Source organism: Onychostruthus taczanowskii, unplaced genomic scaffold (assembly GCF_017590055.1).
Source record: "Onychostruthus taczanowskii isolate IOZ18803 unplaced genomic scaffold, ASM1759005v1 scaffold47, whole genome shotgun sequence".
In the NCBI taxonomy this organism is placed as follows: Eukaryota; Metazoa; Chordata; class Aves; order Passeriformes; family Passeridae; genus Onychostruthus; species Onychostruthus taczanowskii.
In genome coordinates this window covers 4,006,030-4,078,118 of record NW_024502236.1, presented here as the reverse complement: position 1 = coordinate 4,078,118, position 72,089 = coordinate 4,006,030, and the positions used below count along the sequence as shown (strand labels likewise).

The 72,089-nt window shown below is 40.1% G+C and overlaps 1 long non-coding RNA gene across 1 annotated transcript; it reads left to right on the top strand.

Annotated features, from left to right (window-relative positions):
* Window positions 1-58,526: 58,526 nt before the first annotated feature.
* LOC121341346 lies at window positions 58,527-67,710 on the top strand. Its single transcript, XR_005953415.1, has 3 exons — window positions 58,527-58,725; window positions 62,638-62,769; window positions 66,978-67,710. It is a non-coding gene; the product is annotated as an uncharacterized LOC121341346 (long non-coding RNA).
* The last annotated feature ends 4,379 nt before the right edge of the window (window positions 67,711-72,089 follow it).

Below are 72,089 nucleotides of genomic sequence, written 5' to 3'. Positions count from 1 at the left end.
CATTTATATGATTGGGTCATAAGCAATCTGACATCTGATCTGAGCTTGTGTCACATGTAAAAGCGTGTCCATTCCTCAGCTGAAGCCTTTAAAAGCATTCCATGTGCAAGTTGTATGAAAATTACTGTCAGCCAAAGGGGAACAGCAGGATTCATGTAATGGCTGTGCTTGGGGACAGGGTTTGGAGTACTGTCAGGTCAGTGACAGAAGGACTGCCTGGCACCACTTCTGTACTCTTGTTTTTCCTTCATTTAATCCACCAGTACTGGCCCTCAGAAATATAATACCAGGGGCATTTGTGAAATGGCTGAGAGAAGAGATGTGATGATGTACCACAGATGCCATCTCTTTCTGCCATTCTTGAGTTCAGGGCTCCTGCCCAGACCTGCTGCTGGGACTCATGCAGCACAACTCAGTCCAAGCAGGACAAAGATGGTAATGGCAAACAAAGGGCACTACTTTCAAAACTTTTCAGCTTTTTTCCCTTCAGATGAAGACATACCTATTACTGGTAAGTCACATCCATGGTTAGGTCACTTATGTAGCCTTTTATACCAAGACAGATAAAATACTTGTTTTCACCAGATTTTACTAATGCCTCTAGTCAAGACAGATAAAATACTTTTCTTCATCAGGTTTTACTAATACTTCTAGTTCAACCCTAAGCCAGACTATCTCCAATCTGGAGTCCCCTTTCCACTGCACTGCAGTCCTCCAAGTGTCAGCCTGAACTCTCAGTCTTTAGCTGGATTATAATGCAGGGTGAATGTCTGGCCCAGACACCCAGGTAGAACCTCAAAGCTTGTAATCTGACATCTGGGCATCAGTTATTAGTACCTTTTATACCTTTAGTGAACGTGTTCCAACTTGAAGCTCTTTACAGCCTCCAGGTGGTGGGGAATGCTCTTGCTTTACCAATAAAGGACCTTTCCCCTGGTTTCTGTGTTAGTTTGCACAGAGTGCTGAGACAAGGTCAAAATTTGGATCCTGATTTTCATTTCCTGGTCTGCATACCAAATACATAAACCTTTTCCAGAGAGCTGTTGATAATATTCGGTCTTAACCTACAGACCCAGTGCAGCTTCCCACCTTTCAGTGGGAAAGGCCTGATATCTCTTTCCCAGTAAGTGAGAAACACTGACATATATGTTAACATTTTTCTGCTGCTGCTCTGCTCCTGTGCAACAGGAAGCAGAGCTTATTCCTAGAATAATTGATTATTTCTATATTCTTAATAGGGACTATTTATAGTCTGAAATTGTCTTTAGCAGTTCCTCATGCTGTTCCATGCATGCCCTCATTCTGGACCTGAAGTAACCATCCTTTCTTCAAGCAAAGGAGGTTTAAATATTCATGCTGGCTAGGTCTTGAAGAAACTCTTAATCGGTATCACAATCTCCCACGCAGAAGTGGTTTATTCCTCCTTTAGACTCTCAGCATTTGAAATATTTACTGTAGTCAATGAGGACACGTCTTACCTCACAGGAGATAAAATCTACTTCTTGAAAAAAAATTCATGAGTTCAGGCTTGCAATTCTGAAGAGCACTGAAACTTCCACCACTTGAAATGCAAAATGAGACATACCTAAGACAACATGTTAGGCCAATTTTGTATTTTTTGTAACTGTGACCATGTTGCTGCTGGGGTCACAGCAGGGAAGGTGTAGAAACCCTGGTGATGGGAAAGCTACATTCACTCCTGTTTTGAACTCCTGAGGTTTCTCAGTCATCCATTCTTTCTGGCGACTGAGAACTGAGGATTTGAACCAGCACCTCGTGCACTGGCATCCTGTACTATCTGAGATGCCCTAAGGCCCAGCCTGGGATTCAAGTGCCACTCCATAAGACCCCCAGTCCTCAGCCAGATCTGCCAGCTTTGCAGGATGCTGCCAACAACCCACTCTGAACTGAACTGTGAACCCTGAACCCTCTTCCCCCAGCTGCACCACTTCATCTCCTGCTCTTCAAATGGAACAACAGACACAAAGAGCTAAAATGTTGGTGCAATTCATGAGCTTCCTCCTTCAAAAGAAATTGTACACCCCACCACCTAGTCATAGCAATCTGCTGAACAAGCACCTAGTGTAGACCAATAAACGAAAGGAAACTCAAGGGTCAGTACAGGTCATTATTTTCACATACCTTTGAATAATGAGGGCATCACATGTCAGCCAGAGGAGAACAAAATGTCACATTCTCTAGCTAAAGGTCATCATCGGTCATAGGTCATGGAAGGGAGGCCAGGAAATAACCTATGAGGTTAGGATGAGTGCACAAAGAAAGGGCAACAAATGTCAATGAAAGCATGCAGCTGTTGTGAGATGAAACAACTGAGGCACCCTTTTGTGCTGACACAGGCTTAAAAAATGTCTTTGCTGACATTTTTTTTTTTAGCTGGCACTTTTATAGGACATTGACATTAATGTACCCAGCCCTGAATTAGCCTTTTCTGAAAGCAACAGTTTGGAAGTTAAGTGCAGCATTTTCCAAAGAATCATAAGCATGACATTTTTATTTCATGTGATTGATGTTACAGTGGACTTCTAGCATCAAATTCTAGTTTGATTCTCAATCATTGCATCTGAGCAGTGTGATAGCAATCAGAAAGAAATGGAGGTGGCAGTCTGCATTGCAGAAAGGTCTTCTGGAAATTCTTTCTGCTTTTACCAACAGTCAGATGTGTCATTTCATGTTTAATACATTACATTGCATTTATCTGATTGTTTTAATTCACAGATTTCAAAAAGGTTGATCTCAGGTTTGCCCCTGCAGGGGTGACAAGCACTTTCAGGGTAATCATACGGGAAAATAATAATGAACAGTTCAGGAATGTGTGGAAATACGTCCAAACTGAGAGACAATTTCTGATGAGTGAACTGCACACCTGACTCATCTGTCTTTTGCTTTCTCCTTTGCTGAACAGCAGCACAATACCATTTTCTCTTGTCGTTGTGGGTATAAACCTGACAGTCTTCATGAAATAACATGATGATGCCAGGAATGCATGTCAGTTGAAGGATTTCTGCATCTCCCCTGCCTATCCTTCCTGGACAACACATGCAAAGAGACTGTCAAAAAAACCCTACCAAATCAGGAACAATTTGCATTGATATTTTCAGTGTGGCTGAGCAACTTTGCAGGAGGAAAGCCTTCAAAGATGGCTTAACTCATGATGAGATACCCATTGTAAAATACTGTTTATTTACATTAAATTACAAAAAAGTAAGAGAGTGTGATCCAGACAAAGGAGAATGGTAAACTGGAATGTACAATTGTTACCTTTTATTTTAAATTCTTCTAGTTGGTTATTTTATGACATAAGACTGAGATAAAGACCCTCTCTGTGCTTCAGTCCTGCTTCCTGATCAAAGAACACTGACATCTGTTTGGAAATTCTCCGGTGATACCAACTTTCAAATTATTCCTGTTGCTGACTTGGCAGTCAAGTTTTGCTTCAGAGGTTCAATAGTTGAGGTGAATAGTTGGTTTCTCTGTTCACTTTATGTTTAAGAAATTGTTTAAAAATAAAACAAGAAAGCATCCCAGCTCTAGGGTTCCAGTTTTGTGCTTTACAGTCATCATTGGCTGCAGTTTCTGATCTGAATCACACCAGTCACACCCCCTTTTTTTGATAAATTTCCAGAATCTGTTTTGTTTATTTCTTTGTTTGTAGGTTTGTTGGGTTTTTTAATGATCTCAGACTTAGTTTTGCAAAGATGCAAACACCTGCTCAGATTTGCGCACCACTAATAGTCCTAGGGAAGCCACAAATATAACTCAGTGCAAGCCCTGCAAAATCTGGATGTCAATGCTTTGGTCTCTGTCTGTAACAGGAAATTTAAGGGATTTTTCCCTGTAAATTTGAGCAGGAGTGCATAAGAATGAGGCATCTATGCAAATTCTAACAGACTGAATAATCATTTCATCAGACTATATTCTGATTGGGCTTATTTACTAGTTGCATTTATTTTAATTATGTTTTGTATCTATTCACTCTTCATTATTTTGGGTGTGTAATTTGCCACCTAAGAAACATGCCATTCTTTCAGGTTGACTATTAGAGAAAACACTTCTCAAGCAGGTTTAACTGAAATGTGTTTGCAAGAGTATTTGAGTTTAGAATACACTTTCTCCAACATTCCTGTAAACAAAAGCCACTCTGATTAATGTTAACTGAGAAGAGGCTGTAACATATTCAAATGTGGCTGAATTGGAGTTTCAGAGTTTACAAACACTCCCACAAAACATTTACCCATTACTCCTTACATCTATGTATAATTCACTCTCAGTATGCTCAAAGTTTCTATGGCTTTTTTATTATAAGTATGTGCAAAGCAGTATCCAAGAAATCTCCTTTCCTATCACAGTTCTGTGCTTTTCCTGCTCTGTTTAAAGTGATCAGTTAAATTACAAGCAAAATGAACTGGCTTTATGGTGTATGAAGTGAATAGTCCATGCATCAGAGATTTACTTTTGTTTTTATTACTTAAGACCAAAATAAGTTAATTTTGGTTAGAAATATTTTAGAAAAATACTGTCCAAAGCTCAAAGCGGTTTTTGTTTTGTTTTGTTTTGTTTTGTTTTGTTGGGGGTTTTTTTGGGTTTTTTTTTTTTTTGGTTTTTTGAGAATGGGCTTTGCCAAGCCTGAATTCTGATTCAGCAGAATCAATAAATAAATAAGATTGTCTTTATGTTGCAGAAAACTGCAATTAGTGTGCTGCCATGACCCATCAAACAAGCAAAGGGCACTGGCCAATGCAGTCCATTTCATTGTCATTACTGGTATTATGGTGACTCTGGGCAACACTCAAGGAAGGTGAATCAGAACTCTACAATAAATATTGTGGATCGAATGCTGAAGAGGCTTTGCCCTTACAAGTACATTATATAATACTAAATATATATATGCTAGTGCTGAGTTAAAAAAGAAGTCAGTGACTTTAGCATGCCATATCTATATGGAGGTCATTGAACTTTGTTTGAAAAGTAATTTTTTTTCTAATGTCATCTGCTTTTCTCATGATTTTTGCCTCCCTCAACCCATATAAAATGGATGTGTATTCAATCTTGAACTAAGCATGCTTGCAATGATTGAGATATGTCTAAGGTCAGAGCTTACAAAAAATTCATAAGGGAAGCAGCAGGCAAAAAAGAGATGGTTTTTTTAAAGAGAGTTCAGGAGCCTCTGTATGAGTTGGGCATGATATATTCATGTTACTGACTTCATTTATTTAACGTGGCTCCAAATAATTGATACCAGTACAGTGATAAAAGTACAGAGACTTCACTGCCAGAATTGTGATAATGAAGAGCCTCCCTGCTGATTTCATTCATGGAGCTGTTAGTCTGCTGGGAAGGACCTCTGATGAAAACTGGGCTGCAGCAAATGCCCTAAAATAATCAAAGGCATGGAGCCCTTTACCTGAGGGGAGCTCAGTCTGGGAGTGATTCAGGACAGCAGAGGGAAAAGAAGGAAAATTGCATTAGCAAACAAACCAGGCACAGCTTTTTAAAAAATCTGATCCAAATTGTGAGGACGGTGTTATGTGCAGAAATCTTCCTCATCTTTGGAACAGGTCAAATTACATGGCTCCAGCAAGTAGTTAACTGGTATACCAACAGTTCTTCTTACCTCACTGAATGCAGTCTAAACTTCTTTATCCTCATCCACCAGCCATTTGTTCTCTCTGCCTCAGACCGTGAGCTCTCAGAAGCAGTGGCTGTCTTTTTGTTATATGCTTAGCACAATGGGCTCCCTGTTTGGGCTATAGAAAACAATCCTGTAGGCTCAAGACAGCCATGCAGTGCTGAAACACAGTTAATGTCAAGAATCCTAGAAAGGAACTGAATATTAATATGAATCTAAAATCCTTTCTAAGCAAGAACCTCATTTGTCAACTCTGCTCATTTGTTTCACTTCATGTAAGTGTGTCAATGGTTGATTAAAATTCATAAATGTGCAGCAGAGTCACTGGATAAATGTTGAGTTATTGTCTGCATATCAGAGTGCAGTGAAGGCAGGAGCCTGGATGTGGAAAACTGTGTCAAGAGGAAAAGACCATGATATGAGTCACTGCCAGGACAGACTCACCAAACAATCCACAATGTCCCTGTGCAAACTCTACTAGAGATTAATTATCTGCTAAAATAAAAAAAAAAATTAAAAATTAATAATGATAAAAAAGCAGCAGCCTTTTACTTACAGCCCATGTTTACTGAGCTTCAGCTTTCAGTGACTGCATGTCTTGGCGATTTTCTTTCCTACTAGATAAAAGCTTCTGCCATCAGAAATGTCCTGCTTGTGTGGGTGATTGAGAATTATCACGTTGCCCAAATTCCCCTTGCTGTGCTTTCTCTTTATTATATCTACGTTACCCAGCTGTCTTATATCTTCAGATGAAAAATCTGGGTCACAGCACTCTGTGTTTTCCAGTCTTGAAGTTACTATGCAGTGCTTTAGGATACCTCCATCCTGTGTCTTCAGCTACTCTTTCAAAACTGCTACTTCAGCAGATCTAGTAAAGATTTGTCACAAATAACCCCTTGCTAATCCTAAAACAAAAGGCATTTCAGGTCTGTTCATAGGCACCTAGAAGTCCTTCAGGAAATGGGTTGTTGGGATATGCCCACAGAAGCCAAAGTCACAGTTGTGGAGTGCAGTTATGGGTCACACATACTGAAGTGGATGCAGAATTAGAAAAGGCTTTTGCTTCTGGAGTTTAACTTGATTTTTTAATCATGTACCTTGCTGTGCAGCATTCTTTTGATTGGACAGATGGACAATTTCAGAATAGTGCTGTATCTATGCTTGCAACAGAGTCTGAAAATGGTGTGAACAGAAGTAGCCTCTGGGATGACAAAGATGGAGATATTGCAAATGTGACTCAGAAATGACATTTGCAACTGTTCTTTGGGAAAAGGATTCAGAGAGAGGTGATTACAGCTGAATCTCAGTATGGGACAGAACTGCAGCAAACATCGAGACACCTTCCCATGGCTGAGTGAGAACAAAAACATTCACACAAATAGGCAACAGTGAACATTGTGTGCTATCCAAATATTGCCACTAACACTGTGCTGGCTGCACTTCTGTTGACAGAGCTTTCTAATACAGGAGAGAGAAAATTTGGGCAAGAAAGGCACAGTGTGATATGCATGTAATGATACCACTGCTCTCATCTCTGTTCTTTAAAAGGAAGAAATTTAGACACTTTTTCCCATTAGTTAAACAGTTGTACTTCTAAGACCTGGGCCTTGCCCAGAGTGCAAGATTTATATTGCTGAGTAAAAGAGGACCAGGGAGCAGCTAAGCACAGGCTCCACACTGGGGGCACTGCTGAACTGATCGTTCACATCTGTCTCTGTCTGGCACCTCTCCCATGAGCTCTGCCCAGGGACAGTTCGGATTCTCTTTGGGAGGTTGTTCACCCCATGATATTGGCTAACAATGACCTCACTGCACTGAGTCTGACTTCCTCCAGCCCACAGAGTCCTCTGCTGCACCTTTGCACTCTCCAGTACGACAACCCTGCGGCAAAGAGCAAAAGCAGCCCTTGGGCAGTCTGTGGCACTGCTGCACATGCTTTGAACCAGTGTCCCTGTCCCAAACAGCATGAGACACTCAACAGGGCTGGGGACAGAGGACCAAGCACCGTGTAGTGATGGAATAGCCAGTCTGCTGTGGTGGGCCAACAGCCCTAATGAGTTTAGCAGCGAGCCAGTCAGTGCCACTCCGCCTTTGTGTATTGTCCCCTGGCTCTCCTTTGCTTGGTTGTGCAGTATCATCCAAACTGTCCAAAGGCCAAGCTCAAAAGTCCATAGCTATCCAGCAAGAAGGTCTGTGTTAAATGAGTACAACTGGGGTGAGGCATTCATCTGATAGCAAGAACATTCTCAAAGAGAACTTAATCGTTATGTTGTGATAGCTATGCCTATTTCTCATCCAGCCAGGAGAACTGTAATGGTTAATTTACAGTCATGTAGGCTGAAAGTTTTCATTAAAGACATTTCTCCCTGGCAAGTCTAATTATGACAAATTATTTGAATAGATAATGAGAAATAAATTATGTTATTTGAATAGATAACAATAATATAATGGTAACAATTGCAATTGAAAAGCAAAAGGACACCACAGCAAAACAATATCTTGCTTTTGAAATATTATGCACAAAACATTTTGCTTTATTTAAAAAAAAAAAAAAACAGCCAGTATTAGAAATAGAAAATAAAAGGATGCAAGGAAGGACCAAATGCCAACATATTCGGATTCAAAAATTTTGGGCGATTATTTTCAGTACTTAATTTTTCCCAATGTTTGGATTATATTTTGGGTTTGTCCCCAATTAATTTAATGTGGATACTTAATATGATCCTTTATATGTCAGAATTTTTCAATCCTGACATTTTTAATGGAACAGAAAATCCATTTGACAATCGACTTTAATTTGTATGCTTTTGAATTGTTGTATCAGCTTTTGGCTTCTCGCTCATAATGTCACTTAGCTGTGGCACTCTTCATTCTTGAAAGAACAACTATTGCAAATACACAATACTTTTAAAGCAGCAAAGGGTAGGTGAGCACTGTCTGTGTTCCCTTGCATAAGCCACCTGCAGAAGCAGGGCACAGGGTAAAACAAAAACACCAGCTAGAAGGCTTCTCCAGGGCGAGCTCCTGTCCATTTGCACTCACTGTTCTCTCTCCTTGAGCAGCAGCAGTCGACACAAGTCAGCTCCAAGGAAATCACTGCCTCTATCAGGCTGGCTAACATCAAACTGGATCCTACAGATTAAGAGCCTGATGCAATTTCATCTTGAAAATTACTAAGTCAGGACTTGGAGTGATTGCTCTGGAAAGCAGAGGTTCAGCTAAAACTAGCTCCAGTTGCCAGTAATGTATTGATTTAGTATGCCAGCTATAGCATTGATTATCTTCTGCCTGATTCAGCCCTCGGATTTCTATCTACTGGAAGAGCAGAAAACCCTCTCTCTTGAAAATTATTTCTCCATCCTCCCACCAAATAAGCCCCCTCCAAATATAAAGAACGCTTTGCTATAGTCAGAGTCACTTCAATGTCCAGAGCTTCATGTTTCTCAAGTAAGGTTTCCAGCAAGGGTTGCACATACTGGTAGGGTCAATTGAGGGCACACCTGCAAATGCAAGGGTATTGACTACAGGCAAGTTAACCTCTCTGGGCATGATCTAACCCATCTAATTCACTGCCTTTTCCCCCTTAGTAATAAGGCAGCTAGACTCCTTAAGGAATGAATATGTTTTAATTTCTTTTACATTATGGACATTTCCTCCTGATGTTACTATGTTAGATTTGCTAAACATGAGTATAGTAGTTAGACAATTTTTAAAAGCTAATTGTATTTCTTGTTCTAATGAATTATTCATATATAATCATATAAATCCACTCTCCACATTGATGTTTTATTTTGCATACTAATCTGAACATTTTGCATTTTCCAGGTTTGATCTACAGATGGTCTTTGATATTGACCTATTCACAAATATAGGGGTTTAGTTGCCCTCAGTGTTCTGGGTTTTTTTAATACAGCCAAATAGTGAATAACCAAACAGTGAATTTAATTAATATATCAGATAGGCTTTGTCTCAGGGCATCTTGTCCAACAAACCCTGTGGTTGTTACTTACCAAAGGCCTCCAAAAGATTTGCTAAGGACTGGTGTAGATATCTCTGCAGGTGATACACAATACCTGTGTACCAGATTTCACACCCTAACTTTTACTCTTCAGTTTTTTCTACTAATTTAATGCATTCAGCAGCCCCAGGAAAGTAATAGAAAGAGAAGGATGTTACCTTGATCTAGAGAACAAAGCACTGGCAGTTGTATAATGCTAGGGGCAGACTGAACATCATCATACAATTGAGGCAATGCATGTAGTCATTATGTCCAATATCTGGTCCCTCTTGTGCTAGAAATAGTTTATGTTTTCAAGTTTATCAACAGCTGCAATCAATACAATGGCTTAAAATTCAAATAGTGAACAATCTGTGTTGTTTAATTACAATTTTTTAGGATTCGGTATTGGATGAGAGTGAGTTAAAGTTGTGTCAAGGGAAGCAACTCTGTGAAAATTTGACTAGTAAGCCTGCTTTTGCAGCAGTTTTGTTATTTGCAAACCTCAGTCACAGCAAGCTTTGCCCATGAGGATTCCGACTGGAAATACATAATATTATCAAGCTCGCGGTTAAAAGGTATGCTGAAAATTACACCACAGTTTATACATTTGCGTCATGATTTTATACGGTGTTGAAAGCAAAATATTTTTCACTAATACAGGGATCAGGGTTTTTTTAATAAGAATAATTAATCTTGAAGAATAGTGAAACAAGGCCTTACTGAAGCAAGGAGATTTCCTAAAAGAAATTGGCTGTCAGCCTGAGGAGCTGCGGTGTATGTAGTTCATGAGGTGGAGAAATGGAAAGTGAGCTTTCCCTGAAGCAAGCTGTGAAATCCTGACCTGGTGTTGTTGATAGGAGGCTGTTCCTGGCTTCTGGAAATGCAAACCTGACTCTGTATAGAACAATAGCTTTGCCTGTTATGAAAGCATAATTAGCCCAGAGAGACAATTTTTTAAGGGAATTTAAAGATTGGACAGTCTTTCTGACTGGTCACTTGAAATTTGACCATTTTCATTTTCAGCATTGAAGTCTCCCACCCCTCAGAAAGATCAGGAGAGATTTTGCAGAGGTAGAAAAACACTGCTACACAGCTGGCTAGGTGAACAGCATCTGATGCAACTTCTGCTAACATGCACAGATTTTATGATCACGCCTATAACCAGGGGGCTGAGGGGAAAATGTTAATTAATCTGAAAGAAAAAAGTATTGCCAGAGGCCAGCTGCTGTCTGAATTGATAGAGTAGCTCCAGCACTGCGATTTGCAACGTGTAGATCCGGCAAGACTCCTCTCCATAGTTTTATCTCTCAGGCACCCCAGGAGCGCTTTAACTGCTGTCAGGGAAAAGCTCAATGCCAACAATAACTCTCTTGGTTTAGAGGCTGGCCAGAGTAAGGGTCTGTCTGCAGAGTGGCTGCAAACTGGCTGGCGATGTAGGCTTTGTCTGACTATGAACTGAGTGCTATTGTCAGCAAACACCCTATGAACTTACTGGGTTTGGAATTCAGTCCCCAGCCCTTCCCCTCATTCAGCAGGCCCAGAATTAACAGGTGGTAAGGGGAAAAAAGGGGATGCAGTAATGATGACAAGGCTGCACCTCTGTCATGCAGAGATCTGTGTTGGTTAAAGAACTTCCTCTGCAGAATGTGTGTCTGAGAGAAGAGAGCCTAGCCTGGTTTTCAGGTCCCTCAGGAGCACTGCTGAATAGACACACCTTGCCAGTGAAGTTTGGCATCGTCCAGACTGTAAATATAGATGTTTGATTGCATGTTTAAGCGTTTTCTTTTCAGACTTCAGTTCTAATTCTTAGACTTTTTATCCTTAATTCTGCCCTTTGAGCAGTTGTGTCAAGCACAGCACTAAACAATTCACTCACTATTTTAATAATATGGTCTCTCTAATCACTGAAACAAATGAACCGAAGTAACTTTCAATTTAACTTTGATCCTTATCTTTCAGCTTGCTTAAACTTCCTAATCCTGTGCCTTTCCAACATCAAGAGCTCTATGCCTAAAGGAGCTGCAATTCATAGACATATCTGGATCAGAGAAGCTTATCTCCTTAACACAATACCTGCCATATGGGTAAGCCTAAAGTTACATATATTTAGATAAATATACATTCTATAAACAAATTTTAAAACATTTGAAAATTAACCATTTTAAACATTTGAAAATTTCTCTGATAATTTATCACCTAATATTATATGATGAACTGTAGGAAAGAACTAAATATGTAGTGATTAGTCTAATACCTAATCTAATATTGCATCATTATTTTAATATGTGACAAGGGTTGCATGTTAAATTTCTGTCATCTCAGAGGGACTTGTTTATAGGATTTCCAGAAGGAGAACTAAGGGCCATGCAATCAATGGCTTTGAAGCTGAGAAAGAGTCACCATGAGGTCACTCTTTGACAGATAAATGATGAATTTTTAAGGGTGATGCTTTATTCTGTGACCTTTTGACTTTCAGAACTGCCCTTGCAGCAGAGCCATGAGCTTCAGCAAATAAGTGAAATGTGAAAAACAGAAAACAAGGCTTATTATTTGACCCGCTTGTTAGGAAAAGCTTTTTGTGTGTGGACTAAGAAAATCCTTGGATTGGGATTTTTGCTTTCTAACTAGCATCAGAAAATAAAGCTTGCATTATGTCAAACTCATCCTAATGACTAGTACTCTTCATGTTCGTGTAAAAGCTGCACAGTTTGACCAGGACCATGAGGTAATGTACAGTAAATAGAGGATGATGTTAGAGATCTTGCTGACAGGAATAATGTGATTCAGCTGCTAATGACTCAGGGCTTTAAGAAGTGTTTTGGAGTCGACTTCAATTTACAGTTCTCCTTTGAATTGCACTTGCTTATCATTAAAGCCTCCCAGCTGAAAGCCTCTCTCGTACACCTCAGGACAGGAGAGCATCCTGCCAGGAAGAGATGTGGATAGTGTTTCGCTCAGAGTGATAAATATTCCCACACATCCAATGAAGCCCCAGTTGCCATGGATGGGCTCTCCCTGGGCCACCCAAGGTGATGGCCAGCCCCTCCTCCAGCAGTCCTGCCAGCCACTGTGTCCCTGCAACTGGGGTCCATCTGGCTGTTCCTCTTGGCATTTCTGAACTTTGATCATCTTCAAAAACTGCCCCTGGTGCGTGCCCACTTTTTCCTGCCCAACTCTCAGGATTATTACTCCATCCTGAGTCTCTCAGGAAGGCTGAGAGAAGGCTGCTTGCTGCTAGGGAGGTTAATGGGGTTTTCCTGCTTTTGCCTGCAGTTCTCCCAGTCTCAGCACTTTTATTTCCAATGCAGTCCTGGATCCTCTCTGGCCTCCCTGCCTTGTCTCTCACACTGGTGTCATGCACATCTCTGAGAGCTGAAAGAGGCACTCCTGGTGATTTTGGTTGGTATTTTTTGTATCCAAAATTTTCACTGTCCTGTATTTTCCAAAGCTGGTTACTATATAGAGAAAGAAAACAAAATCTCCCTAAAGGCTCAGCAAGAACAGGGAGAAGACTGAAATTAAATATTTCTGTCCTGCAGAGCAATTCCAGTATTTCAGATTTTTTTGTCTATCCCTGATTTAAAAAAACTAGACATACTAAAGTTCCCTGAAGAAAATGTATTTTCAACCCCTACAAATAATTGAGAAAAACTAAAATATGTATTTCCTGATTACCTAACTAAGTATTTCCTAACACTTTTTTTTTAAATTACATCTTAGCAAGCCACTCCTGCAAGACCAAAAGCCTTTCAAATATAAGCTGAGCCCTTTTGTTGTTCTTGATTTTAGTGAGAATTCTCTCAGGTCCTGGAAAAATGGAGAATAGAGGTGTTGAAAATCTTCTGCTACAGCCTGGGTTTCTGGGCTCTCAGCTGTGTTGCAAGCCCCTCAAAACTTTGTGGTCTCCTAAGTCTGTGGTAGTCCATACAGAAGGACCATCCTGGAAATCTCGACCCTAGAAATATGGATTCCTTAGCAGCCTGTAGGCAGGAATCAAAGCAGTTTCCAGTGGCCACCTTTTCTAGCAGAGCTTCATCTAAATTCACGTATTTCTGATAAAACATCCTACTATTGAAAATTTTACATATTTAATAGAAAAGGAAACCAGACCTGATTTTCTGGAAATCTCCAAATATCTCTATGCATTGCCTGGATGGAAAAGAACTATGAGTGTCTACAGAATCAGACCAAATTTTGAAATATTCCTCACGATTATCATCATGAGGCTTCAGTTTGCCAATCTATACATTGTGAACAATTTAGATGAACATTGGACCTCTCAACCTCATTAACATCTGAAGGGTGCTCGAGCGTCACTGGATGAGCAAGAAATGTCTCTTCTCATGCCTTTGGTGGGAGATGCCTTGCTTGTGAGGTTCTCTGTGAACCTCCAGACCTCACTTGTCTGATATAAGATAGGAGTTGGGCTGTTTTGATGTCTTAGGGAGATAACTTGACTCCCCAAAGTAGAAAATCAAGTTGAAACTTATTTCTTTCATGTGGTGTCTTATGAATAGTTGCTGTGGGTGTTGTGTTTAAGTACATGAGACTTGTACTTTTGGAAAATACCTTTAGCACAGTCTGTGGCGGGTGAGAACAATTTCCCTGCAATCTTTGATTTTCTTATTTTTCTCAATCCATTATGGCCTTCTAAGATGAGACTGTGTCAATGGGCATTCTTGAAAATTGGAAAGGTTCATGTTCTGGGCTCAAGAAAGATGTGCTTACTTCCTTTCTGTCTGTAAGGGCTAAGCAGTTACTCAGATAACACAGGAAAAGTCCTAGATTACAATCTATTTTCTCTCCATCAAAAAAGTAAAATTTGTGAATCTGTCATCTGCATTGAGTCAAAGATTGTATGTGATTCACTTCTGAACAGGAGACAAAGAAAGGCAGCATTCCTGTAGTGGTTACAGTTACTAAATTCCCAGCAACTTTTCCAACACTCTCATTTCTTTAAATGTGTTAAGATCAAGCTCTTCCTCTCTGCCTGTCTGTATCCTCAGGTTGTAAAGGCAAAAGTAGAATTGTACCTCTTTCTTTTCTGCAAATTCAGGTCCTTCTCAGTCCATTCTGATGGAGGTCTTTAGGCAATACAATATATAAATATTTATTGCTCTGCCATAGAAAAGAGTTTGTTTCTCTTCCCAGGGGCATTGGCCCCATGAAATGTTATGTGTTCAGAATGTTTTACTGCACAGTTACTCCACTACAAGTTCCACCTCTCTTCATTATACAGGAGCTGAACATTACATTCCTCCTCAGGGATGCTGAAGTGTTCTCACGCTTTTCCAGGGCACGTTTTTTTCTGGAATCACACAAAGTTATTTTGCTACTAACTAGAGGATATAAACATCAGTGTGCTAACAGTCTTTGAGGCCAAGTGTCTAAATTTGACCAAAATGAGCAAACCATCTTCAAAACCTATTGCAATGAAGTTTGAAATTATGTAGAGCTCTGTTTCACTGTACAGCCAGCCTAGTCTTATACAGAGAGACTTTTGCTTCTAAAAGACGAGGGCTGCCTACTCACTCAAGAAGAACTTCCATGTAGCTGTTGGAGTCTTTGAGACTGCTCTTCTGGGCAGGAGTCAGTGATGCTACAGTCACCTTCGTCAGTCTGAGACAGTTTTACTGCAAGAAGGACAACGGCTGCTCCAGTCCTTGCTGCAGACTCGCTCAGAATGTATGGCTTTAAATAAACTCGGCAGGCCACTGTTTTCTGGCACGCCTCATAAATCTGCCTATATAAGTCTCAGTACATTCTGCCATCTATTACTCATGTCCATATTAGAGATAAAGTAATTCTCTTTGAAATTCTGCTGTTGCCAAAAAACCAGTACATTACACTGCAGAATAAATACTTCTTCATGTTACACCCCCTTTACTTTTGTGTTTGACCCTTGTGCGAGAAAAGGTGGGAAAAGGTTGACAACTTCTCTTGTTTTTTGGGATGGCTCCCACAAACTTTGTAAGCCCAGGTGGAAGGGGAAGAAACTGATTTTGTAACACCCTGTGAAGTGAGTAATATCATTAGCACAATATTTTGGACTAATTCTTGCTCTTTTGGTGCACACCCTAGAGCAAAATTGTGCAAAATGAAAATCAATTAGCAGCATTTGTGGACGAATTATAAAAAAAAAATTGCCTTTTCTCTGACTCCAGTAGCCTGCAAGACAGAGGCTGCAGATGGCTATCAGGAAAGCAGGCGGTGATGTTCAGGTACTGAAAAATTAATCTAATCACTTTTGGGATCCATTTTAGATGACTAGGCCAAGCTTCAGCCACTTCCCTTGCTTGGGCCAGTGTGCTTTCTCTAATTAGAGAAGTAGGTTAAGTTATCTTCTCATTGCAGCAATTAACACTTGCAGTGACTGCCAGACAATTTTGTAATGATTCAGGAAGAGCATCCAACTTCAGAGAGTGTTCCTGTACTTCTTTGTCAGAGAGGAAAGTTCACATTTCAGTGAGGAACAAGCCTCTCCAGAGTGCCATTAGACCATCCTTGCTCATAGTGCACAGCATGCTGTATATTAATGTTCTTGCTATAAATAAAACATTCAGTTTATCCCATACATCTGATTTTCACATCTAAGTGAACAGCCTTGGGTTAGAGTTGGGCATGTAGACAAAAAGCATCACAGCAAAGGTAGACAATAGACTACTCCACTTAATTCAGTGCAAATTAATCTTTCCTGTAGCAGTTTGCTGCAGTGAAATTCACCCATTTGGCTGCTGTATAAACACTGAGACTGCAGGTAGCAATGCTAATGAATAGTTTCAGGCACTTATTTACAGAACCTAACTGAAAGAAAAACCAAACAAAATGTCTGTACATTTGCAGTTTTTGCTGTATTTGAAAGCTAGAGATCTTCCTGTCTCCTTCCATCTCAGCAGTGATTGCGTGTGTCAAGCAATAGAAGCAGAGCATTGCTTCGTCATCACGGCATGCATATTTGATAACCTACTTGTGCTCCATCCTTTCAAGAGATTTTAAGGGGAATAATTCTGGATACATGCAACTGTTGTCCTGCTTCTTCATGGATTACGTTTTCTAGCTGCTGTCTTTACTCACCGTGTGTCAGAGCATACTTCACCTCACATGCTTCTCTTTCAAGGAGAGGTATGAACCATAATTAAGTGTATGTGGCAATAGCCTGCTATTAAGATATGTTTACACATTAGCTTTTCAAAAATACAAACTTATAACATGATTTTATAACAGGAAAATAGGCTGCATCACTTTTTATTTTCACTTGCTTCAGTGTGACTTAACAATACCTGCAATCAGCCTGAATTAAATAAAGTTGAACAAATTTTAAACTTAGATAATTGTTTACATACATACTTGTATAAGTTTATCTGGGTTGTTTAAAACTGCATCATGGTCCAGGCTTCTGTTAATCCTGTATGTATGTATCCCAATGAACCCTGTAGACACAAGCAAGAGAAGAATGCGGACTGTGACATTGTATTGGCAAAAAGAAAGGGATTGTTGCAAATAAATTCTGAAAAAAAAATGAAAATAAAAACTGAAACCAGTCATCTTTTAGTAGACACTGTTCTGGAAATCTTTACCTCCAAAGTGACAAACAAGTAAAGACAGGATTGTAATGGAATCATAACCAAAGCTTCTGCAATTTGCCAAACAGATAACATTACAGATAACAGATTTGCCAACAGATAACATTAAGTGACAGCAATCTTGAAATTCTAATAATTTTTAAAGCCATGCACATTCAGAAACAGGTTGCAAAAAACCAGCACAAATTTATATGATTCATGTAAAATTCTCCTGGTCTGTCTGGAAAGAGTATCCTGTTAAATAAAATATCATTAAAAGGCCCCTGATAAGAAGCAGCCAAGTGATACCCATGGTCTAGCCACGATTTAAAACTACATTGTCTACTTAAAATGGAATTCAATGAACATGGTTAATTCACTGTATATTCCTAAATAGCTAGACTGTGTCCCTAATGCAAACATTGGAGGGCACACGGAAGAGCTGCAGTAGTCAAGTCAGACAAAAAAATATGGATTAAAGTTTTAGCAAGTGGGCTAGAAAGAGCATAGGTCTCAGCCCAGCCAGATTCCAAAGACAGTAGTAAGACACTTTAATTACATGATTGATGTGGGCTTCAAAAACAGGCACCAAATCCACAATGACCTTAAGGTCACAAGCATTATCTGAAGGATAAAAGAAATACCACAAATAGAAACTACCACAGATGACACCTGAGACCTCTGCACCAGTGAACTAATCAATAGCAACTCAGTTTTGTCTGTGTTAAGTTTAACAAAATTTGAAGTTACCCGTGATTAAATATCACAGAGGCAATTACACAAAACATCAAACTTCTTTGTAGGCTCTGAAGGGACTGAGAGGATATCCGAATATCGTCTGCATACAAATGACACAGCAAAGAGGGCAGCTGAATACTGTTAAGTATGAGAAGTATATAAACAGAAATCAAAATTGAAATATAGGAGAATCACAGCTTTCCTAAAGAATGGATTCCCTCCAGCAGAAGTGAATTTTATCAATACATATGAAACAGCAAAAACAAACTAGTCCAAGCTCCCAAACTGAAAAAAAGAAAGGCCTGATAAATAGTCATTGGAAAGTCAACATCTAGTAAAATACATGAACTGCTAAGTAATTTAAATATTTTATTCACCTTCATTAATATGTCTGGAAGCAAGAACTCCCGGTGAAAGAAGTGGCTGTATTCCATTTAAAAGGAAAAGCTGAATCTATGTAGATGTATCAGCGAGGTGCTCGACTTCTCTCTGTAGACATCTGAAGTATTGTTAAATTGCAATAATGCACTAATATGGGAAGACAATCTCGGATCAATGATTTTGTCTCTTGAAAGGCAGGGCAGCAATGACTTCCAGCATCTCATCTACCTCTGGAATTAGAAAAAGGCCAGGCACTGACAGAAAGTGGAGTTAGGTCACAGTTGAAGGAGTGAGAGTAACTTTGTGCACACATTCCCGCCAGATGGAAGCTCCATTTGACAGGGGAAACATCAGGATAAGAGGAAGAAGAACAAGCAAAGGTCTGAGAGTGGGAAAAGTTCCAGACAAACGGTGGCAACGGCCAAAAAAATCTAGGCCATTTCCAAAATTTAACATGGGAATTAATAATGATTTATGGCTGTAAAACTGACGTTAATTAAAGCAATTTTAGCAGTATCCTTATCACTTTGATTTGATGCTATTACAGCTAGAAGGGAAGAGCATACAAATTACCCAGAGAAAGACTTTAAGCTCACCAATGGGGTTATTTTCCTATCATGTTCACATTTCTTGACCATGTTAGTGCAGGATCTGAGCCAAAAGCAGTCATAATGGAATATGGATAGAGGATGAAATCTTACTAAAATGTAGAGGGATTGCAAGAAAGGACTGTAACAGAGTTCAACACAAGGCAATGTCAGGTATGACATTTAAAATTATCTCTGAAGTAAAAAAGTTCACAATTATCGGGTACCTAAATAGAAACCTGTGTATAAAAGTTTACTGGGGATTTTATGTTGGGTTTTTTGGGTTTGAGTTTGGTTTTGTTGGTTTTTTTTAGAGACATCTAACTGATCCCAAATACAGAGGTAATAAATGCAAAGACAGTTGTTCCTAAAAAAATCAATTCTTGGTTTCTAATAAATCAGGACAAGGAGGAGGGATCAACCATGGACCATATGTTTCCTCTGCCACCTTGATTTAGTGGCAAAAATTGACCTTTGCTCTTGGGTTCAAAAGTCCAGGCCTTCTGTGAGCTTCCATAATGAGATGTCAGCTGTAAGGCAATAATGTAATGAAAATCAGGTGTGGATTTAGCAGGACAGCCAAGAGGGATGTGACTTCCTTCTCTCCCTGCCATTCCCCTTCTTCATGCATTCTGCCTGCCCACCCCCATGCCAGCACTGGGAATGGGGTTGCCTTCCTCCAGGTCCATGGGGTCCTTCTGTGAGTCCAGCAAGGAGGCAAGAGAGGCCTAGACCCTGCAGGAGAAGATCCAGGGCTCAGTTCTCCTGCGTGGATCAGGTGGAGCACTTTGGAATGGTGCTATCAGCCTCTGCTGTATACAGGATTAGGGGCAGGAATGGGCTGTGAGAGCCTGGAGGGACCCAGAAATACTTCCCAGCTCCAGGCACACATCGCAGCCATTGTTACAAATACTGAGTGCAGGTGGTGAAGTTTTGCTTCCCATCTCTGCCTCCATGGCCTGATGCCCATGCGAAGGAAACTCCAGAAGGTTCATGGAAGGGCTGTGAGAGAGTTCAACTTGCTAGGCCCCAGGAGTGGGCAATCAGTGCTCGTGGAGATTCAGCCATAGTAGGCAAAAACTTCCATGTGTGATCCCATATGAGTAACATAAAAACCAAGAGAAAGAATTAGTAACTCGATTAAAACTTGTCTGCATTTTGCACATGAAGTAGAATGTTTTGGACAGTAAAGACTGGTAGAAACCCACTCTAAGTCCTTAGGAACTCCTGTGCAGAAAAAGATCCTAGTTGTACCACCTGATTGCAAAACCAAGCCTGTATCATCTCTAGACCAGGGAACAACCTTAATTGCATATGTATATGGTTTGAAATATATCCTTATTTTAACTATTGTGAGTAGTTACAATGATCACCACTACTTCCTGGGGTGTTTTTTTTTGTTTGTTTGTTTTTTTGGGGTTTTTTTGTTTGTTTTTTTGTTTTTTGGTTTTGGTTTTTTGTTTTTTTTTTTTTTTTGTAGAAATCTTCCTTTGTTTTCAGTTTTGTGTATGGATGTTTTCTTATTTGGTTTGTTTTGTAAGGTTTGGGTTGATTTTTTTCTGTGACATCATCAGAAATGCAACTATAATGTTTGCATTTAAGTCCCTTCTTGAAGTTCTCTCCTGGCTATGAGGCATATGAAAACAGTTTTTAACTCTTTCTAAAAGCTTTGCCAGGTCACTAACTCTTTCATAACGTTCTGGCCTTTCTATGAGACATAACATACAAAGCAGACATGAGTGTTTCACATTGTGTCCCAACCACCAGTACTACATGGGCAAAATACATGGCCCCAGAAAGACCTCATTAGTTCTTGGTGTTGCCATGATTTCTGGTTAAATACTATTTAGACCAGAAATAAGACATGCAAACACTGGTATTCATAAAACACTTCTGAATTTTTTTTCACACTACTTCCACATCTCTAATTTTGGAATTTCCAGACACTTAGGCTTCAGAAAGTTGAGAATTAGGCTGTCCTGTTTTGTAAATCTGGGAAAAATAGTCTCTGCTTGTTTTCAGCAATATCTATGTGCTTATGCTGCACATAGTTTACATGTGTATCTTCGATCCTATGGTCAGGACTGGTGAGATGATCATGCTTCAGTGGGAGCAGCTGATTAGGAGTAGTTCTTATTTCTCTTCTTTCTTATGTTTCCATATTTTTGGGAACAAATGCACTAAGAGATTCCTTAAAAATCTATATTGCTTGAGCAGAAGTCATACAGGTGGCCTCTGCCAGGTCTAGCTACAGTGCTCTGAGACACAGCAGCCCAGCTGCAGACAGCTTATTACTTGCAGCAAAGGATGCAACAGTAAATATTTGCAGGTTCTTCACTGCCAGCAGTTCACAGTCCAACATGCAGGAGGCAAGCAGTGTCAAGCATTGATAGCTCAATGGCAGCTAGGAAGGGTTCCCCTAAGCCAGAAAGTCAATTTTCTGTTTTCCATATCAAAAAAAAGCCATAAAAGAAAGGACTTTTCTAGTTCAAATCCATCCTGACAGGACTGGTATGCTGGAAAGAGACACACTGCCTTTCTCTACCATATGGCCACAAGGTTGCAAGTTTTTCACCCCTCCATTTTGTCCATCTTCACCAAAAATTCTTGCCTACCCTTCGGTGCAGGCTCCAGAGCTCTGTAGCATCTTTCTCTGTGGACACTGACATCAGACCTTGGTCATTATGTCTACACGCAGCAGTTATGGCAGATGCCATTGCAGTCTAGCCAGAACCAAGCTCCAGACCAAACCCAGCTGTGTGGGGCACCCATACACCTCAGGTCTGCTGGGAGAGGCTTGACATTTCCCTTCCTTGTCTTGGATCTCTTGTAGAACACACCTGTGTGTGCTTGCCCTCTCCATGTGGTCCACAGAGGGCAGGGAGCCAGTGCCAAGCCTCAGTGTAGCCATGGCTTTCTCCCGGCCCTGCCAGGCACAGACACATGCTGCTGCTGCTGCTGCTATTTCTGTTGCTCAAGAGAGAGGCAAAAATAGCACAGGGTACTTGTAAAGCCAAGATTCCCGGGGCATTTTGGCCTGCCTGTGGCATGGCACTTTTTACGAAGCTATTTCCTGGGTCACCAGTTGACCTTGGAAAAGGAAAGCTGGCCCTGTCTAAGCGAACTGCCCCAAAATATTCCTGCTGTGAGGCAGGGCTGGTGGCCTGGTATGCACAGGGCAGACAAGCAGGGAGCTGTCTAGAATACCAGTGACACGTGCTGGCAGAAAATCACCACTGCATGCTTTTGCTAATTTGGCTATGCCTCCTTGTGCTCGTTTCTGAGCTGGCTTAGATCTGCCTTGCCTGGTGATCCAGCTGGTGACGGCTCTGATACCTGAAACACGGCTGGTAAGGGCTGCTGCAAGGGCTTCCAGGGGCTTTTCCTCCCAGCAGAACTTGCACCCTGACTTTTCAAAGGTGTCACTCATTTTTCATTACTGTAATACGTGCACCAGGCTGCTATTATTTATTCTAGTGATGCAGGTGACTTTCACAGGACTAGTACAGAGAAATTCTATCCTCCCTGGTAGTCAGGTTAGTTAATACACTCCATGGTAAAAGACTCTTCAGACTTTTTCATTACAAATCTCTCACAGCTTCCCTGTTTGTTGTAAGGCTTTGATATCCAGCAAAAAGAAGCATTAGAAGTGTCTTTTTTTCTCTAAAACTCTCTTCTGCTATCATTGAGCTACTAAGTTAAAGAAGTTAACACATTTTCTTCTATTGAACATGTACATCATATATACAAATTACAATTTTAACCTTACTTGAAATATTCCTAAGAAATAAGACATCCAAATGATGTTATGCTGGTTTTGTCTGGAGTAGAGTTAATTTTCTTCACCGTGGCTGGTGCGGGGCTGTGTTTCAGATTTGTGCTGAACATGGTGTTGATAAGATAGAGATGTTTCTGTTATTGCTGAGTAGGGCTTACACAAAGCCAAACCTTTCTGCTTTTTGTGCTGCCACACTGGAGAGGAGACTGTGGCTAAATGGGAAGCTGGGAGAAGACATGGCTAGGACAGGTGGCTCAAACCGACTAAAGGGATATTCCAGACCACATGGGATCACATCCAGTATATAAGTGGGGGGAAAAAGGGACAAGGAAGGATGTTTGGAGTGTTGGCATTTTGTCTTCCCAGGTAACTGTTGCTTTGCTTACATGTGTGCCTTTAGTGCTCCCTATTAAACTGTTATTGTCTTAATCTACAAGTTTTCTGGCTTTTACTCTTCTGATTCTCTCTCTGACCCCACTGGTGGGGGAATGAGTGTGTGGCTGTTTAGGACATGGATGCTGGCTGGGATTAAACTGCAACAGTTATAATTAAAATTGAGGCTGCAAAACAAGGCACTAAAAGGTTGGAAAATGACACAGTCAAGTTTGGCTGTGTAATCATAGGTGGTCTCTAGTCAATATGAATTCTGGTACTATTTGAAAAAATCTGTTTGAAATTGCTGATCTTTCTTCTGACAGCAGGATCCCCTGCACCACAGAGCTCACAGATCAAAACAGAAATAGTGATGCTCTCATCTTGTGGTCTTCAAGTCTAGTTCTGTAGGACTGGGGGGGAGGGAGGGGGTCAGATTAAGAGAAATAGGCTTTGAATTTTTGTTTGCTTATTATTAATTACTCTGCTGAGGGACAGAACAATATTTCTTTCAAACATGTCAGTGCTATGGACAAACAGGCTCCAATCTCAGCCATACTGACTTGTCTGCCCACAGACTGTAAGCTCTGTCTTGACAGCTGCATATCCACCCTTTAAGGCAGCATTTTAAACCAAAAAAAAACCAACCAAACCTCAAATTCTAACCCCCTAGCCCTGTTTTCCACCAATCTTAGGAGCTGCAAAATACTTAATTAGAAATTTTCCTGTGATTATTGGCCAAAGCATATCATCTTTATTCCATACTTTTCCACTACTGACCACAAGTATTGGTTATTTCCATTTAAAAAGATTTGCATGCACCTACTATCATGGTGTTTGGATACTTGACAGTACTATTCTCAGCTAGAAAAGAATCCAAATAGGACCAAAGAGAATATGATGAAGTAGCCAAGCAAAAATCAACATCTTAAATTTGTTACTTTTGTAGATTTTTTGTTAGGGTGAAGATCTTTTAAATCAAGCTTGCTGGCAAAATGCATGATAGCCATACAAATTGTAAAGTCTGGCAAAAGTGCTTCCAAATTAAAGAGCTTGAAGTCAAGAGATGAAGAATGTAGATCATATTCAGATCCTCAAAACATTTGTAGTTGCAGAAGCTGACCTGGGCATACCATAAAGCATAAGTCTTTAATGTCTCATTAGAGACTGAGAACTATAGGTGATTATTAGAAAATAATGATGTACTGAATGCATTCTGAATGGCTGGGATGCATTGCACCCACCAAACCAGTGTGAGAAGGAAATTAAGGCCTTGTCTTATTTTCAGATTACCAAAGCCAGGTACCTTTGTGCTGATAGTGTTAGGAGTTTGAAAATTACCTCACAAATGGCAGTTCTTAAAAAAAAATGCTATAATAAAAATAATAACAGCAATAATGGTGACTGTTTGTGGTAGCTAACTTGGGACCCAACAGCAACATGTATATTTTCTCAATGTGAAAGATCTGTACTTTCTGCACTCAGCTGGATATGCTTGAGCCATGAATTTGAGGCTCCCAAGGCTCTGATTCCCATGACCTACTAACAGTCATGCAAAGCAAAGAACTTGTACAGCACAACAAATTCCTGTCTTCGTATTTCTCTCCTGACAGGCAGGGCCACAGAGTTAGAGCTCTTGTGCTGCTTACAGGGCTTTTCATGCAGGAGTTATTCCCAAGAGACTCTTTTCATAAGATTTAAGATCCTTTTAGATAGAAGAGTGGCTAAAAAAAAGTCTTAATGTAATTGATAATCAGATTTGTTTTGTACCTTGCAAAATACTAAGACACCAAAGTTTTTAAGAATTAAATGCAGCAAAAAATTTGTGCATTAAATTTTGAGCATGGCTGTATTCCAGCAGTGAAAAATAAATATTGTCAGAGTAACAATAAAATGATGGCCATTGAATAAAAAACATCAGGTTGTCTCAGGTATTATCAGCCAAATGCAATGTAATAAGGATATCTTAATTTTGAAACATTACATTCAAGAATGGTGAGAAAAACTGCTTGTTACTCGAAATAAGAATGTATTTAGTTTTTATAATTGACATCAGTGTTACTTAGAACTTGACCTTCTTCCCTTGATATTCCAACAGACACCCAGTCAGTTTCATATTAACCACATAATTGGTTTCAGCCACTGCTTGATAACCAAACCCCAGAACCGGTACTGATGCAACTAAGGTTTCTATTTCTATGAGTGTGAAAAAGGATTCTCCCAGGTTTATATGCCAAAAAAGCAGGCCAGACTTTAATCAGTGATGCAAACAGTTTATGGCAAGCATCTGACAACAGACGATTTATAGAGGCAAGGGAGAAATTATACTAAAGAAAATCATACTAATTAATGGTCATAGCATATTAATAATCTAATTATCAAGGTAACATTGATGGCAAGAGAGAACTTTGATACAAACATGAAGCACACCAGTGGATACTAAATAGACAAGTATAATAGAAAGAGTGTGGCTGGATTTAGGCATGTATTGGCTGCAATACTTACAAATTCTCCTTACAAAGTATCTCATGTTGGCATGAAGCATGACCACATGGAGACAAATCTATCAGAAGAAACTTTAAGTGGTACATAACTATAATCCTAAAGATTCTGAGAAAAGGAGCTGCCAGGTTTCATCAGCTAGACCAACTTGGCCTACTGGTAATGAATTAAAAGTCAGAAGCACAACCATCAACTCATGCAATACCACTCTTGAGGTTAAAGAGTTTGGCTTTTGCTCCTATACACAGACACATCTGAGGAGATCTGATATCAGTTGTAAAGTCAGAAATACTCATCTACAAAATATCAGCAGGAAAACAGGCTCTGGACATTATTAGAAAGCAACACTCTGAGAGAGATCTGGGAAGAACAATGTGGGTCAAAGGGTTTTTTAGCATGTCTTTCAGCAGGCTTAAAGGTTTTAGTGGTTGCTAATTAGATGCTCATTCAAGAGGTAATTGAGCCCATAGCAAGTTTCATGTTTTGAGTACCATTTGTACACTACTGACTGACCTCTAGGTCCTGGGCTGGTTTTTGCTGCCTATTTTCTGCCTGCATTGGGGCCAGCAGGGTGGTTCTGAGTGCATCTCAGCTCTGAATTTCCACTGATTTTCGCTCTGAACTCCAGTGAGCAGGAGTGGGGCAAAGCAGTTCAATAAAAGGATCATCCACATGCAGCCTGTGAATGCAGGCACCTCAGATCCACCCAGGAAAAAGGTGAATAAGTGACTCATTTCTTAAGCTGAACAAGGCCAGTTATGGAAGGGCAGACAGAAATAAGGAGAGGCCAGGAGTCAGTGGTTTACTTACAGGTGTTGGACTGATGCACACCAAAGTTGTCTTTGATTTGAGGGAAGTCCAGCCCACTCTTTCCTTGCCTTCCCCAGTGTGCAGCTTCTTGGTATGGGCACCTTATGGGAGCAGAGCCTTGTGAAGTTGTTCCAAACCTAGGATTTCCTCTTTCCAAACCTCAGTCACATGAGCAATTTGAATTTGCTTTAGCCTGTCCGTGGCTAGGTAGCACTTATAGCTTATAACACAAAGGCCTTTCAACAGAGATTCTAGACTAATGGCTATTTCTTCTACTACCATGGCAGACAATAAATCTAGATAAAATAGTGCAGCTCGTCTATGCATCCCCATGCCTTCATTTCCTCAGTTTCTGGGTAATTCTTTAGACTGAGGCACAAATTTTCCAGGTTCTTTCCTTTCTTCTCTCCCTCTTACATATGCCTCCCTGACAGTCTCTGGAATCTGCTCTCTTTTGGGAAAACAACCTATTATTTCTACCTCATCTCTCTAAAATGGCTTCTTGGACATTTGTGGCTGCCAGCCTCTTTTTCATTTTGGTAGGTTGATTTCTCATCAGCTTTTGCTCCCTGGAAAATGATCCACAAACAAGGAGCAAACTCCCCTAAGTTAGTTTTAAGGGCCAACACTTTTTACCAATACAAAATAGACATCTATGAGGAAGATGGCAAGAAATCATAAGAGAGCAGGAAACCAACAAAAAGCCTGCAGAAAAGAAATGCTGTTTTCCACTTATTGCCTTTATTTACAGTTCATATTCTTACATTGGTATTCTGGAGGAGAACAGACCTGTGTGGTGATTAAGAGCTGAAGATTGAGCTGAAGATTGAGCAGCATCCCCATTGTGAGGACATAAGCACGCTGATCCCCGTGCCACCATCTGGGGTTCCCTCAGAGGTCCTGGGGCCAGGACAAGCTCTGGCAGAGCACATGGGGCTACCAGCAGCAGACTGTGACACCCTTGGTGGCCAGGGGATTGATGTCATTAATTTTGGTGGCAAAATGGACATGGCTCTGAGCAGCCAGTGAAGATGTGGATTCAGAGAAATGCTTGTGGAAAGAGGGCAGAGGAGACTCAGAAGGGAGACTGCATTAATCAATATTTCTGTTTGCACTGAGGGAAATCCAGGCTTGAAAGCCTCTGCACTGCCTTCTTTGAGGTTGCTTATTCCTATTAATTACTAATTACTCACACTAATGAAGGGAAGGAAGATATGCTTCCAAGTATGATTAGAAAATCAGTGCTTGGGAGCTATGGACCTGCAATGACTTACCTGACTTCTTTGTATGAAATTGGATACCTCTTGTCACCTTTTTATGGTATGATTCTGAAGAATTTATGGGAGCTAAAATGAAATAAATTATTAACCTTATTGAGAAAAAATATTAGGCTGAGACAATCATATGAAAGATATCTACAAACTGTCTGGTTCTCTGTGAAAGCTTACTTCAAGAACACATATTTATCTAGAGGCTTTAACTGCAGTGTTTTTATTTGACATATGAATCCTAAATAGTGTTTACTTGTTCTTCCTCTAAATGAAAGGAAGTAACAGGAAAGACAGTAAAAATAAGCAGAAAACACATAATTCCAGGAAAGGTAGCTGCAACTTATCCCATATTTACCGGTTTTATCATTTCCAACTACTGCAGTCATCTGGCAGTCAGTTGCTGCCAGAGGAGAGCTGAGTGAGGATATGTGAGAGGTTCTACTCTGCAGACACCCAGCAGACCCACAAGCCTTTCATAATATTCTTCCTCTTCCCTGTCCAGTTGACAAGGTGAGTGACAGAATGACTTTAGTCACTGGCACCTGGTGCCCAGCTGGGGACAACCCACCACACTGTCCTAGCTGCATTTCCAAAGCAAGAAAATAAAAGCATACACATTGAGTTTTGCATCTAAATTTCTTTTGTAATGTTTGGAATATTAAGAGAAAGATTTTGATGTTCAGTCTTTGAAAGTGACTGCAGCAGTCATTGACAGGAAAGAAAAACAAACAACCCTACACTGAAATTTGCTGTTTGGCAGGTACCAAGCACTCCCAGCTTTCAGGCACCTGTGCAGCTGAGTGGAGAGAAGGGCACAGCCTTCCTCAGGCTGGCAGTGCCTGGTGCAGTTCTGGCCAGAAACAGGGTGACACCTTGCTCGTCATGTCACTTGCTCTGCTGCCCATGTAAAGAGGACAACATCAGAAGTGGTGAGATGCTTGCTTTTAATGCCTGGCTATGAATCACACTGAGGTTGTTGAGAGGTTTTAGTCACCCTTTTCTCCCTTCTGCTGCTTTTTTGTTCTGTTAAGCCTCTTAGATCATAGCTCTGAGACACAAACAATCAGTTATGGCATATCTTTACAATGTCTAATACAACAATATTCTGAATATAGCATAATATTTCATTTACTACAGTATAAATTATACTACTCTAACAAATTTTGGGACTATAAAGGAACATCCAGTATTTCTGTGTTATCTCAGCTAAAATTCTTGTGCTGCATTATACCACATTTCTCATCCCTCTTATTTAAAGTAATTTACAAAAAATGTGATGTGAAACTTCAGAGAAGTCCCAAGCAATGCATTTTATGTTGTCTGACAGAAAAAAACAAAACAAAACAAAACAAACCCCAAAAAAACAAACAAAAAAAAACCCAAAAAAAAACCAAACAAAAAAAAAAAAAAAAAACAAACAAAAACAGCCCTACATTAATTTGAACATCCAAAGAACATAATCTGCTTCTAGTGCATCTAAGGCTCAAATAAATGCTCCTCTTCATACAGTAACGCAAAGTGGCTATCTTATTTACCACGGAGGAAGGCCTACTGACCTAAAAGCTAAAAGCCTTTGGTCTCAGTGTGTCTGTGGTGACATTTGCACTTCCTCTGCTTCCCCTGGAAGCAGCTGAGCTGGACAAGTGAAGGGACAAGCTGTCAGTGTCTCAGTACCCCCTGCACCTGCACAGCTCCCAGCATGGACCAGGATGTGGGAGAAGTGCAAGCAGTCAATGGGAACATTCTGACACCTCAGCCAAGTGTGGGGACCGGGACAGCCTCTCCGTCTTTCACTGGATGTGTTGATCATTTGTACGTTGTTTGAAGAATTCAAGCTCACCCTCTGCCCATTCAATTATTAAGAGAAATGAGAAAATCCTCTGTGTGGATCCTCTTTTTCATTTTTATAGTACTTACAAATAGACACAGTGGAGCAATCTTGACAAAGCCAGGTATCACCGGTGCAGGAAAAACAAATAATGAGAGCTACAGAGGAGTTCTGTACTTGGATTCATTTCATCCTGCACTCACTCCTCTGCAACCTGCTTACCATGACAAAAGTCACCAGAGACGCAAAGTGCTGTGATAATGAGAGAGCTGCAGGTAACTTCCAATCAGTCCCTTGTGGCACATTTGGAGTTTACTAGCCATAGGATATAGTGGTTTCTCCACGCAATTGCCGCTGACTCCGCATTTCTCCTTCAGTAAATATATGCAACCATTGAAAAATAAAATTCAGGTTTACCTTAGAAGAGTGCTGAGCACGTCCCTCTTTGTGTGCCTCATGTTTATCCATCTTGCAACCTTGGGAAATCAGTATTGGCTTTTTTTATAGTAATCTCACTGCTGGAAGCAGACATAGTTTGGCTATTGGATATTTTATGTAATTAGTAATTTATGGCTCCTGATTTTCTCAGACACTTTTTGCAAGTGAAGCTGCAAATAACTTCATGCCAAATATTAAACCTCTGGATACAGCATATGCAGCCTTTCACAGACCAAAATTATATCTCTTTAGGAGTTTTAATCCCCTAAAAAATGTTTCTTAAGAATGATTTCTCTGTATGTAAAGTGCTGGCATAAATTATAATATAGAAAATTTAATAATTAATGATATTTTTTAATTCTATGGGTTTTTCTACTGTTATATTTTTATCAATTAGAGAATGTATTACTGTAATAATAGTTTAATTCCTCCTAAGACACACATTTGAAATTACTTCATGGGGTAAACTTTTAAAAGCTATGCTACATGTTTCTTTTTTTCAGCTGTTCACAAGTTGCCTGGAGTCAGGTTACCTCTGGTAACAGTGTATGCAAGATAGAGAGATGAGAAACCCATTCAAGCATCTCATGACATTACCCTTAAATTATTGTTCCCATTTTCAAGAGAAAGAGGAATGTGTTTAACATTTCCTTTCATTTTGTTCTGCTTTTAAGTATCCTTAACACTGTGCCAGAATTAAAGTCAAAAGTTAACACCATACTAATGGGGTTAATGTGTGGTCAAAGTCTGCATTTTTTTCTGCCAGAAAAGCATTTGACATTATTCTTGTTGGATAAAGACAGTCAGCAGTGGTAGGTTACAAGCCTGCAGCTCTGAAGAGGAAAACCAGGCTGCTTGCACACACTGATTGCTGGATGTCTTTGTTCCAGGCAGGGCAGGCTGTGCCAAGAGGTGGTTTTATTCCTCCTTCCAAGGGCCATGCTGCTGCTTTGCAGTGTAAGGAGCACTTCGGAGGCACAAGGGCCTTAGGTATAAATATAATGATGTGACTGTGTATTGTCTGTGTTGACCCACTGTAGCTCTATTCCAGCTTCATCCCAGCTGATTTCCATGGTGTTATATTGCCCTCGGCCTGGTGTTGATGGATCAGAAATCCTTTCCCCCAGTTTGCAGTGCACAACAGTGAATTTTCTAGGTAGCCTGCTTGGTGACCTCTGCATTCCCTTATGCTGTAAGACAGATGAGGATGAAAAGGAGCCAAAAAGAAAGGCAAAACCTAGACAGAAGCCATCTGCCCTCTTTCACCTTCTCACAAAGTCTCCTGGTAGTGATACTGTGAGCTCCAGACCTGGCTAGAAAGGGTCAGCTGAGTTTAAGAAGGAAACATTTTGCAATGCATGGTTCCCCATTAGAAACTCAGTAGAAAAGGAAGACAACAGTGATGATGTTCCTCTGGTTTTCTTTCTACCCTGGCTTGTGCTCAGAGGGAGAATTGGGAGAGATGAAGGTGCAGCCATGGCTCTGGGAAACAAGGCTGATGTCTGTGGCCTCAAGGATATGAGGGTGGGGAGTCAGAGTATCTGTACAGCTGCTAGGAGTTCCCATGGCTCCAGGAGGTCCTACAGACAAATGCTTTAAATTACTCTTGCCTTTCAAGGACTTTCATTCTCACCTACAGTACTGACACCTGCTCTGTTTTCGGCATGAGATTCACAGGTCTGGGAGTCAGACTCTTTCATCTCTGTGACAAATTTTTTTAGATGCAACATCATCCAGAGGCCATATTAGTGGTACATAGGAGAGGTTTTGAGAAGCTAATGTGTGTGCTTCTCAGATCTTCAGCTTGGCCTTAAAGCAAAATTGATGAGTTAATTAAATCAGACACATGCAGCTTCTCTCCATGGAAGGCTTTGCTGTGGGAGTGTGGAATTGGACCAGGAGGCAGCACCAGGGCACCTCCCTGACCACCCCTGTCCTGCAGACCCCAGCAAGATGGGCCAGGCTGGTCTGGGGATGGTGACCAGGGTCAGCCAGAGCCCAGTCATCCGTAGGCACCCTGGGGCTCAGCCAGGAAAGATCCCATGGGATGGGGTGGGATGGGATCAGATGGGATCAGATGGGATCAGATGGGATCAGGGATGGATCACTGAAGGCAGTCCTGGTTCAGCAGGCCCCAGGGTCAGGCAGAGCCAGGGCTGCAGCACCCAGTCTGCATATCAAAGAAATTCTCATTACCAAATGAACAGAATATTTCAGTTAATCCAGTAGAGAAGGGGTACTTAATTAATTTCTACCAAGGTCTGCTGGGAAATTCTTCTAAGGTCTGTTAATTCTTACTGAGATTTGATCAGCAGGAAGTAAGACACTGGTTCTGCTCTGCCTTCACGATTTGCAGCCACTTTCCAAGGGAGCAGGGTAATGGGAGGAACTCCTGGGCTGCCTGCAGATAACGTGAGGTTTGGGTAAAATGTGCTCATGAGCTGGATGAGAAGCTGCTATTTAAGTACCAGCACAGCACTATGTCTTCAGAGATGTAAATTAAAGTTACACAAATAAAAATGAATGGTTTGTTCCACATTATAATTTTTTTCCAGCAGAAAAGCCTGCTTAGCAGGTTCCTGATCTCTCCCTTGTCTCACCTCCATCAAGGCAATGACCACCACAATTTCCCAGCCCTTCAGCCAAGCTGCTGCAGCTCTTTGTGGAGGCACTCCTTGAACCCAGTCAGTAAAATCATCCATTTTTTAAAACAAATTAGGAAAACAAAATGGAACTATTTCAAGTGTAGCCACATATGGAGCACACTGAGCACTTACAAAACTGTGGTGCAGTGGAAGTGGAACAGGGCAAACAGCTGTAAAATCCTTCTATGAGCCCCACTCTTAGAGCAGTCTGGCACAGAAACACCCAGATGACCACAACTCTCACCAGAAATTCCTCCAGATCATTGCATCACCACAAGTCCCACATGCTTTCCATTATAAAACCCAGTATCACACTGTTTTTCAAGACCACTGTTCTTCCTCCAAGAAGACCAGAACTGCAGATGCTGGAAGGATGAAAATTATTCATCTACAATAACTCAGGTGTTTCCAAACACAAGGGCATAAGAGATGCTTTGTTTTAACCCTGTGAAATTGTTCTTGCAGCCCTTTATTTGGTGGAGGTTTCAAACTCAAAATTCCCCTGTCTTACAGAACCCCGATTCACACTCCACACAGGTACAAGGTGCCGAGAAATTGAGGCATATATAGAGACATATAGAGAGACAGCCCTATTTAGGTTACACAGGCAGCATTAATTTTGGTATCTCCCAGTGTTTGCATGTTTGTCTGAACAAGCATGATCTACTGTCCTGTGGGCTGCTGGAGGTAACCAGATCTCAGTCACTTTTCGTCTTCACATAACTTCATTAGCTCTGCATGTCTGTTATAGAAATTTCTAAATCAAAGTTGTTCAAGTGAAGAGAAAGTAACTGCTTTAACTGAAAGCAACCTTTCCCTGATTACATACAAGTTTATCTACATGTAAGTTAAGCACAAGAACTGCAGTTATCAATATATCTAGTGACAACTCACTGCACTGTCCAATTGGTTTAGTGGCTTTGTTTCAAGAGCCAGCCAGGAGCTAAATTAATCCAGCTAACATTGCTTGTACTTTTAATCTAATGGAAAAACTGAATTTCAGACTTTTAAAAGTGAAAGGCAAGCATCTATCCATCAGTGGTACTACCTAACTGCTCATACTGGGTAACTGTGGAAATAATAGCAGACAATACATTTAATTTCTAAGGCTGAACAATCAGGAACCATTACAGGAATGTGGAAGACACGAGTAAAGCAATTAAGATAAGTGGAATGTCTTTCATTACTTGTACCAAACAAGTGAACTATTCAGAAAGACGGGCCAAGTTGGCAAACTTGCTCAAAATAAATGACCAATGCAACTTTCCATGTGTGCTTATTGAAACTCAGACACTGCTAGCTGGGCTGGCTCCTTGTCAGCCCACTCCTGTGGCACTCAGCTCCTGTTTAAATAAGAACATTACTTGTTTTGAGTGAAAGTTAAGCTGGCAGTCAGAAATGTGAAGTAAATGACTACATTTTGTTTGTAGAGAAAGCTGAGCGCTTATTTGCAAACACATAAGGAAGAAGTGGCTTCTGTTCAGTGGGACTGCTCCAATGTGTGTAGTTACTCATTTGCTGAAGTGTTCACAAGATCAGATCACAACATCCAGAAACTCAGCTGCTACACCCAAACATTTTTCCCACAACACCCAGTTCTTAGTCACCACTCTCCAGGGAGAGCAGACGGTGTAGAGCAGAAGTCATTGTGGTCAGTGTGTGGCTTATTTAGTAAAAGAACTTATCTTGCTCATTTTCCATGATTCATATTTCAAGAATGCATTATTAATTTCTGTCAGACTAGATTTATACCAAATCAAGAGCTGCAGAAGGGCTTGTCATTTGTTCTAAAGCCTAGTGTGAAAACATCAACCTCAAATATATACAAGGTAACACTTAATTTGGGATCAATAGTATTAAGTTTATCAGGGATCAGTATTTTCAAAAGATACAAATGATTTGGTGTAGCTCCTTTCCTTTAGAGAGATTCCCTTAGGAAGTGTGATACTCAAAAAGCAGATCCTCCACCCTTCTGAAAAGCCAGTGGCATCCTGAGACGTGTCAGAAGGGTCTCCTGAGACCCACTGCCACTTTGGAATATCTTTGCCAGTTATTTTAGTTATCCTGAAAACAAAATGCCCTGTCTAACCTGCTGCTGTTTGCTACCACCCCTATGGAGCCTGCAGTGCTTTTGGAAGTGGGTAAATAATGACATTATTTCCTGTCATAATGTTTATTTATCCAGTAGTTAACTGACTGGACAGTCTTAAGACCAATGTTCATTCAATTCATGAGCCTGAAGGAGAAGTAAAAGGTAGCTCTCAAACACCTACACAGCCACTCCCAGCAGATTCCAGCAGAGAGAGCAGCCTTTCTGCCTCAGGGAACCTCCCTGAGCCCCAGGGCTCCTGGTAAGAACTGAGGGGAGAAGCAGTTCCAGCTTCCAGCAGCTTGCAGGAACTACTGGCTCTGCAGAAAACAGTAAGATGCCTTCATTAAACAATGCAAAACTTACACTACAAACCACACCAGGAGAGCTGTGGAAAAAAATGCAGTAACATTTTTTAAATACCTTGGTCAATTCATTCAAAAAATATACATTGGCAGGAGGAGGGGAAGTAGTTTAATAATTTTAATGGCCAATACTTAAGAAAAGATTAAAGGTCTAATACATTAAAAAGGAAACTCTGCTGATGATAATCAGTTCTGCTGCTTTTATGCATCATTTTGTTCTGTGTTTGTGCATGAAATGAGGTGGGGAGGCGGGGTGGGGGAAATTTGAAGATTTAGGGAGATTACTGCTTTCATGAGAGTGTTTTATTGCACTTTGGCAGTTCTGGATTTAACCAGAAAATCCAATTGTGGAAAAAGGATGAAACAATCTGTTTTTCCTCTAATCAATCACAAGGTTGCAGGACACATTAAAATAAATTTGTGACCGCCATTCTTCTTCCTTCCCACTGCTGTCGTAGCAAATGATGATCCAAAAGGCGACTGACACTTCCCATATCAGCCCTGATGCACGCTGCCCTCCTTCTTTTACCAATTCTTATGATTACAAACAAGTAACTTCAGAGCTGGTGCAAGAACATGGAGAAAAACCTTCTGGCAGATGAAGCATTTTAATAGTAATAAAAATTTAACCCAAAAATATCAGTAAAATTACAATCAGTCACACGAAGCAGTATAAACAGAGTAACAAATATGGAGAAGTTTTCCTCCTAGCTTTGCCTACAGGTGCCTGCTATTCCTAAGCTAGTTGTTACCTCAGATAAAGCAAGTAGCAATGAAAATCTACAGCAATGTGCTCAGATCAATAAGGATTGCAGAATCATTCCCTGCCATTGCAACAAACAGGAGAGGCACAAGCCACCAAGCTCCTGCGCAAAGTCTCAAATCCAAGGTAAGCAGAATTTAATGTCCCAGTTCAGGACACCAGGAATGTGAATCACCTGTGGACTACTGGCAGGCTGCTCATGGTACCCAGTCAAGTTGGTTCCTGTCTGTATGGAAATACAGACAAATGCTGAGGTACAATTCATTGTCCTGTATTTAGGAATCTAGATTGAAATCATCTAGGCTATAAGGGAGTGTTAAAGGCACTACAGCAAATCCTTGCGGAGGAAGCTTTCTCTTCTGCTGAGACCAGGTATAGAATAGATAATCGGTCTTTATGAAGTTAAATTCAGATTAATTCCATCCAACATTGACTTTTAGGAGAAGCAGTTATTTAGTTACTACTGTGCCAGTGATCCAAAATGAGACCTTTACAAGTATGGAAGATTGCAGACTCAATTTTAGTTGATTGAAGTAATTAACACTGTCTTTGGACAGCAATTTACAGTATATCCCTAATTACTAGGAACAGTTTTCCCCAGTCTACCACAGATAGATCCCTGAACCTGTTCACAAGAGGAAGGTCCTCCCACACTTTTTTTCCCTGGGAACTATTCCCTGATTCTGTCAAAATTTGTGGACTTGAACTCACTGCAGTACCAGAGCCCAACTGCAACATCTGCACCTGGGCTGGACAGCTGTAATGTGAATGAAACAAAATCCATTGGAGAATTCCAATAACAAAGAAACCCATCTAGGCATATAAACATCACCCATAGTCAAAGGCTCTATGACCTGACAAGAAATCATTAGGATTTTTTAGGGCTCATATCCTAATACCTATGCTCACCTATGTGAACATTGGTATTAGATGGTACTGAAAAATTATCTTTTTGCTAACGTTCAGATAACAATTAATTGGGAAAGTGAAACCATTGGTAGGCATGGAAAGAAGTGCTGTGTTAGATTCTTGTGTGGTATTTGTTCTCTGCCATGTTTTCTAGAGCTTTCTCATTTATCTTTTCTCTAATGCCTTTCATGAGCTAAATATCAAAGTGGTGTATAAAGGTTAAAAATATAGAGTCTCTCATGCTTCAATGAAAATGTTCAGGTGTAACACTGAAAACATGGTTGAAAAAAAATCTTTGCCTTCCAGCATGGAAATAAATGCTGCATAAGAAGAAAATTAAGCAAAATACTATGGCCTGTTGCTCCTCAAAACAAAAACAGCAGTGGTCAGGAAGGTTTTGCTGAGTAACATATTAGTGAAGGAGAGGAAGGGAACTCAAAAAGAAGCAGCAGACCACACACAGACAGCTTAAGGAAGCACTGGAAATGTGCCCTTGAGAGAAGCCTTCAGACAAACTTCTGGGCTGAGAGCTGAGTAGCAGAGGGCTGAAAATATAAAAACCCAAAAAACAAAAAAACACCCACCTGTTTGAATTCTCCCATGTGCAAATGAATGGCTGTGGTACGTTTTGTGTAAAATACACACACAAAAAATCAGCAAAGGTAACAACTCTGCAGATCATTTCTATTTCCAATTAAGTCACATCCTTGAAAATTAAGTAAACTTCCAAGTTTACTTCCAAGGGGTAAGACGAAACAGTTACCATAAATATAGGCGTTATATAGGACACAATTTTTCTACTGTTCATTCACTGCAATCTTATGCTTGTTTGTATCCTTAATAAAAATAATAAAGATACCTACCCCAAGTTTCGATATATGGTGAATATATGTTACTTCTAAAGTGCTCACAACATAAATATTTATCATACACTTTTTTTTTTTTTCTGTGCAAGAACTGCATTTAACTTCATCAATTCAATTTCATTTAAAAAAGACTAAGCCAGCATATTGAACTGATTTCTGGCACAATGGTAAGATTTTTTTTTTCTTTACTGTCATTTTAATTCATTATATTACTGTGCTATTTTTAAAAGGTCCCATTTATATTGTAGATTGCAGTTCCAGAGATTAACAGTTGGAAACTAAAGATTAATTTACAGGAAATGCAAGGTAGGTAGCAAAGTGTAGTGATACGAGTTTTCTTTAGAGGTATTTTGGATATTATACCACAAGATCTTTACTATAGCATATTCTGTGCAGTTTTGATTTTAAACTTTTAAAGTTGGGGTAACTGTTCTTGACACTTTTGTGAAATAACATAAGTATACCAGATCTTATGCTAAATTACAGCTTCATTCTATTTTATCAAATACATCACATAGTAAATTCTGCTTACAATTTAAAAGAGGGAAATGAATTGCTCTAAAGTACCTATAGTAAAGCTCAGAGTAGAACATTACAATATTTCAGTTACAATTGCAAAACCAAACCCAGTGCAGGTGAACAGCAGCTGAAATTTATCACCACCTGATGGCTGTTCAGTGGACCATGTGAAAGGAATTAACTTGTCTGTCCAGTTTGGAGCTGAAAACTCTCTGTATCCCAGAACCTGCCACCAAACCTGGCACATTCATTGGCAGAGATCAAGGGTTAGGTGGGTGTTGGCGACACAAGTATTGCTGTGCTTTTAACTGCTGACAGACTAAGTGCAGAACTTGATTTGTCAGAGAAGATGGCAAAAGCATTCGAAAGTTTTTGTAAAAGCCCAGAAAACAAACAAAAAAATAAATAACCAGCAGACAGTTATAGCATTTGCACAAATTTTCCCAATTCTTTTTTACTTGGAGTCATGGGCCTGGGCACTGAAAAGAAAATCTGTCCCTAAAAGAATTATGTTCACACAAGCACGGGTTATGGTCTTGGGGCAGAAATTAATGGGTGAGATTCTCTGGCCTGTGTGATACAAGAGGTTAGACAGAGCGATCATGATGGTCCCTCTGGCCTTTTAAATCTAGGAATCTGTGATCAGTAGATGGAAATCAAACTGTTAGCAAAATCAAGAAATGTCTCTTTTTGTTTGGTCTACACAGCAGCATCTGCATTTGACGTTTTATGCTGTAAAATAATACAGAGGTGAATAGTCTATTCTGAATGAGTGTGGGCATTATCCATTTCCACAGAAAGATTTCTGCATCCCAGACTGTATCACACAACCTGTTTTAGGCCCCCTTCTGCTGTCAGTATGGCAGACAGCACTTTATCACTTGAGTAATGAAACTGCGAGAGGAGGCAAAATAGATCTGTCAGTGCTCTGTGGATTTTAGGTTTGCACTTGAGGAGTACATGAGCAAACGCAAGGCTATTCTCTCTCTCTCCCTCTTCTTATTCTCTCTTCTCTCACTCTGATGTATGATCAGGCTCCTTGCATCACCAGAATAAATGAGAAGCAATTTCCCCACCAATATTAGGAAAGACTGGATGGAGCTCTGAGTACCCTGGTCTAGTGGAAGTTGTCTCAGCCCACAGCACAGGGGTGGGGACTAAATGATCTTTAAGGTCTCTTCCAACCCAGGCCATTCTATGGTTCTATGATTCTTTGATTATACATGTGTACAGAACTACCAATTTTCCAACCACTGTCAACAAAATTAAGTTTACCAGTCCTCCTGACTCTTCCGTTGGTCACGATGGAGTGGCATCAAAACCTGACAGATTTAGTTTGTAGAGGCTGGATTTTCGTTTACTAAGGCTTTGATTTTTTCAGATGAGAAAAATTCCATTAAAAAAAAGAAGCCATAATACTGTTAGTTGGATAGAAGATAGCACTGCAAACATAAATTGATACACTGCCTATCCAAGTGAAGCATACAATTAGTTCTGAATACCTTTCTTTCAAAATTATACTGATAATTGGCAATCTTATTCACCTGAGTTTGCATTTGGCTAAATGACAGAGAATTCTATTAACTGATGCATTTTTTTAAAGTTCATTTTCAAATAGCAGGATTTACTATTTGTGAAAGGCCCGTTTTCTTTCTATTAAAAATAGAGAAAATTATCAAAACCATTCTTAAGGCATGATTCCCATTCCTAGCACACAGTGTTTTTCACAAGATTTAGGATTTTGAAATATGTTTAGGAGTCGCAATTTGAGCTATGTCAACAGCAATTCCTCCCTGTATTTTCTTGTCCACCTCTTTTTTTTGTCTTAGTTTCTGCTTATTTATTTTCTTCCTCCTTGTACACTGGCACCAATCTGCATTTGGTCATGTTGGGAAGCAGCTTTAAGAACTGACAGGGCTTAGAAACCCAACCTAAACTGAACAGACAATAAAACCCCAACAGTTAAAGGGGAAAAAAAAAATCTCATTTCAAAACTTATTTTCCAGGGATCTGGGTGCTCATGGGGCAATGGATAGAGCCATTCTGGCAGAGCGGAGGAAAGTTACACATGGGGCAGGACTCCTTTGATCTGCTCCAATCATCACCTCTGCCTGGAAAGAAGGTGTCTGGACTATCTTCAGGCTTCATGAGTAAGGAGATAATTCCAGTCTCTCTAGATTTGCATGACAGGTATTCACCCTCTTTGCACTTCAGTAACTGGGCCATTTTCTCCTTGCCCTCGCTATCCCATGACAGTTTGCCACAAGTAGGTTCAGAATTTGATGGTCAAGTTATTCTTTTTAATGTACTTTATTGCCACTGATGAAAACGACAGAAAGTAGAAAAGATCTGCACTAAGTACTAGATGCTACATGCAGTGAAGGAGAGAATGAACCTCCAGTACAGGATAGAACTGGCTATTATCTCTCCAAGCTGTTCTCAATGTCTTCTGTTAGTCTGGAAAGGAAAAGGATAATGGAAAGGTTTGGATTTAGCAAAATAACATCTCTGAGGAACAGCTTTTCAGATCAGAAGCCTGGTTCTGTTTCCTCTCTTATAACACACGGACATATGATGACCGATGCCAGGTACTTCCAGGGAAGGTGTGGGGGGGAAAGTTTTAGAGCCTATTTTAATCCTTCCCCTCAGTGACACCTCATTGTTTTACACTTGTAGTAATAAATGTGATAATGAGTAATGACATCTATTCATGGAATGTGTGAAAGCAGGTCTGAAATGTCAGGATTTAGAGTGAGGAAAATGTGTCCCCAGCAAGGTCAGCTGCATTGACTTACTTCAGCCCATCCCTCATTAAAACACAGCCTGGATTTCTCGTAAGTCTAGGCAGAGCACATTCTCCGTCTCTCTGTCTCCTTCCCTCTGTGTCTGCAGTTTTTTTTAGATGGTGCTCAAAGGCCAAATTATGGGAATTTTCAAACTCATTGTTCCCCATTAAAATGCTAATTCTGCCTGTGATTCCTATTGTTTAATCCCTTGAGTGCTCTGGGACACACAAGACAGAGTGCACATTCTGTGAAAGAGCACTCACCCCGCGTGTTTCCAGTCCCACTGCCAACAGCCAGCCAGGACAAATGGTGTGGCTTGGCAAGGGGACAAGAGGTTTCAGCGAGGTGAAGCAAACGAGCTGAACCCACTTGTCACGCTGACTGTGCTTCTGGCACACCATGAATGCACCTCCTCTCCTCCACGCTGACTTGCATTGCCCATCACCAGAATGCCCGAGTGCTTTGTGATAATGCAGCAGCCACAGCACCCAACATCTGGCACATCCTTCTCCTCTCACCCTGCCCCCAGGAAGAGAACCTGTGCAGAGAAAAACCTTCGGTAAAGGGAGTTCTTTTTTATGAAAGCAAGATGGGGAAGGAGGATGGCTTTTAAAGTCTTTATTAGTGTATACATTGTTGTAAATTTATGTGGAGCAGGGGCAGTGGTCAAAAATGGAGCAGAAGGTTATGAAAGGATATGATGGTTCAGTCTCTGGGGCGTTTGACTCTACAGCGTTGGTGGACTCTTGTGGAAAGCCTTGATCTGAACACCCCTGTTCCAACCACAGTCCTGGTATATTGGAGTAGAGACCAAGATTTTGAATCTGACACCCAAAATACTACCAGTGGTCAACACCAACAGCAGCAAGTTTAGCCTGTGTGGGTAATTACTGTTAGATGACAAAATTGTGCTTCTCCACTGGTTTTGGTTTAACTTTTGTACAACTTAAGGCAGGTGAGACTAGACAGTGACCTTTTCTTCCAAAGGAAAATGAAGATGTGACATTTTCACCTAGAAAACAGGATCTTTCCGCTAACTATGATCAGTAAAGGACTTCATTTGCCACCTATGCATGTGCCTGCCAGAAATAAATATGCCTTTTTTGCAAGAAGAGGAAAGGAATCACATATAATGAATTAAAATCTCCATGACTGAACTATTTTTTGCAAGGCTGTGTATTCTCATTTTCATTCTGATACCTATCACTGTAGAAGACATCTTCGTTCTACTTCATATAATATTTTGCCATTTGGTTACAACCATGATCTGAGGATACAAGTGAGAAAAGGGAGAGGATGCAACATTTATTAAGTCACATAATATTCTGGGAATTATGCTTTTGGATTTGGCCTTAAGGGTTGAAAAGTCCAAAAGTATCTCCATTTTATTCAACTTTATCAGTTTGTCTAGGACAATATGTACTTTATCCCAAAATATTGCCATTAAACTCTCCTTATATTTTTTGTGACTATATCTAGTTTTGTAGGTCCCCGTTAAACCACTGATAGTTCTTCCTGCTCTTCTGACTTCAGTAATTTCTTTATACCTCCTCAACCATTTGATTTTTATTCCACAATAAAATTATCATCCATGCTTGGCAGACATTGCCTGAGAATACTCTGCAATGCTGCATACATGCTCAGTAGCTAGTTTAAAACTGTATTTTGACAACACTGGATGGCTTATTGTGTCTTTTTTGTTTGCTTTATTTTAATTTGTTCTGATTATGGCTGCCTTAAGTTAACTGTCAGGAACTTTGGCTGTATCCAGCTAAAATTATATTTGATCGTAGGCAAGTACACAGGTAACAGAGTTAAGTTCTTAGGTTTGAACCTAACTCGAGGAGCCTTGCAACTGCATTGTGCTGCTCTCTGGAAATGTGCACTTTTTCATTCTGTAACTTCCTTGAATTTATACATAGGAGAATCCCTTTCTAAACTGTGTCCATTGTACAGACCATCCATGTCATAAAGCATCAGGTAATTAACACTAAGGTGATCAGCCTTGCCTTTAACAATGAAACATATCCTCTTCTTAAGTTCATCAAGAAGAAAGGCAAGTTACTTAATTAGTATTGTAAGGGCTGGGTAATAATTTGCTTTCTCTAAGCTTAGGTCTGCCTTTTGAAGATCTCTTTGTTTTTTATCAGTATTTTTCAAAAGCAATTACAAGAAAAAAGCCCAAAAATCATATTTAGCAGTAAATAATTTACATTTTTTAATGCTACTGAGAGAACAAACATCTATACTATTGTTATATACAAATATAAAATATCACCCTTGGAAGACAAAAAATATACGGAATGTTAAACCATCATTTTGTTGTTGCTATTTCAGATGTTTTATTGCAATAATTATCATTCCTTTCTCAATAATTGCAGTTAGGACATGGTAAAAAAAATCTGTTAGACACAGGCAAAACATCAAATCATCACACTGTGTTTGTGACTCTAATCCACATTAGTGTGACAGGATCTGGATTTAACATAAATGCACCAGAGATGTAAGAAGATGTTATAACTTGAATATATACAGTAGACATTGCTCAATCAAGTCTGTGCTATTTAGAAAGTGCTTAGAGACTGTTTGCATAAACTGATGGATTCACAATATATTGTCTTCACCATTTTCAATGACTGCACCCCTTGAGTACAATTGTTTGTAGTGTCATAGGGAACAGCCATGTGAGTATAATGTCCATGAGGAGGAAGAAAAAAAAAAAAAAAAAAAAAAAAAAAAAGCAAACCTAAGTTTGCTAACACATCTTTTATTGGTCTAAATCTCTCAGGCCACCTGTTCTGTAGCTGCATAAAACCAAACAGCTGCGAACCCAGTGAACTCCAGGAGGAAAGTGCATGAATCCAACATTGCAGATGAGGAGCCTGGATGTGACCTAACTCCAGTTTCAGAAACAAAACAAATAAAAAACCAAAGTGGTGTTCGCGTGACATTTTTAGTGGCCTGAAAATCTGCCATATCATGTTGCACCTAATCTGCAGTTGACAGCATGTCCTGATCCTGCCCTGCCCTCCCAGCCAGGCCCATGGTACCCCCAGCTCCCTGGCAGAGAACCCAGTGCTCTGGCACCAGCTGCAGTGGGTTTTGTTCGGGTCGAGCCAGGTGATTAATTCAGCTCACCTTGCAGCCGCACAATCATTGTATCTGCTGCAGGAAAGGAAGAGGGGACACACAGCCAGGCACAAGAGGATTGATGTGGGACATTAGCCCTTTCATTAGCATTTCCCCATTAAATGGGGCAGGTTAACATGAAAATGGATGCTGAGAAAAAGCAACACTTCATTTCCCTGGTGTTTCAATAATCTATATAAAGCACTAACAAATTCCCACACTCACTAAAGTAAAAAAAAAACCAATGTGGTCACAGGTGAGAACCATGTTTGGTAAACTTTTAAGTATGAATGTGTCAAAACCAGGGCAGAATGATAGAAAAGGGTGAAGATATGTTGTAGAGTGCAACAGTATGTATAAAATATTACACATGCGTCAAAACAGAGTGAGATTTTCCACGCACTTCAGTTCAATCTCACAGCTTGGTTAATTGGTTTGGATGCTGCTTTAAAAATCTGCTTCCCATTTAGAGCTAAAGACGGAACATTGAGACTTCACACGAGTCCCTCAGCAGTGACCTCATTCACACATTTTATAAAGTAACCACTCTGACAGCAAGGACCGAAGGACAGGGTCCCGAAGGCTTTATGTGAGAGCTGAGCGCGTCATTTCAAAGAAAAGAGAGTCCTCTAGCGGTGAATTCCGAGTTTTACTCTCCACGTAGCATTTGAGGGGTTTAACTTTTTACTGGGTTTCTAATGCAAAAAATACCCCAGCTTACAAGTCCGTACTGAAGGTACAGTCAACATTTTAATACCTACAAGTTCATGCTCATTGTCAGCTTCTTTGGCAAAGCTTCTTGTTCTATTTAGTCGGGCTTTTTCTTTTGTTCTTTGCTTGTTTATTTGTTTTGGTTTGGTTTTAAGGAGATTACAGCTATATTAGGAATCAACAAATAATCTTATTTTTTCACTATTAAAAAGAACTGTCATCTGATAAAGAAGGGGAATGAATAACTTGTTTTATGTGACTCTCCCAACAACATGAACCATCAAACGGAGCGTTGGCAAATTGCTCAAACTCTCTTGCAAATAGCAAATATGCTTCCAGGAACAAGAATTGGTTCACAAGTAATGTACCAGTAGCAGAAAGTTAAATTAGCAGTGAATATCAATCACAATGAAGCACTCAACCAGCTCTCGATGTGACACAACTTGAAGGGACACAATGTACTTTGAAAGGGCACTGATGTAATAGGATGAGACACGGTGACCTTTGTATGGTTGCCTTATTTGCTACACAGGCAGCAATCAAGCAACTATAAACAGCCCTGAGATTTTGTTCCTGACCTCTCCTGAACATTTTTCATTTAATAACGTGTCAGTGGCTTTTACATTGTCCCTTCCTGTTTGGTCTGCACAGAGGTGGGGAAAAGAGAGACCAAGACAGATGGCAAAAGCCTGATCTGGTGGAGAAAGGCTCTCCCCTGTGAAAGACCTCTGTGAATTGCAGGGTTTAGGGGACAGAACCTGGGCTTGTGTCAAGAAGAGGAGCCAAAGCAGTTCAGTTCATATTCTCTTATTTTTCCCTGACATATTTCTTCTTAGTCGGGTATTCCTGTTACCAGTCTTTTATCTATCTTACACCAGATAGGGAATTTCCTGTGCAGGGTGCAGCCTTTATTGTACCAAATGTATTGACAACTCTTGTAAATTTATCCCAACCCCTGCAATTTCTGGAAATATTTGCAGAGACCAGCTGCCAGACCATAAAGTTTCAAAAGAATGTCAGCTTTTCTTTTTTCTTTAAGGAAAAAAGGAGAAAAAAAAAACAAAAAACCCAAAAAAAAAAAAAAAAAAAAAAAAGAAACAACCACAACGAAGTTGAAGTCTCAATATCCTCCATATCTAGAGTGTAAATGCAAAAATACAGAATATATTAGTCTGTTTCATACTTTTAAAAGCCCTGTGGCACTGCTCTGAGGCTTAAGCTGTGATTTCCGACTATCTGGAGCTGCCAGTTCTGTGCCTGTGATAATTTCTCATGTGGAGACTTTATTCTCCACCACACAGCTCTGGCCACTTCTGAGTTGCAGGGCACAAAGTGAATTTGGCAGACAGCAAGATCTGTCTGTGTGCGTCAATCACGCTTACTAAAATGTCTCTCCTTATTCATTACATCCAAATGCTTTGTGAGTAAACGAAGAGTGAATTGCAGAGCAGAGGATGTTCTAGTGGCTGGAGGGCACAGTTTGGCTAGAAAAATGGAGTAGGAACACCTAATTCTCATAGTATTTTTTTCCTCCTTTCCCCAAATGCTGAAGTACTGGGAAACATAATCTTCAGCAGTATTCCTGCACATTTGCTTTTTAGTATTGTTTCTGTGTTATCTCCCCTTTTATTTCCTTCCATGGCAGCTATATTCAATTGCTCACCTGGGCAATTGGAAAATCTGAAAATGCAAAGACAAAATAAGTGCAAAAGAGAATTTTTCTTCTAAGTTCAATGATGACTAAATAATAAAAAATCAAAATAAAACATTATAAACACAGTCTTTACATGATTTTTCTTCAATTGTATTCCTAATATTTTGCACCCTTTTCCTCTTTCTTATATTCTAGCAGATGGCATCTCTAGGTATATGTGCAGAGACACAGGACTCTGGCAGTAACCTGCATTCAGTCTCATTTGTTGTCATGAAAATTCTCATTAGGGCTAATTTCATCCAATAAGAAAATTGAAACCTACCTTAAATTGCATGAGATTTCTCAAGTAAATGTTAGCTGGCAACAAAGTACACTGCCATTCCCATGGCTTCTCGCTGAGTTTTCATCTCATGAGTTCTCTGGGTCTTAGGCATTTCCAAAATTACTAACTTTACTGTAGCAGGCCTCATCTCCCCATTCAAAGCAGGAATAATAATAGCAATTCTTCATTGCCCCATCATTAGCTTAATATGCTAAGCTTATGCCCAGCTTAATACTTCATTAAGAATGGAAGGCACATCTAACCTATGGGGGCAGAGAATTAAAAAAAAGGATCTAAAATGCTTTGAATAAATTTGTAGAAAATGTACTTTAAGTTTTTTGAAGCCTAATTGTGCTGTGCTTCTAAGAGATTTTGAGGGCTTTTCCCACGGATCCTCTGAAGACCTGATCACTAAAAAGAAGATAAATCAGATTACAGCATAAAGTGAAGTCTGCATTTGGTGCTTTGGGACTGCTTGTTATACGGTGCCAGAGGTTTCCACTAGAGTGAGCAAGATGTGAATGCAGTGTTATCACAGAAAGTAATATAAGCAGAGCAGGAGTCACCGAAAGACAGCAAAGCTGATTTCAGGTCTTTTTCTCAATTTCTTATTACGGTTTTCTCCAGTGAAAGATAACCACTACCCTGGCTTTGACTGCTGGTGTCCTAGAAGTACCAGAAACCACCCCCTTGCACTCTGTTTTAATCCATTGGCTTGCTCTCACCACCCCCTCCTGGAATGTCAGCTAGAAGCACTCCTAGACTGAGGCATAGAAAGGGGAAAAATCAATTTTCATTATGAAGGAGGGTTGTAGGCCTAAGCTTCAGTGGTGGACTGGTGTTGGGGGTTAGGGTTTTTTTTCCTTTTCTCAGGGAATTTTCTTCCCATTTGTTGTCAGGGAGATGGTGAATGGACAGTGATCTAGAGATTGGATGCAGCTGAGTGCCTTACTTTTGGAATGGTTCTGGGGGAGAGCAGGGTGTTTTTGGCAGTTTCTTGGCAGGGTGGGGAGCAGTTTTTGCAGGGTTGGGACCGTGGTGCTTCTTCACCTTGGACCTCTCCTGAGCAGCAGTTTTCAACACTGCCATGGGGCTCTGCCTGCCACCGGCTTGTGAGCCCATTGCAAGAGTGGAAGAGAGTCCCGGCTGCTCCACTGACTGAGATTTCGTCAGCTGAAACCATCCCAGCCCATGTGGGTGCCTGGGGCTGTTGTCCCCCTCCCCACTGGAGCTGCAGTGTGGAAAGCTGCCTGGAGCCAGAGCAGCATCCCCGCCAGACCCCTTCTCTGAGATGAGGGAGAGGATCCATCAAGAACTATCACAACAGAGGAGAAGATGATGATGATGACACTGAGAATAGGTATGTTACTTATGCCTCAACATTGTCTGGGTTTTATGTTATAAATCCATTTTCTGACATGGGGTGAAAATTACTATTACTGTACACTTGTGGGGAGCCTTGCCTGTGCCACGTGCAGGAGGCAGCTCGGCCATGTGAGGGGGCAGAGACCACTGACACTGGGCTCTCTAAGGGGACAGCCCTTTTAGAAAATGGAGGGAAAGTCTGTCTCTGGGGTGACTTCACCTGGCAACCTATCAGGGGAGAGAAAACTTCCACCACTGGGCTGCAAGCGACTCCCCTTAGAGGCAAGGAAACTCCTGTTGCCTGGGAAAAGTTTCCCATAAAAGCAGTTAACTGTGCCACAACCAGGTTCCCACTGTTTGGCTAACACACCTTGCAAAGCAGGTGTTATAGATGCACTGCAGCACCGTCCTGCTGGTGTTTCTGTTGGAAGTGTAGAGTTCCTGACAAGGCAGATAAAAAGCTGCTTCTGATAATTGTGAATTTCAGTGAGTTCTGTGCACAATTTGCATCTGTGCAATATGCAGTGCTGCAATATTTTCAGAAATAATGTGTTTACTACTATTATTTAATATGCTTTTTTAATCTTTTTAAATAAAGAGAAAGCACAAGTGTGGGGAAAACCTTATTAGATATTTTCATCTGTTAATTCAACTGACTTCTAATCCACTTAAGAGTACCTGAAGTCACTAATGTGAGTTAAGGCCTTAATTCTACAAGTAGTGTGAGAAGGCTCTACTGGTATCAAAGAAACTAATTATACATAGATATTTTAAGTCTTTGCATAGATATTTTCAGAATAGTGGCTCATATGTATTGCTTTAGTTTCAAACTCAATAGAAAAGAATCTCTGTAAGATACAGTTGTTAAGACGTCATATTTTACCACTACCATTGTAGCTATCAAAATTAACCTGGTTAGAAATATAAAAGCTTCATTTCCTAATGAGTAAATGGACAACATGAAGTATTGCTCAGCTCTGAGCCACAGTTCCTTTTTGCAGGTTATTGTAGTTCGACTGAAGAGTTGTTCAATAATTTTTTTTATACAGTATTTAATTTTCTTTTTGGCCACGTAGCATGTGTGAGACCAGCTGCTGATGGAGTATTTTTTTTTTTTTTTTTGCTTCTAAGCCTTACTAGTTTAGAATATGGAATCTTTGCTTTATATCCTTTATGGAATCTTTTTGGTTCATATCCTTTATGGAACTCAGTTTGTGATCAAAATGCTGCTACTGAATTAGTTCTTGTATGTCTTCAGTCATCAGATTTAATCCAGTAATTCAACTCTTAAAGAAAGATGATTTTAGGGACTTGACAGCACAGGGTTATAAGGAGGTAAACTTTGGTAATAACAAAATTGAAACCCCTTCTCTGTATGGTAATGTGACATTGCAATAAAGCCCTTTTTTATTGTTGTTGTCTTGTTTTATATTTTTTTAATTTTTATTTTTTAACATATATATATATGTAACATGCATACATATTTTTTTTTTTTTTTTTTTGCTTCTAAGCCTTACTAGTTTAGAATATGGAATCTTTGCTTTATATCCTTTATGGAATCTTTTTGGTTCATATCCTTTATGGAACTCAGTTTGTGATCAAAATGCTGCTACTGAATTAGTTCTTGTATGTCTTCAGTCATCAGATTTAATCCAGTAATTCAACTCTTAAAGAAAGATGATTTTAGGGACTTGACAGCACAGGGTTATAAGGAGGTAAACTTTGGTAATAACAAAATTGAAACCCCTTCTCTGTATGGTAATGTGACATTGCAATAAAGCCCTTTTTTATTGTTGTTGTCTTGTTTTATATTTTTTTAATTTTTATTTTTTAACATATATATATATGTAACATGCATACATATATATATATATATATATATATATATATACATGTATACACACACATACATAGTCTAGTAAAGAACTGTTATTCCTTTCCCATATCTTTGCCTGGAAGCCATATAATTTCAAAGTTATACCCATTTGGAGGGAGGGGGTCATCTTTCCATTCAGGAAGGTACCCACCTTCCTTGGCAGACATCTATGTTTTAAGCCAGGACAACTAACCAATGGGGACACCTTATGCCTTTCATCATTCCTATTGTAATCCACTTTCTCCTCAAAAACAGGTCGTGTTGCCATGACCTTCTTCACTTTAACTTTTGCAGATTCTTTAGGTATCTGATCTAGTACGCAACAGTGAAAAAAATCTTTTTTTTAATCCCAGTAAACCCATAAACTCAGAAAAAAATACAAAAATCACACAAAACTTCACATATACTAATGTATTTCTTGAAACTATGTGGTTTACATAACTATGAGCTTTACATCACTCAATTGGCAAAATTGAGTTGTACAGGTTAGTTTATTAGCAATGTAGAAACCCTGAGTAACATGTATTACCTTTTTATTTGGATTGCCCCTTTCCCCACACTAAACACTGTCTTTCCTTAATACTGGCAGCCTATAATTATATCCATACATAAGTCATTTTTGGTCAGTCGTGTATTGGTCCTTCTTGGTAAGACAGTTCTAGGTCAGTTGCTCAAGTGAAGTGCAGAAAATATTGAATGGTTTGAACATGTGTTTCTATATTTTCTGCTGGGAGGACTTGCTTTCTGGGGTCTCCCACGTGTATTTCACATGCTTCTAAAGCAGAGCTGGATTATTCTCAACTATTATAGGTAGAATTGGGAGCAATATGGGAGATTCTCCCATACCAGCTCTTACACTTTTGATTTGAAGCCCCCACTGAGATGGGGGTTTATAACCCCATATAAAGGTTATGGTTACAGGAAAATTTCCTCTGGTTTTTAGCAGGTAGAACAAGGAGCTTTGTGCATTGTAGACAGCCAAATCTGTTTGGGCTCAATCATCAGATCACTGGCAATCATGCTGACCAGCTTCATGCTCACTCTTTCCTTTTGCTAGTCTGACAGTTCATAAACATGTGTCCTTTTTTTAATACTAAGGGGAAAGAAATGCTTTTTTACTTTTGGTTCTTTTTTTTTCTTCATTGAATTGCATTCTGATCTTCATATACAACAAGATCCTGACATAGTACAGTAGTATTATTAACAAATAATGCAGTTTGACCAAGATGAAGTATATGAAATGAGAAAAAAATTCATGTATCAGGCAATTCTGACAGATTATCAGCTCATAATGTACATCAACTGCTTGCAATATGTAAAGAAAATTAGTGCTTTATGAACGGTTTTCTGAAGACACATCATCTATTGTTCAATTCCTCTAATATTTTATAAAGAAACCAGAATCACAATGTTTTAAGATCACTTCCTGTCAAAAGAAGCAACCCCAAAGTTCACTCTCTGGCAACAAACACGGAAATGTGTCCTGTCCCATCCATCCATCCATCCATCCATCCATCCATCCATCCATCCATCCACCCACCCACCCCATGCATCCCGCCTCCCTGTCCCCACCAGCTGATGAAAACCAAACTTCTGTAGCAGGCAAAATTAAATTAATTAACTTATTTTCTGTCCACTTCTTTTCCCCCTTAGTTACAGGGATGCAGAAACTTCTATAGTATGAGTGCTCTGGGCAAAATAGAAATGCTTTGTAATAAAAAAAGAAATGCATAGGTAAGGAATCTGGGCTGGAAAAGTGTCACTGCAAAATGTTATGAGTCTTAAAGCTCATGAGATACAAAGTAGAAGAGGTGAGTGGTTTACAAAAGAGATAATCTCAGACAATCCTTTATGCAGGCAGTGTACAGGGGGGAATTTAATCAGTTCAGAGGTGGCTCATTATTTTTATATAAACAACTCGTTTCCATTTCCAGCTAGCTGAGTGCTCCTGCTGCTGGGCACTGAAGGAAGCTCAGTAAGGGCACAGATGTTGAGAAGTGTGGTAAGGTAACTTCAAATGATTTAATGTCTGTACTGTAAGAGAAGTTAATTTATCATGTGGGAATGAATTCAGAAAAGAACTTCTTATTTCTGCTAATAAAATATCTTCTTGCTAGAAACCTAGTTTCAGTTTTTCATGCAGGCAGCAATTTTTATTAATCTCTACCATTTGACTGACACATATTTCAATTTTCAGATGATTTTTCTTCAGTGCTGGAACAGTATATTAGCTGAAAAATACACTCTGGAATGTGAGTGTAAAGTATGCATCCATTATGCAGCAGCATCAAGGCAGAATTAGACTGCACTTTGAGACAAGATATAGTATCTGTCACTCCTGTGAATGAGCCTTGATGAAATTAAATTCCCTACAGGGACAAAGGTTCAATAGTTCCTGGTTTAATAAAACATACGTCAGAAAATGTGGGAAACAGTCAAGAATGTGAAGAATTAGCGCTGTAAATGCTTCTGTTTCCCAAGTACGTGCATTTCCTCTGTACACAGCTACAAATACTTTATTCTTAAACAACTCAGTGTTTGCACTGCTCACAGAACATGTGTGAAATATCCCTCAGTGGGCAGAGGTACAGCTTTGTGTACACTTTGAATAAGGAACAGAACTTTCAAGATACCACTGCAACTAGAAATTCTGGGGTCTTTTATTTAATTTAAATATATTTAAAAATATAAAAGCCATATATTATTTATTTTGCTATTCAGTTCACCATAACTCTAGTCACATTTTCAGCCTTTAGAGAGACCTTTTATCTTCTCTGAAATCTTTCACAGATAATGCCTCAAAGAAAAGCTGAACTACTTGTAGCTTGGGAAGATGATGGGAGGTAATTATCAGAGTTCAGAGTATGGTTTTCACATAAGCATTTGATAGTGTTGAGCAAATATAAAACCATTACATAAACCAAATTTTATAAATTATAGTATTATGTAAACCAAAATACAAAATCATTCCAGGTCCTGGAATGGAGGATTACCTGCTCAGAGACAGCACTGATGATCCTCATGCTACAGTAGTTGGATGCATAAATGGAAGGAGATGACAGAGGTTTGGGGGTTTATCCATCTTAACTGAAACTGTGGCCAACTGTAGTGCATGTTGTTGAACTTTTCCTGATTTTCCCATATTAAGGATTCAAATTGTTTGGTAATGTCTTCTGGGAAAAAACCTAAATGTTTTGATAAAAGAAACAGCTCTTCAAACTATAAATAGTTTTCATGGACTGCTTTTCAAACTTATTCATGTATCTGAATTTTGAGTCAAGTGGTTCAAGGAAAAAAAAAGTTTATTTCTCATTCCTGCCAAGAGACAAAAATCCTACCCAGAACAACAACCACCATATAGAAACAAAATCCATCTGCAGGCTTGTATTGAGACACAACACATCAAACACAAGAACCAAGTGGATAATTTTAAATACCTTTTTATGTGCATTTCCACGATCTTTTTTCCTTTCAATGAGCATAGGAGTGCACCTTCAGAGGGAAGGATAAAACCAGCAGATTAATCTTCCACAGAAGAGCATAACTGATCACCACATCCACTGTGAATTCTGTCAGGACACTGTCAGCACTAACAGGTCTTAATTGTTCTGACCAGCCTCCTCGGAACCACCCTCCCTTTCCCCCTAGATCTCCTCTGTCCCTGTTCTCTAACAGGGCTTCCCAGGTGGATCCCAGGTTCATGTCATCACCTTGTCTCCAATCCTGTCTCATTTCTGCTGCCCCTGGATGGCCCTGGCCCTGGTTCATGCCCTCTCCTGTGTCTGGGCTCCTGACAGATGCTCTCACAAATCCCAAACCCCTGGTTCTGCTCACCCCAGCTGGTGAGGGCATTGCCTGTCCTGGAGTTACCCTTGGCTCCTGGCTCATCCTCCCTTGGGAGCAGCCCCACTGTCACTGTTCCCTGACAAACAGGACAAAAGTAAGTTCTGGATAACCATAAAGAAAATTTCCCAACTATGCTTTTTTTTCAAGGTCCCTTCCAGTCCTAATTTCCCAGAACCTGTGAGGGTTGCAACAGCCCCAACTGAATCTAAATTCACTGGTTATAAAGCTAAGGGATTTCAGGTTTTGTTATTTAGGGGATTTTTTTCCCTTCCTGAGTGACTCCAGGGTGTATTTGCATGGTTCTTCACAATTACAGCTGACACCTCCTCTTCAAAACTCTGTGGAATTGCTGCTCTGCAGCAAACCTGTAACTGATATTATAACAAAATTTCAGTTAGCTGACAGCTTTGGCTGACAGTGGTGGTCCCACTAACTCAGCAGCTCCTCTTCAGCTTTTCTCACAGAATACAAGTGGATCTGCAGACAATCTGCTCTTGATGCCAGTAAGTGCATCTTGAGACTTTTCTATCTGCCACTAAGGTATATTCTGGCCATTTTCAGAAAAAAAAAAAAAAAAAAAAAAAAAAAGTAGACTAGATAAGCCCATGTGGGATTCTTATAGTATCTGTAACATTCCACAATAACAGATTTTGCTACTTTGCAAAATACTACTGCAAGCTTTCCTGTACAATGCATTTTGTATGAGGCATGAATAAATTTCCTTGGTACTGAGATACCCAGCTGGGGTGTCTTAGGCCACAGCTTGTGTGACACAGCACCATGGCATCAACATGACGGCTGCCTCCGGACAAACATGTTAAATTAAAATAATCATGAGCACAAACTGGAAAATAAATGAATTAGCTTTGTATTTGCAATGGAAATCAATCAGGGCACACGAGAGCTTTCACTTTGATGTTCTCCCAGATTTGTATAATAGCTGTTTTGATGCTTGCCTGAGACATGCCTTCATATTTTTCCAGCCCTGTATCAGGAAGGTGAATACAAATGTAGGAGCCGGCTCTCTCTTTTCCTTCACTTAAGTCTTCCACTGTGTATCAACACAAGGAAGGCAACCCAAAAGATACATTACTTCAATTAAAGAAGCCACATACAGGCAATATGATGAAGTAGGAAATAAGCACTACGTGAACGGTCAGAGGAACTATTCTGGTTACAGCTGAGCTGAATCGATATTTTATTGCTACCACCCACACACAAACACCCCCTCACCTCCCCAGAGCTGCTTGTTTTCACCTTTAGCTGCTGCCTTGGCCAGGGATCCCTGCCATTGGGTTTGGGTTTCATTTACTTGTTCCACTTTGAACAGGCTGAGGTATGCAGACTCTAAATCACTTCTCAGAAATGACCCAACTGGAAAAGAAGAACACTCTTTATAAGAAAAGGGTTGTTTCAAGCCACCTCAATCTGTTGGAGAGAGATCAACCAGGCGAATACTTAAATGAATAGTACTGAGAGATGAAATCTCTGTTGGCCTTGAGGTGTGGAAGAAGGAAGAGGTCAGGGAGATAAAAGATTTCCCTGCATCTGCCACCTGCAGTGCAGCTCATATCCTCATTCTGTAAGGCAAAAAGCATTACCTAAAAGACAGAAATGAGAAGAAGATTCCTTGTATGGAACCATCATTAGCTGTCTTATTCTCAAATGACTGAAAGTACTGATTAAATCAGTCCATTAAAGAAGTCAGCTCTACTAGTGGCTCAGCTCTGTCAGTGTGGGGTATTTCTGCAACCAAGAAGTTGAATCCAAGTGCTGCTAAATTAAGATTTAAGTTGCTTTAGATTATGTTTATTATCAGGAATTTGGTATCTGCTGGTTTAGCCTCTCCTTTGTGAAGTGACATGCTTTTAAACTTGTCAAGAAAAATATTTGTCATTTAAAAAAAAATCTCTAAGAACTAACCCATCTGTAATTATTAGAGTTCTATGCTCTTCATCTTACTGCCTGCCTTCCCTATCTTCTTTGATGAAATTTTCTCTAGCATTCATAAATAATTTGCACTGTTGATGATTTTTCTTAAAGTATGACATCTATCAAAGACCTTAAAAGAATGGCAAAGATAAAATAGCATAGTATAGTTTCTCACCCAGAGGAGAAATAAAAAATTCCAATTCCTGAAAAAGCACCAGCTAGGATAGATTTTTTTATTATTATTACTACCTTCCTCTTTTGTCTGTCTTCCTTTTTGCTTTTGTTTGTTTGTTTTTGAGTTGTTGGGTTTTTTTTAACAGGACTAAGGTTTGATCATTCCTGTTAATAACCAAGGCAACACTTGAATCCTCCTGTGCATTTGGGGCTCTGGCTTTTGTAGAAATATAAAGTAAATCCTTCTCAGTAAAAATTTCTTCCTGGAAAAAGTTGTCAAACATTGGAACAGATTGCCCAAAGGTGGAGTCACCATCACTGGAGGCGTTCAAGAAATGACTGGATGTAGCAATCAGTGCCATGATCTAGTGTTCAGGCTGGAGATCTATCAAAGGCTGGACTAAATGATCTTGGAAGTCTTTTCCAACGTAAATGATTCTGTGATCCTGCCTGGAAGGACTTCCTGCTAAATTTTTTGCCACTAAACTGAAAGGAAAAAGGGGCTGATTTTCCTGTCAAAGAAGAAAACTCTCTCTTGTAGGTTATGACTTCGGCCTACAAAAAAATGGGCCTGTTTTCCTAAGGTGAATGCTTCCTTATCAGTGGTCTGAGACACACAAACCCACAGGGTCACTTTCCAGTGCATCACGTGAATACCCAAACACTGCCCACTAGCTTGGGCATGAATGGGGTTTTTTTCAGAACAAAGTCAAAATATTTCTAGCTTGACCTTTGAAGACAGTCTAGGTATTACGTGGTATTGCTTTTCTTCTCTACTGTTTATACTGAATCAGATCCGTATCATGATGACCCTGTGTCTGAAAGTGAAGGGCTGACCTGTGCTAGTCCCAGCAAGAGTTACACTGGCTGCCAAGTTTAATCACACAGGTCCAGGCACTGCACAGTGAAAAAGGAGAACAAAAGTTACAAGATCCATGCACTCCACAAGCTCACTGTAGTCTTAAGATTAGATATGGAAATTTAATCTAGTCATCAAAACAATATGCAACTTCTTGAGAACATCACTGGTTTGGCTGGTGAAAGAAATGGTCAAAAAATGGTCTTCTGCAAGGTGTTCATCTTAGATTTACACTGTGGTTTAACTTGTAAAAATTAAAAAAAAAAAAAAAGCACTGTCAGACTGAGGTTAGTCTCTGACAGTTGCTAACATCTCAGGGGAGAAAAGAATTAAAAATCTATTCAAGATTGGGCACACCTGCAAGATGTCTGTACTACTGTTAGTCAGGAATCAAAAGCTGAAATTAGGTAGAGAGCAGTATTTGCAGGTCTATGTCTGAAAAAGGACACAGACTTTGTATGCTAAGACTGTAAGTAAGGTTTTAGAACTAAAGGCCCTCTTCTGGAATTAAACAGGTCTAGCATTATGAAGGCAATATTTTTTTCTGACCAGAAAATGCTATATTGACAGTATAATTATCCTATGACAAGGCAGCCCCACTCCACTATATTAAGAAGGAGATATTACCCAGGAGGTGATGGGAGGGTTCAGTTGTTTCCAGTCCCTGATGTTACTTCCAATGGGAACCGTGGTTTTGTGAAGAAAGAGCTGGGGTGAGACCCGGGGGTTCAAAGGCCAGGGCTGCTCAGACACACGGGGCAGGTGGGAGACCCAGCTCCTGCCCGTCACTGCAGGACACACAGGGCAGGTGAGAGACCCAGCTCCTGCCCGTCACTGCAGGACACACAGGGCAGGTGAGAGACCCAGCTCCTGCCCGTCACTGCAGGACACACGGGGCAGGTGAGAGACCCAGCTCCTGCCCAGGCACGGCAGGACACACAGGGCCTGCCTGGGGCTGCGGCCATCCTGAACGCAGCACAGCTGCTCCCAGCACCTGTGGGGCCACACCTGGGCACAGGGGTAGCACATGACTGCTCCAGCCATAAGAAAAGGCTTCAGCTCTGTCTTTGTTGTCTTTTCCTCAGCCTTTCTTGCCCAGGTACTGCCATGGCTTGTGTCCAGGTGCTGAGCTGGGATGAAGCAGTGGCACGGGAGGGCTTTGCCATGGCAGCCCCGTGACAGGGCTCAAGGACACGGGTGAACCAGGGCTCTCTTGTGTTCAGGACGCTGTCACCCCAAACAAGCTGATCAGTGATCGTGTTCACCTTTACAGCACGCAAGGCTGGCTGTAAAACACCGAGCCTGACCTGACTTATGAAAGCCTTAAATCCGTAGTGGGCAAGTAGTTCCTTCACCTCTGGAAAAGGTGGCTTGCCTAACGGCATTAACTACAAATATAGCTGCCTCTCAGTAATCCCCTGGAAAACAACTCCAGTGGGTGAGGCAGTGTATGCTCCCTGGAAATTACCAACCAGGTGTTGGGTGGAACAGCAGCGACTCCCAAATTGTGCTGGCCCGACCAGCAGCGTGAGGGCACCACCGCACCTCACCATTGCCTCAGCTGGCTCAGAGCTCGCCCAAAACCGGTGTAACGCGGCCGCCCTGGATTTCCTCAGGGCGTGCTTTCCCAAACGCGGCCCGTCCCACGGCGGGCTGATGCTCCGCCACGAGGTGGCGACGCGGGCCGGCGCTGTGGGGCCGGGACCGCCCTTCTCCGGCCTCCCTTTTCCTGCCGGGAGTGCCCTTCTTTTGGGGGTGGTTGTGCCGTCCCTGCCCTCAGTACGCAGTCGCCCGCGGGACAGGGAGCGGGGCCCGGCTCGTTGCGAGCCCCGTGCGGAGCTCGGAGCAGGAGCGCGGTGTGGGCTCGGTAGCTGGCAGCAGTGTGCGTTTGGAAGAACAGAACTGCAGGGTAGTTCGGGTTGGGAAGGGCCTCTGAGATCACCCGCTCCAAACCCCCTGCCAGGGAAGGGTCACCTGGAGCGGACACAGGAATGTGTCCAGGTGGGTTTGGAATGTCTCCAGAGAGGGAGACTCTGCACCCTCTCTGGGCAGATGCTCCAGTGCTCTGCGCCCCTTCGTGCAAAGTTCTTCCTCATGTTGAGATGGATCTTGTGTTTTAGTTTATAGCCACTGCTCCTTGTCCTGTTGATGGGCACCGCTGAGAAAAGTCTGGCTCCAGCCTCTTGGCACCCTTTGGATATATTTGTGTGTATTGATGAGCTCCGCTCTCAGCCTTCTCCAGACTGAACAGGCCTAGCTCCTGCAGTCTCTCCTCATAAGAGAGGTGCTCCAGACCCATCATCAGCTTTAGTCAGATGGTTACTGACCTATAATTGTTTTTTTTTAAAACTATTTAGAGCACTGAAGATGTCAGATTTGTGAGGCAATAACACTCTTTTACTAAGGTGCCATTAGAATACTGCCTCAGGGAGATGCAAATATAGAGAGCTAGCTTGTGTAAATTCCTCATGGTAGTGTATTTAGCTGGATTAGTTACTTTAAACAAATCTCCTCAGGCTTAAATTTTAAATTAAGATAATGAGCAGTCCTGCTGAAGTTGGAGAAATAGAGAATTTGGTAAGGAAATTCACTGATTCAGGACTAGCCTGTATATTCAGCCTCTTTAAAATATTTTCTCTTTGGAACGTGGGTGGAAGACAGGTGGAAAACCTGGTTTACCTTCTTTGGGTTTTCCCAGTGTGCCTTTACCTATAGCATGACAGGTTAGCCTGCCAAAATGTGTGAGAAAAATAGTAAAGATGCTGCCATAAGATATGGTTCTGCCTCAGCATGACCTTAGATATTTGTTTGCTTTAGCAAAGTTCTGCTCAATACAAATGAAGGTCTGAAAGGGATAGAGGTATTAATAATTTATTGTAAATCTGTTATTGATGGCAAGAAAAGCAAGCTCTCTAAAAAGGAACGCAAGCTGTGGTGTTTGTCTCAAGGATTCTGTTACTCAAGCTGAGATAGCAACAAAGCACTTTGAAGGTTAATTATGGACCATATGATGGCAGCAACAGGTGAGATGTGGTAATCATGTCATCACCAGAGATGCTTTAGAGACTTACATTTCCAAAGGTCTATATTTAAAAGATGAAGGGAGATACTGCGAAAGCTAGGAAGTGGTGAGAGAGAAAGCATGAAGAAAAACTCACCTAGTGGGCAGTTAGAAGTGACTCTTGAGTCAGTGAAATACCATTCTGCTTGTCTAGCATGAGGCATTTCATTTTAGCATATAAAGGAATTCAGGTGTCAGAATGAGTTTAAAGAATAGAGATTAAACAGCGAAACTTCATTCACACTTTTGGTTGTTAAGGAGAATATATGCTGATTTACAGTGACTATTAAAAATTACCCTATTATTTTGATGGCTTATATATATGGTTCTAGCCCTTTACTGCTGACCAAAAATCTGAATTCTTAAGATAATTTTAAAGTCCGTTTCCTATGATGAAGGAAGTCTTGTCAGATGTTAGATGGAGCCTGACTAATTAAGAAACTGCTTTCAGGCTCTGCTAGAAGATCAGAGATTGTTCTTGATTTACATCTTAATAAGAAATCATTGATGGTGTAAAGAGTTCCTTTGGTTATTAAAATATGACCGGAATATTACAACCTGTTACAGGTAAGTGTATTTGATATGGAAGTGGCACAGAGAGGAAAAATCCATCACACTTTTCTATTTTTTAGTTGTTTCAAGTTCATACCATCTCTGCAAATCAAATTAAGGGACTCTAACATTCTTATTAAATTTACTGGTCAGGAGCTGAGGAACATTATTAAGTGCATGCATTTGCTGCTTGAAATACGGCAAGAAGCAAAGATGTGTAAGACACCAGTAAAGAGCAATTTATGTCTGGTGCTTTCAAGCTTACCTCTTTAGATACTATTTACATGTCATCACCAGTCCCTCTTCCTGTTCTTCTTGTCACCTGCAGAAGAGGAGACACAGCACAGGCAAAGGGAATTACATAATAAAAGGGATGAAATTCAAATGTAGGAAGAGGCAGAGTAATAATGAGATTTTATATAATGCTCTTTATCTTGAGTACTTCTTAAAGCTGAAGTGAACGGTAACTAAATGAAGTGTTGCTTCCTTCGCTAGCTCAGAAATCCCCAAACTGTAGCACTATTAGCTGTCAGTCAGACTGTGCCATAAACCCCTAATCTGTCTCTGAGGCCCTATGCATGTGTTGGGTACTGAGGGCAGTGTTACTAAGAGGTTACTCATACCCTTCTCTCACATGATGTAATTAAAACGGAACAAGTGACTACAAAACCTAAGAGCAGCCAGAGCGGAGTAATTGTGGATTGTCCCAAATCTCAAAGAATGTGTGAGTGGATGGTGTTAATAGCCTGATTATGTAGCAGCAAGATAAACATAGATTATGAGGCATATAATTTTACTCCTTAAGGGGCAACTAATTTGACAATGAGCACCCTAGAAAGATGGCTTTCTAGAGGAGCTGTGGGGCTGGCCAGCTTTTATTTCAGGGAGCATATAAGTCCTGTTGGATGCTCAAGTGTTCATGCCTGATCTGTAGTGCTCTGAGAGCATTTACAGGCACCCTGACTCAGCAGGATGTTTCTGATCTTACTCTTCTGCATCTGTAGCAAGATTTGTATTTGTATATTACAGGTTCACTCCTTAGAAATCTTGCATAGCAGACATTTGTGTTTCAGAGGAATGGCACTTGGAAAAATCAGCTCCAAAAACTTTGTTGACCTTCTGAGAGCTGTGTTAGGGCAGAGAACCAGCAGTAACTGTGTGCTCAGTTTTAGCTGCCCAAGAAAAGGTGCAATCATATGGGTACACAAGAGTCTGAGAAGACTATTCCTATAAAGTTTTATGTTTTTTTAAAATTTCCTTTCCAGTTATTGATGAAATCTGCTTTAGAAGGTTGTAATTGTTTATAACAATTTCTGTTCAGTAACACTGTCTCAATTCTCTCACTTTCAGAGATTCCTAAAACACAGTGGTGCCTAATACTATAGAAATATAACTATGTGATAATTTCAGAGGAGGTTCAGCTTTATTTGGGCTGAATGGCTGGAAAAATTTTAGATACTTCATGATTTGCACAAATGTTCCTGAGTTCTCCTAGAGGTTTTTTTAAAAAAAATCATGTGATAGCTGCACAATAAACTATTATAATGCCAGGAATCAATCAGAAATAATTTCCAGATAGAAGGAGACTGTATATATACAAATATCCTACAAGGTATTTCGTAACAACCTCTTCAGAATTGTAATTTGCAACTTGAAACGCTAAATAATCTGATTTTCTTAGAAATGTATTTCAAATGCCTCTTGATTTGGAGCAACTGATACCTCCTAATTTGAGGGACCTTTTCAAGTCTAGACTAATCCCCATTTCCTTTTTAAAACCAGAGAGAATGTGTAGGAGTTGCAACTGTGAAGATGCATTATCATCTCAAAAGCAAATGTTAAGAAATTATTTAGAAATAATAAACTGGAGTTATCAATGCTTGAACTAGCTTTAATTTAGCCATTGAACTAATGGAAGTGGCAGTGCAAGACTATGATAGGAATAATTGGCTCTCAACAGGTAACCTGGGTAAAACTCTGTTTCTTCCTGCCATGGATGCCTTTAATATAAACTTCTTGCACTTGACCAGCCAGTTTCACGTTAATTGGCTATCTCTACAGTGCTGCTTGCTCTAGCTAAGTTCTCTTTGTGTGAAAACTGCTCTAAGTTTCTGGCCTAAAATGGTTTCAGAATCCTCTTTTTTTTCCTTCTTCTTCATTCCAAAATAATAGTAATACATGCTCATTCATAAAGCAAGACATATTTTTCTTTTAGGAGCATGGCATTTAATTTCTTTAGTCCAAGCCTATCTTGTATAAAAGTTCAATTCCCATAGATTAAAACCCTGTCTTTTTTTCAGCTGAAATAAGACGTTCAAATGTTTCATCCTTGAGATTACCACCTCAAACCTCAACATTGAAGACATCTAAAACCAGCAGATTAATTCCTTACTGTACCAGCTGAAGCAGAATGAGTTAAGTGTGGTGCCAAGGTAAATAACCTATTTTAAGACATGTATTTTATGTCAAATGATCCCTAACATTGTTCTCAAGTAATAGTCAATTACTGCTATTGAGAGTCTTTACCATACTGCAGTGTGTAATGGTTTCTTTTCTGTATGCTTAGGAAATAGGTCCAAAGATAGACATTCACATGAAAAATGTCCAGATTTTTATTGCTGTGCCATCTGTGCTGAATAATTCTCTAGTTTCTGGTTTGCATTAATGGCATCATGAAAACTTACGACAAAGAGGAGGTAAATAATCACAGGAGATTCAAAATCATTTCTGCGATGGCTGAAATCTGTAAATTTGTCAGATGATATGTATTTAAACATTTGTCTCAAGGACAGTTAACATTTTTGAGCAGTGGTTTGAATGGAAGGGCAGGCCACAAATGTGGCTGAGAAGTGGCTGGACCAGTCTGAGCTGTACTGTTCAGATAATATGGTACCTGTCATATTCCCTCAGAGCCTGCTGATTTTAAATTCTTGAAATGTCATTCTCCTTTTCTTCTATGTGAGAGTGAGGAAGAAACTGTAGATATGCATATTGTGTGTGTCTAGAACAGCTTACTGGAAACCTTAAAGTTCATGAAATGAGCTTTTATTGAGAAATTTTGTTGGTATGAGATGAGATTTAGTCATCCACTTTTGCAGAAAAGGCTTCCAAAGTACAAATCCACTTCTTGGAAAAGTTATTTTCCTTGTCATGGTCATTTCTGTTAGGAGGATGCCATGATATATTTGTAGCTTTCTTTGAGTTCCAGAAAAAAGTTTACATATACAGAATTGCACTTACTTATGAAGATCCAACATATTATTGTATGGGTTTGGGAAGGGATGGCTAGATCTCAGAGTTTTGATGGCACCATCATTACTTTTAGTTTCAGCAAAGTGGCAATAAGGGGTAAGCCTTAATTATACCTATTAATTTCATTTCTCTTTCTCATTTGTTTCTACTTAAATAAGTGACAAGAGTTAAGTATAGTTTTAGAAATTCTTACGAAATTTTGAAATGTTTGCCATAGTCTCTGCGATGCTTTTTCTATAGGTGGAGTAGTGGAGAAATTACTTTTTAAAAAAGAATGCTTAAAAAGATCAGTGCTTTGTAACTGAGGGTGGGACAGAGCCCAGTGCAGGGAGAGAAGATTCTCCCACAGGAACTGCCTGATGTTGTTTAACAACGTGGAAAAGAATCTTGTTTGTGGGTCTTTTGCACTCAGAGTTTGGAATTTGGATTTCTACGTTGTTTAATGATAATGCTAATTACACAAAGAGGGTACGTAACAGGCAGACTCATAAGTTTCAAGGGGTTTTGATATTATTTTTTGCATAAATTCTGTGCTGTTGTGTTGCTGAAAAAGCTCAGAGTTTTTGGGCCATAAATTACTGTCTATACACTGCCTTAAAGAGTGTACAGTGAGCTACAGGTTGGGGGTAGAATGGCTGGAAAGCTGCCTGGCAGAAACGGATCTGGGGGTGCTGGTTATCAGTGGCTGAACATGAGACAGCTGTGCCCAGGTAGCCAAGAGGGCCCGATGGCACCTGGCCTGGATCAGCAGTGGTGTGGCAGCAGAAGCAGGGCAGTGACTGTGCCCCTGAGCTGCGCACTGCTGAAGCCACACCTCAGATCCTGTGTTCTTTCGGTTTTGGGCTCCTCACTACAAGAAGGACATTGAAGTGTTGTATATAGGTGCTTCTTGTAGGGAAGGTTTAGATCAGGTGTGAGGGAACGTTTCTTCACAGAAAGGGTTGTTAAGCATTGGAATAGGCTGCCCAGGAAAGTGTTGGAATCACCATCCCTGGAGGCATTTAAAATATGCATAGATGTGGGACTGAGGGACATGGCTTAATGGCGGCCTTGGCAATGCTGGGTTAATGGTTGGGCTCAAAAATCTTAAAGGTCTTTCCCAACCTTAACAATACTATGATTCTGTCTGGGGAAGAATTGACCCAGATGGAAGTCAAGCTAGAACCTGTAATACCAGTTTTTATCCTGAAGTCAGGTATTTACTTCAGACAGTTCTAGACACCTGGTTTCAGTGCTGAAAACTAGATTGCTAATCTCTCACATTTGCTAATAAAGATCTCAGTGTTCTGGACTAAAAAGATTGGACCTCCTGCAGGAGTCCCTCTCTTATCACTTTGTAGCAGGAAGTAGCTGACTACCATTTCTTGACCACAAGCGAGGTACAGCCATCTTAAAAACCTTGAAATAACTCCACAATCAAAAAAACCCCAAGGAGAATGCATTTATAAAAAGCATCAAAAGTACTGCATTTGATGTATTTTATTCTATGTTAAGCTGTATCATTAAACAAAAAGATTACAAAGGTAAACACTGTCTCAATTTTAACACCATAGTTACAGAGAAACCTATCTACTGATTTTCTCTGCCCTCCCCCTTTCTAATTTTACAAATGCCTTCATTTTGGAAGGGGGAGGGGACAGAGGCAATAATGAGAAAAGAGAGATATTATCTGCGATGTCTGACTACTGGGGAATAAATATATCCTATTGATTTCTCCATATGCTATATTTCAGCAAGGTGACTGCCTTTTTCCTCGTGTGTTGATTAAAAAGTTTTTGTAGAGGCAGTGAAGGCCCACCCTTGCTGTCACCCTTGTCTCACAGGGTTTATGCAGAGGGAAGGATCAGACGTGGCTGATCTCACATCTTGTCCCGCTCTGAGTTGTAACATCATCACAATTTCAGAGCACACAATGTGTGGGACCAATGAGTGTCATTGCCTGACTTTTCCTGTGAGAAACCTGGAAATATCAGTGTGTCCAGTTCTGTTCTTCCTTGTTTGGGCTTTCTCTGCAGTCTTCTGTCTCAACCTTGAATGTTGCCGTAGCGTTTCAGAAAACTGCTTCATGTGAAAATGGCCTGGCCTCTCCTAATTACAATAGCTCCCTGTTCTGCTGCCAAGAAAATAGCATCATCAGCTACTTGGATTATACAAAATATTACAGAATAAAGACAACAACAGAAATTCACTGTTATTTTTCCTTCCTTATATCCTGCCTTGTGACAGGAATCCCTCCCCCTGCTAAGTTCATTGGTTAACAATAAACAAAGATGCTTTTAACAGCTGCCTCTGTCCTCTGTAGAGAGTAATACACTAGAACCATGATAGTATTTAAAACTGGCTTACCATCATATTTTGTTTCTTTTTAGGAAACTTCATTTGATTTATAACATCTCCTAAACAGAGATGATACCCTTTTTATTGTACATCTATGTACAATAGAGCATCTACAACTCAAATATTAAAGAATAGCTTAAATTTTTTTTAAATAGTTTTATTAACAGCAGAGATAATTGTTCACTGAAGAGGTGCATTGTCACCACAAAACTCCAGAAGTGACCAGAAGTTGTAGTTTAACTTGGGGATTTGGGCTTGCTTCTGCCTTTCGTTCCTATTAAGAGAAGGTATTGTTTCTCAGTGTTTTTAGAAATTATGTAAATGTATTTGGCTGAATATCAAATACTGATTTATTAGAAACCTTTTTATAAAAAACCTTAGAGAATTTTCTACTTTGGTCCATGGGAAATGCTTTGAGGAAAGGATAAGGACTTCACTTTCCCTAGCTATAGGTCACTAATTTTGGTCAACAAAGTTATGATTTTAATTTCCAAGGATCCCTTTAGTACTCCACAAAGAGGAAATAGATCTCACAGGGAATTCCTGATCAGAAGTCTGTTTCAGGTATTCTGTGCCACCCTTCAGGGGAGGCTTGTGGAGGGAGGAGAGAGAGAATTGTCTCAGACACCCTTTGCAGTATGCAAGGGTTGGACGTGCCTTGGTGGTCCCCGTTTTTCAGTGCTGGAGGCTGGCTGGGGGCTCTCCTGACAGGCTGCCATGCACAGACGGAGAGGGAGGTGCCAGTTTCTGCCTGCTGTTGTGCTCTGTCTCTTCCAGAGCTGCTGCAGAAAGCATGGTGAGTTGGAACATCTTGTGAGCCCAATGCCTGAATTGGGGGCCACCAGTTCACAGCCACCTTTTCTTTGGTGTATCAGTCCATCCCTTCTCTTCTCTTACAGTTTCTCTGTTAACACCTGTCTTTTGTTTTTCAAAAATATTGTACACGAGGTATCTGCCATTTTGGGATGAGATCTTCTTGTTCATGCTTACAGCAAGCATATTACATGACATTAAGTTCTGACTAATGCTTTTTTCCAATTGTGTTTGTCAGCTGTGGGTGATAGCATCTGCATTCAGAAAGCACCGACTCTGCCTTTGCACGTGAAGAGTGGTCTCAGGAACATGTTCCAGCACTGCAGCCTCTCTGCCCTGCCACGTGCTGTCCCCACAGCTGCCTCAGGCTGCCCATGTGGAGCCTGGCCACTTGGATCTATGAGAATGGAGCTGCTCAGCTGTTTGAAGTCATGGGTGCGTATTCATCCATATACAGAATTCAGATATGCAAAACATCACAGTTTTGGATCTACCCAAAACTGCACTTCAGGGGAGTCACCAAGAGACTTCGAGATGCACTGACTGATTTTGACAATTCTCTAGGTGGGCACTCACCTCCTGCATCTTTGTGATGAGAATTATGCAATTTGATGTCCTTTTGCACTGCACTGCTCCATCTCCTTAGTTTTTATTAAACTTCTATTCAAACAGGATGCTTTAAGTATCTGGATCTTGAAATTCATTGTCTAATTCTTTAGTAGTCATCATTCTCACCCGATAAAATTGCTCAGCTCCTTCACAGCAATTGAGACAAATAAAACTTAGTTGACTCTGAAACTTTGGTGGGTGCAGAAGTCAGAAGGATACTGTCTCTTCTGATTGTAATGGCTGTGTTGTTCCTTTTGCTGTCAGCAGTGTTTATTTTTATTAATAGATACTACTTTGTTTTGTTCTCATTTAGCCTGGTAGACTAATGTTTAAAGTAGCCGAGAATCAGATTTTACCTCAAGAACATTTCATTTATTGAAGGCTGTTTGAAATTCATGCTTGCACTGCACTGCTCCATCTCCTTAGTTTTTATTAAACTTCTATTCAAACAGGATGCTTTAAGTATCTGGATCTTGAAATTCATTGTCTAATTCTTTAGTAGTCATCATTCTCACCCGATAAAATTGCTCAGCTCCTTCACAGCAATTGAGACAAATAAAACTTAGTTGACTCTGAAACTTTGGTGGGTGCAGAAGTCAGAAGGATACTGTCTCTTCTGATTGTAATGGCTGTGTTGTTCCTTTTGCTGTCAGCAGTGTTTATTTTTATTAATAGATACTACTTTGTTTTGTTCTCATTTAGCCTGGTAGACTAATGTTTAAAGTAGCCGAGAATCAGATTTTACCTCAAGAACATTTCATTTATTGAAGGCTGTTTGAAATTACTGGTTCAATTCATGTATTGCAACTTAGCCAATAACCAATAACCTCATCTTCTTTCTGTGCAATTCCAGTTATGTATAACAAAGAGAGGGCCATATGTATCCAGGGGAAACTGAATCACTTAAGCAGAAAATAAAGTCTGTCAAAACACTACATAAATGCTGTACATGCATCTTTTTAAATTGAGTTGGGTAAGTTGAGAGATTTCCAGTGTATTCTGAATGTCTAATCCCTGAACCAAGTCAAAAAATTGTCTGCCACTCCTCAAGCTAAAATAAAAGTCACAAGTTAAACAATTAGTCCTTTAAAAGAACAGTGAATATTTGTAACTTGGTGATGGTTTTAAAGCTCCTTGATTCAAGTCATCTCATGAATTTAGTTTATTGATTAAGAAATGCTGCATCAGGAGCTTCACTGCCACCCTCCCCACAGAGACAGAACCTGATGTGCTAAAGTAAAGGTAGGCATGAAAAGGGTTTGAAGTCTACAGGGCTAGGCAGAGATGTGCCTGTATCCAAGAGTAGCTCTTGTGGTACATTTGGATAAGCACGTGCAAAAGACCTCCAATATTTCTGTCTTGTAATGAGTGCTTTAAAAACCTCCTCTCATAAAGAAAATACTTGAAGGGAGGTGAAGAAGCTTCTTAGGGATTCATTTCAGTGGGTCACTGCTCTGCAGTGGCTCTCTAAGCTGCTATGGATTTTAACATTTACTTGAGCACAGCTGGGTTTTCTTTTTTCCCTGGCGTTTTTCATTCAGATATAAATAGTTACTAGAGCAATATTACCAAGAATATCTTTAAAGAAATAACTGATGAAGCCATAAAAAAAAAATCCTGAACTAAAGCTTTCCAGAATGACTGCTATCATTTTCATGCCTCTTTTCTGAGTGCTCATGAGTCTGTCTAGGAACTGTAAATTTAGGGAAAGAAATAGAAAGGTGTGTGATGAGTACAGCAGATGGGATTTGTGTATCTTTTTAGAGATTCTTTTTCTTAATGCAGCATTATTTCTGTCAAAATTTGAAATGCTTTGAAGAATATGCTAAGTTGATGTAAGTCTGTTCAATGGAGAACTGATAAAGCATTAAAAACTCCAGCAAAGAATATTTTGACCATTTTTACAAAAATTTAAATGTGAAATGTGTTATTTAAAAGAATAAAAGAAATCTAAATTCTAGGAAATTTTTTGCAACAACAGAACAACAAAATATATTTGGTTTAAATGGGAAAAAATTGAAATTGGGGAAAAAATTTCTGTGAAACAGAAAATCCAGTTCCTGGCCAGGTCTGTTTAGTGACAATTTCCTAAATCTGCAAATACTTTTGATTCATAGAATCATGAGTCATGATTCTGTAAATACTTTTGATTGATGGTTTTAAAGGGAGAGAATATTCTTAAATGTCAACTCACAAATGCAAGTAGATTAAGATCTCCTGAGCCACCTGCTTGTTTTAGTGGGGACGGCTTGATCATTGCGTGGAAGCCCTGTTCCACATGTTTCTCAGAATGGTGCCTCAGCACTGAAGCTTAGTTGTGCTTTCTCTGAAAATTGGGTGAAGAGATTTTCCCAAGCTGTAAATATCAATAGCCTCAGACTAATTATGCTTTTGCAGAGCATAGGGTTCTCAATTACCTGAAGTGTAGGCTGCTGTTGTACAGGGGAAGGGGGAATGTTTGAACTGATGGGGTTTCTCTTCCCAAGTTACTTATGATGGAGCCTGGCGTTCCTGGGGATGGCTGGACACCTGCCCATGGGTAGTGGGGAATGAATTCCTTGTTTCACTCTGCTTGTGCATATGGTTTTTGCTTTCCCCATTAAACTTTTATCTCAACCCACAAGTGTTCTCACTTCTACCCTTCTGATTCTCTCCCCCATGCCACTGAGGGGGAGTGAGTGGTGGCTGTGCAGTGCTTAGGTGCTGGCTAGGGTTAAATTTCTGTATATTTTAAATTGGGTATTACCTTTGAAGCCTAAAGAACATGTCAGATAAGCTGTTGCCATATCTCACATGTCACCATGGAGTGCTGCAAGACAGGTCTCACTGGGAGCTGGCCAGCGTTGGCACTGGAAAGCTGGGAAGCTGTTATTATAAAGACCAACAACATAACTGGAAGAAGTGTTGGTGGAGGCAGAAGCTTTTAGTGTGAAGGAAGCAGAGCCCATTCATTAGCTCTTCTTGCTATGTAGAAATTCAAACATGAAATAAAAAGGACTAGTTGTACTGTGCAACTCATCTCTGTGTGATGAGAATTGCACCATGCTTTTACTATAATACCCACCAAATGTAATAATCATCTATTGGCCAGATTATCTTTTTCCTCTGGGGAGTTTGACCTATTTCCTGTTGAAAAAGATTTTTCTTGTGTCACATCCATGCATTTCCCACCACTCTGTAAGCTGAAGAAGAAATATAGTCTGAAAAATTAATTAGCTAGAGTTCTCCTATGTAGGAGATCATGTAGGAGTGTGTAGATCTTAGAGTAGTATTTGTCACCAAATGAACATGTCTGTGCTAGTTCAAAATGCCCTTCAAGCTATGTCTGAATTATTTGTCTGTTCAAATGAGTTACTCCTTCTTGTGGGTGGACTCAAGAATCTTGTCCTTCATCTTAATTTGTATACAGCAGATTCATGGCAGAGTAACTTAGTCACATGAAGGAATGCAGATAACACCTCCCTTGTACACCATGCAGAGCTGTTGTAAGCCAAGGAGTTGCAGAGGTAACAGACTAGTAAAACCAGGCCTGGGATGCCTACCAAAACAATTGGGTTACAAACTCTGCATAGTCAAGTTAAAAATCTAATTTAGCTATTTGTATTGGTTCCTAATCCTACATGTAATGTATACAAGTTCACATTAAAGCTAGAATTAATTACATCTTTCAACTCATGCATCTAAATGAACAATGCTTTGCTTAATGTAGCTTTGTTTTTATAAATATCCTCCCATTATGCAGCAACTGAATATTCCTGTTTTACTGTGGCTTTTGTGTGTGGGAGAGACACTCTGGAAACTAAATATATCCAGTATTAATTAAACTATGCATCTCGGAAGGACAGCAGGATAATTCTTCTTTATAGTTTTATAATGAGATTTGTCTGAACATGAAAAAAGCTCAGCCAATGCAACATTTTCAGTTCAATTTTAGATCTATCTTTACATCAGTGAGAGTGAGCAACAATTGGCTCCTGTATTTTATGACCTGGTACTTAGAAAAAAAGACCATTTTTGAAACTGAGTTGAGCAAATACTCAGAAAACAGGAAGAAACAATGCACAGGGAAAGGGGAAATGGAGAATAAAACATGGAAGAAATAGTAGACATTTTTGGCACCTAAAGAAATGGGAAGAAGAGAAATGCCCATGAGATATGAATCTGAACATGAAAGTTGCTGAATCCTAAGAATGATTTGCAGTATGTTAGATCATAATTTTCTTCTCTGTTATGTTTCTTGCCCTGTTACTGCCCCAGATATCCCACATTTGATGGCCTTTGTGCTTACCTCCCTTCCTCGTGCCCCATATGAGCCAGCAAACTTACCCTGGCTCCCCTTGAAGCCCACAAAGCTGGCATATCCCATGTTTTGTGCCACGAGCTGTTTGCAGAGGTTTCCATCATCCAGGATACAGCTGGTGGCTCTGATTCAGAAATGCCGAACACAAGGGACAGATTTTGCTCTCAGCTGTCCACAGTAACCATGGAAAGGTTTCACTTCTACCTTGGATTCAACAGAATCCAAACCTTGAGGTATCCTGAACTGCATGATGTGAACTCAATGAACTAGAATTTTCCCACTGAATTACTCTGCTTACAAATGGGAGAAGTCCCCAGTTTACTTCACTTGTCACACAGGTACCCTGTTATCCATAATTTGTGTTTATTCCTTGAACAAAGCAGCTTAGCCACTCTTGCAGCCCAAGGACAAGGAGGGGACAGCCTTGTAAATTGTGCTGAG